Source organism: Arvicola amphibius, chromosome 6 (assembly GCF_903992535.2).
Source record: "Arvicola amphibius chromosome 6, mArvAmp1.2, whole genome shotgun sequence".
In the NCBI taxonomy this organism is placed as follows: Eukaryota; Metazoa; Chordata; class Mammalia; order Rodentia; family Cricetidae; genus Arvicola; species Arvicola amphibius.
Genome location: NC_052052.2, coordinates 122,790,531 through 122,861,559, shown reverse-complemented (window position 1 = coordinate 122,861,559; position 71,029 = coordinate 122,790,531). Strand labels below are relative to the sequence as shown.

The 71,029-nt window shown below is 42.9% G+C and overlaps 1 protein-coding gene and 13 non-coding genes across 14 annotated transcripts in view; 6 read left to right on the top strand and 8 right to left on the bottom strand.

Annotated features, from left to right (window-relative positions):
- Positions 1-1,180, top strand: part of Gpx5 (glutathione peroxidase 5) — a 7,933-nt gene extending 6,753 nt beyond the window's left edge. The window contains exons 4-5 of the mRNA XM_038334903.1: positions 1-59; positions 974-1,180. The exon at positions 1-59 is cut by the window's left edge and continues 41 nt beyond it. Of these exons, the coding sequence (XP_038190831.1) occupies positions 1-59; positions 974-1,180 (266 nt within the window). The remainder of the gene's footprint in view (positions 60-973) is intronic.
- Positions 1,181-6,284: 5,104 nt separating this feature from the next.
- On the bottom strand, positions 6,285-6,357 carry Trnar-ucg. The gene has a single exon. It is a non-coding gene; the product is annotated as a tRNA-Arg (tRNA).
- Positions 6,358-9,855: 3,498 nt separating this feature from the next.
- On the bottom strand, positions 9,856-9,929 carry Trnat-ugu. The gene has a single exon. It is a non-coding gene; the product is annotated as a tRNA-Thr (tRNA).
- Positions 9,930-16,973: 7,044 nt separating this feature from the next.
- Trnaq-uug lies at positions 16,974-17,045 on the top strand. The gene has a single exon. It is a non-coding gene; the product is annotated as a tRNA-Gln (tRNA).
- Positions 17,046-21,479: 4,434 nt separating this feature from the next.
- Positions 21,480-21,551, top strand: Trnaq-uug. The gene has a single exon. It is a non-coding gene; the product is annotated as a tRNA-Gln (tRNA).
- Positions 21,552-25,734: 4,183 nt separating this feature from the next.
- Trnaq-uug lies at positions 25,735-25,806 on the top strand. Its single transcript has one exon. It is a non-coding gene; the product is annotated as a tRNA-Gln (tRNA).
- Positions 25,807-31,536: 5,730 nt separating this feature from the next.
- Positions 31,537-31,608, top strand: Trnaq-uug. Its single transcript has one exon. It is a non-coding gene; the product is annotated as a tRNA-Gln (tRNA).
- Positions 31,609-38,740: 7,132 nt separating this feature from the next.
- On the bottom strand, positions 38,741-38,814 carry Trnat-cgu. Its single transcript has one exon. It is a non-coding gene; the product is annotated as a tRNA-Thr (tRNA).
- Positions 38,815-42,318: 3,504 nt separating this feature from the next.
- On the bottom strand, positions 42,319-42,390 carry Trnaa-agc. The gene has a single exon. It is a non-coding gene; the product is annotated as a tRNA-Ala (tRNA).
- Positions 42,391-47,216: 4,826 nt separating this feature from the next.
- On the bottom strand, positions 47,217-47,288 carry Trnaa-cgc. The gene has a single exon. It is a non-coding gene; the product is annotated as a tRNA-Ala (tRNA).
- Positions 47,289-52,632: 5,344 nt separating this feature from the next.
- Positions 52,633-52,706, top strand: Trnat-agu. Its single transcript has one exon. It is a non-coding gene; the product is annotated as a tRNA-Thr (tRNA).
- Positions 52,707-57,587: 4,881 nt separating this feature from the next.
- Trnaa-agc lies at positions 57,588-57,659 on the bottom strand. The gene has a single exon. It is a non-coding gene; the product is annotated as a tRNA-Ala (tRNA).
- Positions 57,660-59,455: 1,796 nt separating this feature from the next.
- Trnaa-ugc lies at positions 59,456-59,527 on the bottom strand. Its single transcript has one exon. It is a non-coding gene; the product is annotated as a tRNA-Ala (tRNA).
- A 7,537-nt stretch (positions 59,528-67,064) lies between these two features.
- Trnaa-agc lies at positions 67,065-67,136 on the bottom strand. The gene has a single exon. It is a non-coding gene; the product is annotated as a tRNA-Ala (tRNA).
- Between the last annotated feature and the right edge of the window lie 3,893 nt (positions 67,137-71,029).

Here is a 71,029-nt window from a genome sequence, read left to right as displayed (position 1 = left end):
TTTTTGCAAAAGGCGACGTAAACGGTGAAAAAGAACAGAAAATCTTCACCTTCCTGAAGGTGAGTGAATTGCTGGAATATGTATAACTCCCAATCTTGCTAGCTTCACGTGGGGGCTTAAAATTTCCCTTTGTTGGTTATGGTAGAAACAGACCCAAGGGTTCATTCCTGGAAGGGGGTTGATCTTTCTGGATGAAATCTCCTGCTAGTCTTTAGCATGTGTAGGACTCTGGTTTGGGGAGGAATAAACAGCTGTGGGCAGTGGCAGCTTTTACTTGGCCCATTGCTCATTGACGTGCATTCCCTCATTCATTCAAGGTATTTTTTGATGGCTGTCTGCCACCTATAGGATAGGCTGCATAGTAACGACACAAAGAACTCAGAGCTCTACAACTGTATGGCTCTCCGTGGACTGTTGTTCCCCAAAGGTATTTTTTGAAATTCCACAAGTTCATAGACCCTTAAACCTTGGAAAGAATAATCTAGTCCAAGTCACTCACTTTGCACAAAAAAAAAAAAAAAAAAAAAAAAAAAAAAAAAAAAAAAAAAAAAAAAAAAAGGAAAATGAGCCTGCACAATCTTATTTATCTGACATCCAGCATTTGGGAGGTAGAGTCGTGAGGATCAGGAATTCAAAGTCATCTTCAGATATACATTGAGTTTGAGGCCAGCATGGGCTGTATGAGACCCTGTTTCAGAAAGCAAGAAGAAATGCAAGTTTGAAAGGCAATACATCTAAACCTATGCTTTGTGACTGTGAGAGAAAGGATGAGGGCCCACGCTTAGGTTACCGGATCAGCAGCGTTCTTGGTGACTGGCCTGTTGGTGGCTAGGAGAGCCCATGGGGTTTCGCAGGAACCACAGGAGGCTAAGATGTTTGCTACTCGCAGGGAGGGATTGCCAGTGAGGGACGATAGCCTGGACCATCCGGAACAGAAATCATGTGTTTTCTTTTCTCTGCTTCTCTGCTGCAGCACTCCTGTCCTCACCCCTCAGAGGTTGTGAGTACAAACAAGCACATCTGCTGGGAGCCAGTGAAAGTGCATGACATCCGCTGGAACTTCGAGAAGTTCCTGGTGGGACCCAATGGGGTCCCTGTCATGCGCTGGTCCCACCTTGCTCCTGTCAGCACTGTCAAGGCTGATATCGTGGCGTACCTGAAGCAGTTCAAAACCAAGTAGGAAGGGCATTCCACTTCTCTCTTAGAGAGCTGCTCTGGAAAAACAAACAAACAAACAAACAAACAAAAAAGTCTTCTTAACACACTCTTTACTTAAATGGACTCTACCTGCCCAAGTCACCCCTAAACTGCCTAAGTCCCTCCCCTGCACAATGTGGATTTATGCCTGGAAAGTGGCAGGGATTTTTTTCCTTGTAAGATATATGAGTTAGAACAAAAGAAAAGAAAAAGTCTAGATCCAGAGATCCCAGTTATAGATTTGGCTGGGTGTGTCATTCACCTATATGTCTGCACTCAGCAAACAGACAAGAGGAACATGAATTCCAGGCCTTTATGAGCTACCAGAGACCTTGTCTCAAAAAAAAAATACATCAACAACAACACAACCATATTGAACCACTCAAATTCATCAAAGGATTTGGGAATAACTTGGTTGTGTCTGGAGGAAGAGTCTCCTTGGCCACTCTGATTCCTTCTCTTTCCAGCCTGAAGGTGCAGGAATAGCAGTGGGGGATGGTGAGACAGTCTAGGTCCCTCCTCCTAAAATTTTTGTCTCCTAATACAAACATGTTGTATGTTCACATGCCTTTTTGATTCAGTCTTGATCCCATGGGCCCTTCTGTGCCCGATCTGTGAGAGAGTGAAAGCAATTTGACTCACACAGGAGGAAGGTGTCTGTCTTCCTCTTGCCAGGATCCCAGCCAAACTCATCTCTGATTCTACAAGCGTTCCTTCCTATATTATCTTCTGTGATCCAGCTAGTGATGGTGCATTTTATCGCCTGAAGGGTAGGGTCCTCTCACCCAACCTGGGACTCCTCAACTTCAGAACTAGACATATTATTTCCAATAAAATGTTTTCTGAAGCATTCGAGACCTCTGTGGTTCATTCCTAATCAGTGCTTATGTTTAAATCTCTCTCTTCCTGCTTGCAGTATTACAAATCCAGATTACAAACCTCCTCAGGGACAGTATTTATCCTCCCAGGTGTCTAGAAAGTTGTCCCCTGATGGTTTGTGGCGGGAAGCTATCTTTAGGAATTACTTCAGGACAAGTTCATCCCACAAAGACTTAGCAGCAAGGGTTTAGCTGAGACCCCATCAGTTCCAGCGATGCCAGGGGAATTGGCTGGTGCTCCTTTGTCCTTGCCCTGCATCCCAGTCTTTCTCTCTAGTAAAGCCCACTCTCTAGCTTGCTGTGTGTTCTAGTCTTCATTCAGGATGAGCATCAAATTCAGAATAATCCCATCAATGAGAACCCCAAGCCTAGGTGTTGGTAATTCACTAATGTCCTTGTAAATTTTTTCTAGAAATGTTGGGTGTCAAACTGGGAGTTGTTCATGATAGGCAGATGCTGCAGGCATTGAGTCACACCCCCAGTAATCCAATAATCAGAATGAATTAGCATCTCTATTTCAATTCTCACAATCTTCTTTCTAGGAACTCCAATGTACAATTATCAGACACACAAAAAAAATCACATCAAAGGAAAAGATGTTAATGTGTTTTCTTTAGGTTAAATTATCCACCACCTGGTTAGTAATTAGAAAATGAATATATTACCAATAGCTACTGGTACAAAGTAACTGTGTGATTATTAAGCCTTCCCTCCAACCTGAGTGATACAGCTTACCTTGGAGGGACACACACTAGTAGTATCCTGGTACTCAAAGCCGTGCGTGATAATAGAATGGCCATTCCCGAAGGACATCAACAGTTTGGTTGAACACAGTGAAGAATTGTGGTGACACATCATGAAATGAAGGCAAATGGGAAACCATGACTCCTGGATCCTTTAAAAAAAAATCTCAGGTCCAATGTGCTAATGCACATTTATAATCCCGGTATTGAGACAGGAGAGTCACCCAGTCAAGGTCAGCCTGAGTCACATCATGAGACCCTGCCTCAAAACAAATGAGGGGGGAGGGAGGGAGAGAGGGAGGGAGGGAGAGAGAGAGAAAGAGAGAGAGAGAGAGAGAGAGAGAGAGAGAGAGAGAGAGAGAGAGAGAAACAATAGCAACAACATCCCTCATGTTCTGCTACTCAACAGCACGAAGGAACTAAGCTAAATTCCAAATTTAAGTTGTATTCCCTCTGTGCCAGGTGAAGATGCTGATGGGAAAGGCTACATCATCCAGACACCAAATGCTTTAATACACAAGCATACCAAGCTTCCATAAAACTGAAGTCCCTGGTTGCAGGCTCACTCGCTAAGACCCCTGAGCATCGTTAGAAAGCCTCTTGCCTGAACAGGGAAACATTTGCCTCTGTGTGTTTCTTTGGGACTGAACGGCTGCAGGACCAGGTGGGACAGAAATTTCTGTCAACAGAAAGTGAGGCACATCAGAGTACATTTACCAAGTAATGCTGGGGACCCACTGTGAATATGCCTCACAGCGATGCTGATGAATAAATCTTCAGTTTGAAAAATAAATGTGCTGTGACATAGGTCATCTTAGTCATATTTTTGAATAATTCTTACATATTAATTTTTTAAATCATTTGTGTGTGTGTGTGTGTGTGTGTGTGTGTGTGTGTGTGTGTGATTAGGGGTGGGGAGCGAGCCCATGCTATAGCACCTGTGTAGCCATCAGAGGGTAACTCTGGGGTCAGCTCTCTCCTTCCATCTTGACAAGCACCTTTAAGTGGTTGAGCAAACCCTCTGGCCACCAACATTGTTGAGTATTTTAACAAAAAAAAACTGTGTTTTGAAAAATGTATTTCCTTATGTTATGTTCATGGGTGTTTTGTGTGAATGCGCATCTATCTGCAGGCTGAGAAGAGGGCATGGCATCCCATGGAACCACAGTGACAGAAGCTTGGGAGCCACCATGTGAGAGCTGGGATTTCACGTTGGGAATTGAACCCAGGACCTCTGCAAAAGCAGCCAGTGCTCTTTTCCTGGGGCATCTCTCCAGCCCTAACAAAAAGTATTTTTTGAAAAAGTTCATCTTAATCTGCAAATCTTCACAGGAAAAGGTAGTGGTGGAGGAAACAAACCCTGAAATGAAAATAACAAATGTAGCCCTCATGGTGCATGCCTGCAATCCCAGAAACTGGGAAGCTTAAAAAAGAGTATTTTTGAGACCAGTCGAGGATAGCCCAGTCGAGGATAGCCTGGGCTACTGAGAGGCTGCCTAAAAAGAAAATTGAAATTTTAGAAACTCTAAAAACAATCATTTTATTTTTTCTTTCTGCATTTGCTTTAGCCACATTGCATGTGTTAAGTGTTTTTCTTTTCTTAATGATAATGATACTAAGTGGTAGTATTGGGTGCTAAGAATCTAAAAGTGTTTGTTTCATGGCAGCAAATATCTTCAACAGTCTTAGGTCACACCCTAAGGAGATTGTCTGGAGGAACTGGAGACGCCTGTGCTGCAGAAGAGAGCTGAGCAGCGGAGCGGCTGAGTGGCTGCAGAGTGAGCACCGCGGAGACAGGCCACAATTTCCCAGGAGTGGAAAAAAACCTCACAGTGACAGACAGGACTGGTCTGCATGCACCTGCCTGACTCCATCTTTTGTTCAGCCAAGGTGATTTCTATCAAAATGATTTCTAATAGCTTTTAGAGATTTTAACTGCTGTATTTAAAGAAGCCATAGTAAAAAACCAGGGTTCAGGTGTCAGTGGTATGGACTCTGGGGGCACAGTTTACGTGAGCAGACTTACGATGACGAATTTTGATAGCAGCAAATCACGGGGAATCCAGCCCTAATTGATACATCTATATCTCCTACAGTTCCTGCATCTAAGGCTCAGGAAACACCACTAAAGAGGGGCTGGAATACCAGGAAGTCTGCTACGAAACAGTCTTTCCTAGAAATGACTGTTTAAATGAGACTGGAACACTTGGCATTACCAGTGGACATGTACAAATGGAAAGAAGGAAAATTTGAGGGTCTCGCCTGTAGACAAAGAAATCTAGCCCTCCTATTAACTATTCACAGAGTGGTCGGTCTTGTAACTGTAGGCACATCAATAACTATGGACTCAACAGGTTACACACAACATACACACACACATCTAACAATAATGGTTAAGAATATATATGTAACAATAATGAAAGAAGAAGAGGATATCAACTTGAGAACTTGAGTGTGGAGGTGAGAACATCGGAAAGATTCAAAGGAGTGTAGCTGAGGGGACTGGTGGGAAGAAAGTGGGGGAAAACAAAATAATTCTATTTTAATTAAAAACATATTAAAGGAAAAAATGCTACCACCATATCACCCTGTGTATTCGAGACATTCTTTTTTCCTCTTCTTCCTTCCTTCCTTTCTTCCTTCCTTTCTTCCTTTCTTCCTTCCTTCCTTCCTTTTTTCTTTTTTCCTTTCCTTCTTTTTTCTTTGTTTTTTTCTTTGTTTGGTGTTTTATTTATTAGGTGGGGGGTGAAGATTATTGATGGATGCTGCTGTAAACAAGAGGTGGAGGCAGGAAGAGCAAGAATGCAAGGTCGTCCTTGGTAATATAAAGAGTATGAGACCTTGCTTACAAGGTCCCTGTCTCAGGACGGGGGAGGGGGGATGACAAATAGTCCGATTTATTTCATCACTTAAGACTATTCATAATTAGCTTGAATGTAACTTGACTCATCATATTTTCTAATGATGTGTCCATTTCCTCTATTCGAACTCACCTGTTAGGATTAGTGTCCTTTTGCAGAAGCCTTTTGTCGTCTTGGCGTCCATCTCAGAGTTTTAAAAGTCTGTTCTCTGACTCCTCAGATATTTTGGTTTCTCAGACTCCGCCACATCCACCTGATTAATGTGGATGATCCAGCTCTTTTGTGGTGTGAGAAATTTTCCTTTCCAATGGGGCAACCTTTAAACGGACTTGAAAAATAAAATTCTCAAGGCTCATAGGACCTTATACACATAGACAGAATTGCCAAGTGTGTGCCCTCTGCAGGATTTGTGACTTCCATCCCGCCCCTGTTAGGCCCTTCCCACCCCCACAGTACGCAAGCTCCGGCTGGCTCTGCGGGCGGCTTAGACCGTCTGAAACACAGTTCATCTCCAAACTCGCAGACCCGGAGCATCACACAAGTGAGTGGTCACTGCAGCGAGACAGTTCAAGCTGCTGCGGCAGGAAGGGGAGGTGAAAAAATACCAACCACGAAGGGATTCGAACCCTCAATCTTCTGATCCGAAGTCAGACGCCTTATCCATTAGGCCACGTGGTCCTACGGCTAAAGAAGGGTGAAAAGTGTTTCAAATGTCTTGAATGTGAGCCGGCTGACTCTACATTCTTCAGGTTTAGCCGAACAGCACTTTCTTTGCGGCGAACACGATCCCAAAGACGCAACTGATATTCTAAAAGTCCAAGTCACACCTTCGACATAGCACAGTAGCAAGTGAAATGCAGATCTCCTGCCTTTAATCTCAGCACTCTGGAAGCAGAGGCGGGCCGGTTTCTGGCAGGTAGGACTATCTTGTCAACATAGTGGTTTTCAGGACAGCCAGGGCTACAAAGAAAGACTCTGTCTCAAAACAAACAAACAACAAAATCACAACAACCACCCCCCCAAAAAAGAATATATTTCAGAATTCTCCAAATGCCCCAAAGTGCGTATCGCTCCACGTGCCTCTCAATTGATAAGGGTTTTAGTAAAGAAATAGGAATTTAATAAAGAAAAATAAAGAATTCATCGTCCCTCTCTAATCTTTGCTACACGTGGTTGGCCAGTTTAGTCAGGTCTGAGACCCTTTGGGAATAAGCGATAATCTCGTTAAAGGGAGAAGAAAGACCCTCCCTGTAACCCTGCCCTGCGCGCCTGTCCCCAGCCCAGCACGCAGTCGGTAAACCTTGCTAGGCATTTTCCGGTGTGACCCTTGGAGAGTGAGTACAGCGTAGCGGTTGATCCGTTGTCAACTTGCCACTCAGAATCGCGTACGTAGGGAGCCTCACCTGAGGAATTATTCTGATTGCCTTAAATGATGTGGAAAGACTCTCCCTGAATATGGTAGCAGCACTGACTCAAAACCAAAAACAAAACATATAAACCAGCCTACAATCTAGAAGGGAGATTATTCACCTTGGCTGGTTTGGTTCAGTGTTTCCGGGCTTCCATCCTTGACTAAGGACCACGAATTCTGTACGTTTTCCGTGCCATGTTGTGACTGCTGAGGTTCCCAGCCCCGTGGGCTCTTCGACGTGGGACTGCCACCGTGGGACTGCACCACCACGGAAGCCCCCAGCTTCCAAGCTGATATATATATTCATCCTATCCGTTCTGATCCCTAGAGAAATCTAACACAGACGCTTATCCTGGACTGCCAATCACGTGTGCTTCCGAAGGCTCCAGCTGCCAAACTGCACCGGGAAACACCATGCCATTTCTTTCCCCAGCCCTGCTGAGGTTCCAGTCATCTGGGACTCATTTCCCCAACTTTGGAAGTGTGGGAGAAACTTGATTTTCTAAAAAGCTTGGCCAATCGGAGACCGCCTCCTCTGACTCTGCGGTTTCTTTCCCTTGCGCTCTAGGAAAACTGGGGTCTAACAACCTCTGAACGTGGGCCACCTTGGTGTCCTATCACACAGCTTGACAAGGGTCAGTATACAACCAGGATCCAAACTTACACTGAGACCTAAAAGCATGATAGATTTTTTTAATGATTCTATTGAGCTATACATTTTTTCACTGCGCCCCTCCCTTCCTCTCCTCTCCCCTTCAGTCCTCTCCCTTGGTCCCCAAGCTCCCAGTTTACTCAGGAGATCTTGTCTTTTTCTACTTCTCATGTAGATTAGATCTATGTCTGTCTCTCTTAGGGTCCTCATTGTTGTCTAGGTTCTCTGCAATTGTGAATTGTAGGCTGATTTTCTTTGCTTTATGTCTAAAAGCCACTTATGAGTGAGTACATATAATATTTGTCTTTCTGAGTCTGGGTTACCTCACTCAATATGATGTTTTCTAGCTCCATCCATTTGCCTGCAAATTTCAAGATGTCATTATTTTTTTTCCGCTGCATAGTACACCATTGTGTAAATATACCACATTTTCCTTATCCATTCTTCAGTCGAGGGGCATTTAGGTTGTTTCCAGATTCAAACAAAGCTGCTCTGAACATAGTTGAACACATGTCCTTGTGGTACGATTAAGCATCCTTTGGGTATATACCCAAAAGGGATATTGCTGGGTCTTGAGGAAGGTTGTTTCCTAATTTTCTGAGAAACTGCCACACTGTTATCCAAAAAAGCTGTACCAGCTCACACTCCCACCAGCAATGCAGGAGTGTTCTATTTACGCCACATTCTCTCCAGCATAAGTTGTCATCAGTGTTTTTGATCTTGGCCATTCTGACAGGTGTAAGATGGAATCTCAGAGTTGTTTTGATTTGCATTTCTCTGATAGCTAAGGATGTTGAGCATTTCCTTAAGTGTCTTTCAGCCATTTTAGATAAAAACATAATAACTTTTTGTTTATCAGTTTGTTTTCTTAAGGAGAAAATTGGAGTGTCTCGATCAGCATGAACACTGTTGGAGAGAATTTTGCCCAAATAATTTGAAAATGTAAAAGAAACCAATTATGCAAGAAATGTCAATTACAAAATTCGATTTAAGAAGAAATGGAAAGCACTAATATCTCTAGAGCTGCTACATCAATTGAATAGTCAAAATTCCTCAGAGAAAATGTTAAAACCAGATATGTTTAGTGGGATGTTTTTCAGAATAATAGCAGGATAATTATTTCACCAGGCTGAGTCGATTCCAAACACAGTCACAAAGGAAGAGGCAGGAGGATCTCTGTGAGTTCAAGGTCAGCCAGGGTTACACAGAGAAACCCTGCTGCGCCCCCCCCCCCCACAATCAAATAAGCAAACAAAAAAAAAAGGATTTTTTTTTTTTTATGACAATATAGCCCTGGCTGTCCTGGAACTCTGTAGACTCACAGTAATCTCCAGCCTCTGCCTCCCTCCCGAGTGCTGGAATTAAAGGCGTGAGCCACCACCGCCCGGCTGAAACACTTAAAGCACCCGGCTAAGGACAGTCTCTGGCCTCTTCAGCACGGAAACCTGAGCTGGAACAGGGAAGACAAGTTGGCGGGAAGCCAAATGGGTAGAAGAGGTGGGCTCCCCTCGCCGACTGATTGGAAGTTTTGGAAGGACCCCTGCTGTACTTGCGACCCCTTCTGCACCGGCGCTGGAAGAGTAGTTTACACTAAGCATTCCTCAATCCCCAAGCGTCATCAAGACTCCAGGTGACTTAGACCCAAACCCGCTACTGAATCGCAAAGCAAGCAAGAAAACTGAAGGAAACTGAGAGGAGGCGGATGAGAAAGACGCCTGCCTTTAACCCTGAAGGCAGAAAACACAGAGACAGGAGGCATCAAATCGCTCACTCACTCATTCAACGAACAAGCTTAAGGAGCAGAAGCCTCCGAACTGTGCTCTTTCCAAATTGTTATAACTGGCCATCGGTCAGAGTTCCCTCAAATCTGCTCGAGTCTCCAGGTTCCACAGCAACTTCCAGGCTGGCAGAAGCCTTTTCCAGTTTCGCTCCCACTGCCGAGCCACTGTTCGCCCAGAGCGCACATGCAAACCAGCGTCCCTAAAAATGATCTTTGTCTCCTATTCATTTGTTGCTGGGGAGAGGTGTTGATAAGTCTGGGATCTGTAATCCCGCCAATCTCAAGAAGGTGAACCGCTCCTTTGAAAGGTTCAGGAAGAAAAGGAAGCTCAGCAGGCCCCACTGGGATTCGAACCCAGGATCTCCTGTTTACAAGACAGGCGCTTTAACCAACTAAGCCATGGAGCCAACTGCGGTGTACGCTCCTAAAATAAGCCGCTATTTAATGTCTGACAGTCACTTTGTTCATTTTCTTTTTGAAATAATTTAAATGTATTTTTAGGTTTTTTTTCTTCTTACTATAGATTTAATTTCAATGTATTGTGTATTACCCACGTAGAATGCTCTTGAAAAGACCAAGAATATCAACTGCCTATGAAAACACTCAGACTTCATCACTTCCAGCCCCACAGGGCCCCTGCTCCCACAGAGCAAGTCCCCGGAAAGGTGGAACGCAGTACAGGACACGTTCCAAACCGGCAGAAGCCCACTTTTCTGATTTCTGAATCCTCACACCACTTCTGCTGTGAATCCCGGTGTCGGGGGTATATTTACCCTAATCTCGTTCTCCATCTTTCCCTTTTGATCGCGGCTGTTTACTTGCTTAGCTAATAATTTTGTTTTGTTTTGTTTGAAATAAGTTCTCACTTTGTAGCCCAGACTCGCCTCCAATTCAGGGCAATTTTCCTGTCTCAGCGTTGAGTGCTGGGGTTAGGGTGTGAGCCGTCACACCTTGCCTATCTTCTTTAAATGTTGGGGGGAAATCTGCTGATTATTTATTTAAATACTGATGTATCTTTTCATTTTAAAATCCCTCCTTTACTCTTACTGCCCTTTATTAGGACAATCAATGTATAGGAAGGCCACATTTTCAGAATTAGGAGCAGACCATGAAGTTTTACACACACACACACACACACACACACTTTAAAGTGGCCTCCAGAGGGACCCAAAACGTTGCTCTCAGCAGGGCAGAGTGAGGATACTCAGTGGTTTCCATCCAACACTACTGTATTAATTCTGTTTACATTTCATTACCCCAGCCTGAGTCCATCTGGCTCAGCCTATGGCTGTGCAGTGGGCAGAGTAAACTCACCCAGGAAGAGGCAGCAGATACTTCTGATAATGGTCTACTCCAGTGAACAGCCAGCCATTCTGTTTGCAAAACTCAGAGAGATGCTTGGCTCATTTTTCTTTTTGTTGTTCCTCTCCCTCTCTATGTTGAAAATGTTGGGTTTTATGGCTTTAAACTTGTAGGTTTGAATACATGAAATATTAAATGCATCAATCCTGTAAAGGAAAATTGGGTTCTGCAAAGGGTGGTGTTGTATATCTATAATATTTATCTATAATTGCAGCAATCAGGAAGCTGAGACAGGAATATGATACCAATCGAGCCTTAAGGTACTTAGGGAGCTCCAGTCCAGCTTGGGTCAAAAAGAGGACAGAAGAAAGAAGGGGGTAGCGGGAGGAAGCGAGAAGCGAGATGGTGAATTCAATCGATATAATCTACAGTAGGTACCCGCATGTGCTAAGAGGAGCAATAGAGAAGAAAATATTGGAGGTACAGCCCATGACGAGGGATGAATGAAAGGTGCTCTTGAGAGCCGGGCGAACAGGGGCGGGGCGGGGGGGGGAGTAGAAGATAATTAGGGAGAAATGATGTCGATTTTGGAGAAAAAAAAAACAGAAAGGGGTATGGGTAGCAGATGACATCCTGAGTTACCACAAGAGCTCTGAGGCAGGAAGCCATGGGAGAATTTCGAGGAGAGGAATGAAAGTTAACCTGTCACTTGTGCTGCTGAGGACAGTCTGCAGGAGGCTGCCTTGGTTGGCTTATGCTGTCATAGCCAAAAGAATGGACCAGGTGGCATATAAACAAGAAACATGTCCCAGAGTTCTGGAGGCTGCCAAGTCTACATACAATGACTCCACATTATTCCTGACACACTCTTCTGGCCCACATGGGATTTCCCACGCGTGTTATTTTACTTAAGATTCTGTTTTAAGCTCAGGTTTCCCTCATTCTCTTCCGGCTTCTTTGAGGATAGATGGGATCTCACTCTGTAGCCCTCTGGCAGTTTTTCAACCACTTCAGGAGAAACACAACTGGAAAACTACATTCCTAAAACTAATAAATAAGCAACCTAATTGAGACCAAGCCGCTGATCTCTGTGGTGCTGAGGAGTCACAACAGCATAAATAAAACACGTTCAGAGCTCCTTGTTTTAGTAAAAGCGTGCTGTTGTCAAATCTCTCATGAGGTTTCTGGGAAAAAAATCATTCTGCCACAAATCACTTATTGCTGGCTGTTTCCTTTATCTCTAGTCGAGCATCTCTTTGCCGCTATGAGAGCTTTTGTATAAATTTAGTTTCATCTCTTTTGCTTTGGAATTGTTTTGCAACTTGAAGAATTTGGACTTGTTTTCAATTCCAGAACATTCTTACCATTAATCTTGAAGCTTGCTTCTCCCCTGTTCTATCTGCTCTCTGAGCAGGTAACCGAATTCTTCAGCTTTCCTCCATAACTTTAATTCTTCCATGGTATTTCCTTTCCTTATCTATTTGGTTTTTTGGGATAATTCCTGTCGTATCTGAACAAAAGATTAACTTATCCATTTACATTTTATTTGATTTTTTTAATATTTGTTTATTTATTATGTATACAATATTAAGTCTGTGTATGACCGCAGGCCAGAAGAGGGCACCAGACCCCGTTACAGATGGTTGTGAGCCACCATGTGGATGACTGGGAATTGAACTCAGGACCTTTGGAAGAGCAGGCGGAACGTAAGCGTGTCACTTAAACAGCAGTGCATAGGATACCCTTGCAGCTCTCACCCATTCTCTGAACATAAACTTAGTGACTCTGCAAGGTGGCCTTCCCTTTTCCTCTTCTACTCAGGCAAGCCAAGTCCTCTTCAAAATCCTGCAATTGCATTTTGAGCACGCTCTCTTTATGTTTCTATTCTATACTATCTCTAATTTATGCTGCTTTTTCTCACCATTTGTGGGTTTTATCTGAAGGGAACAGCACTTGTGTAGTCTTCTACAATCTGACTTTAAAATTTAATATACAAAGCCGAGCGGTGGTGACACACGACTTTATTCCCAGTACTGGGGAGGCAGAGGCAGGCATATTTCTGTGAGTTCGAGGTCAGCCTGCTCTACTAAGAACAAGTTCTGGGATAGCTTCCAAAGCTACAGAGAAAACCTGTCTTGAAAAAAAGGAAAAAAAAAAAAAAACACCATAAGCAAAAGCAACTTGAGGAGGAAATGGTTCATTTTACACCTCCTCCAGGTAAAATGCCATCACCGAGGGAATTCAGGCAGGAACCTCAAAGTCAATGAGAAATGCTGCTTGCTGGATTGCTCCTCATGTCTTGCTCAGACTGTTTTCTTTTCTATCCTGGAACCCACTGTCCGGGAACTTGCTCTGTAAATTGGGCTGTCCTCAAAACTCACAAAGATCCACCTGTCTCTGCCTCCTGAGTGCTGGGATTAAAGGCGTACACCACCACCACCCTACCAGCTTGTTTTCTGATAGCACCCAATAGGTGCCCAGAGGTGGTACCACCCACAATGTGCTGTGCCCACCCACATCAATCACCAATGAAGAAAATATACCACCTGGGCTGGAGAGGTGGCTAAGTGGTTAAGAGCCCTGATTGCCTTTCCACATAGTCTAGGTTCAGTTTTTCGAACCTACATGGTACCTCACAACATCTGTAAATCTAGTTCCAGGGGATTAAAAAGAAGGAAAAAGGAGAAGAAAATGCACCACAGACTTACTTGAAACTATCAAAACTTTTGGAGTGCCTTAATGTCTTCATCTGTACAATGACAACATTAACTGCATGATTTCAGAGGTTTGATTCAGGACCTAGGATTGTTGATATGTTAAGTAGTTTGAGAAATTTTAAAGTTATGCTAAAGTTATTGTTATTATTTTGAATTTTATTTAGTGTTTGGAGTATGTGTGTGTGTGCACATCTGCCATGGTGTTTGTGCTCTGAGGGAACGCGTCAGGATTTGTTTTGTCCTTCTGTCACATGGGTCCTAGGAATGTCCATGTGCATCACCAAGCTGCCTATGGGCTGAGCCTTCTTTTTTTTTTTTTTTTTTTTTTTGGTTTTTTCGAGACAGGGTTTCCCTGTAGTTTCTAGAGCCTGTCCTGGAACTAGCTCTTGTAGACCAGGCTGGCCTCGAACTCAGAGATCCGCCTGCCTCTGCCTCCCGAGTGCTGGGATTAAAGGTGTGCGCCACCACCGCCCGGCTGGGCTGAGCCTTCTTGTCAGCGTTTTGTATCATCTTTAGCCTTCTATAACAATAATTTAAGAACATTATGTATATTTCCAGATACCTTTATCTTTCTGTAATGACATTATCCAGGTACTTATTTGAAATATTTTTGAATGAATGTTTAATGTGTATGGTATGGTATTTTAAGACATGTGTTTCTTTTTTTTACTAAAAATTTCCGCCTCCTCAAGACGTGTGTTTCTTGAATGTTAAATCTTTAATATGAAATCTGTCTAATTCTAAAATGAATCAATGTACTGCTAAAATTGTTCCAGCTCAGGCATTCATTCTCCATGGAAGTTGAAATAAAAGAGACTAAATTCAAAACTTCTGCAGCCAAAATCAACAAGTTGTGAAAACATACTGTCCCGTACATAGTGGCAGTGGCAATTTCTCCTGTCATCCTTCCTCTAACTTGGAAACGGTGTTTGGGAGTTACTGTTTTGTGGATAACTTCCAATTTGCTCATTTTTGCTAAATTGCTTTTATATCCTAGAAAAAGAGGCATTGAAAAATTTGGATTTGCTAGAGAAACATGCCAGTGATAAATTTTTAATGATGAGTGTAGAAGAAGAAAAACATTGATGTTGCAAACTGTTTGGAAAAAAATGAAAAAAAAAACTGCAAACTGTGTGACGATTTACTCCAGCACTCTTCCAGTAATTCCAGCATGCTGGAGGCTGAGGCAGTGGGATGACCACATGTTCAAAGCTAGCCAGTGTTGTATACACATTGAGTTCCAGGTTAGCCAGAGATGCATTGTTAGAGACGGGAGGGCAAGCTATGGTAGTGTTTGCAATCAGTACAGTCAAAAAGTATATTGAGAAATAATAGTTGAGCGTAGTGGTGTGTCAGTACTTGGATGCTGAGGCAGGAAGATCTCAAATGTGAGGCCAGGCTGAGTTGTTCCATGTCTCAAAAATAAGAGAGGTGAGAGGTAGAAGATAATGTACTTTGATGTCATCTGTGTGATAGATCATAGCAACATTCTCATGATCCTGGGTCACATGAACAAGGATGTAATTCAGAATTTCCCAAGTCTACCAATGCCAGCTGGGCATGAGCTATTCTCCTTGGGTTTTGTGGGTCAGTTGTAGAGAACGAGTTGATGAGTTTCTGACATTAGATCTTACATTTGTAAACCACATTGTTTTCTTCTGCCTTACCCAACAAAATTCGACAAGGCAAACGAGTTGAGTAGTGAGTATGAATGTACCATGTTTCTACAAGACTTTTTTCAAGAGATCAAGTTTTGCAGGAACACATGGTGGCCAGCCTCCTTCCACTTTACATGGCACACAGCACTAGGGGACTCATACTCAAAGCCTTTAATTGGAGAGTACAGGTCTGTCTCTTTTGGCTTTTGAGTATTTTAAATAGATACAAATAAGAATTTAATTGCCACAAAAATAAAACTTTTAAAGAAACTTTTACTTTTGCTATAATGTCAAAATTATTAATGACGATCAGATTAATCACATTGGCTGAAATTTTTTTAAGAACAATTTAAGAGGTTGCTATCTTTTCTTTTTTTAGTGCATACCAGACTTTAAAATATCTAAGAGTCAGAAAAAATTCTACCTAACAAATGGTAATATCCATTAACTTAATTGATGTCAAAGATCTATAATCAGACCTGGTGATGCAGATAAATTGTAGCGTGTTTGTCTGAAATGTGCAAGACCTCACGTTCCTCAGCCTTCCAGCAATGAAAGGAAGATCCACAAGTAGAAATGGACAGAAGTTCTATACATCCGTGAAATTAACACTAAGTTTATAGTTGTTTTCTGGGAATGTGGCCCTGTGGTTGAGTACTTGTGTGAGGTGTGGCTTTCAATACCCAGCACTACACACACACACAGACACACACACACAGAGAGACACACAGACACACACAGAGACACAGAGAGAGAGAGAGAGACACACACACACACAGACACACACAGAGAGATTATTACATATTAAAATGCTAACATAACACACTTTTGGGTGTGTGAGAAGTCTTAAATATCTAAGTGATTTGAACAGGCTTCCACTGAACAAATTAGAAGCAATTTGAGCATAAAAGCAATTTAGGGTAGAATGGATTTTGAACTAAATCTATATTGATACTTAAAAAAAACAAAGAAGAGGAGAGAAAGAAAACTTTTTGCAGAAAATTGCCCACTGCATTGGTAGATAGAATGTCTACATGTGTTTCTGTCTGCATTTCTGAATGTGTTCCACATGTGTTCACTGGCCCTGGAGACCAGAAGAGGGAGCCAGATGCCCTGGTTCTGGAGGTGCTAGGGTGCTCATTGTAGCAGGGTCTGAGAACTGAACCCCAGACCTCCACAGAAGTAGCCATTGTTTTTAACTGCTAAATCCTCCCTCTAGCACAGGGAGATTATTATTATAGGCATCATCAAATCACATGATATAATGAATGTTAAACACTATTTCTCATGAGTGTTAACCGTCAAAATTTCTCTTCTGAGGGGCCTTTTCCATGGTTTTAGCTGAGGTTCCTCTATATAAGATGTGTTTTTGTCAAATTTGCAAAAGTATGTGTTATAATGGAAATTATCTGAGACTCAGTAGGAAAGCTTTGCTCCTGTTTTACCCCATACCTCACATAAGCTTTGCAATGGCCGTGTCTAATTTTGGGTTTGTGACTCTCATTTCTCTTACAGATGTCCAAATTGCATGATACAGGGCCTCATAAATCAAAGTCTACCCCTGCTGTCTTCTCCAGTCTAAACCCTCAAGAGGAGAGAGAGAGAGAGAGAGACAGAGAGAGACAGAGAGAGAGAGAGAGAGCTGCAATTTCTGTTAATTGCTTTGTCTCTCCAAACAGACAACTTTATCAAAATTGAAGCTTAACCTGTCTTTCCCAAAGTTCACTTTATACAAAGTTCCACAACTATGGTTACATATTCATAACTTTTTGTGGGTCCCATGGTGTAATGGTTAGCACTCTGGACTTTGAATCCAGCAATCCGAGTTCAAATCTCGGTGGGACCTATGAAGGCTCTTTTGCAAAGACCTTTTATAATTTTCAGCTGGCGCCTAAACATTGAAAAACTTGTTCTTCTACTCCATGTGACATTGGACTATCAAAACACAGATACAAAGATAACAAGAAAACCTGGAGAAAACCTCCTGTCTAGGTGGATATGCCCCAACAGCTAGGAGAGAACCCCCTTCCTATGAATGCCTGCGACCTCCTCAACCCCACCCCACTTGCTCCTGAGTCTCATATTTCTCTTTGTCTTTTTCCTGATTCGTGTCCTGGCACTGCAAGAGAAAGGTCATCTCCTGTGGGTTGGAGCCAGAAAGCAACTATCTCTGTCAGGACCACAGGCCTGTCCCTGAAACTGAGCCTCTCCCTGGGCTTCCTGGTCCTAGATGGTGCTTTGACAGCATCCCTTATATTCTACATAGATAGATAATCTTCAACCACTTCAAAGAGCTGTAGAAAATGGCATTTAAATAACTTAAAGTTCTGTTGAAGTGAGACACAATTGCTCCTGGCAGCACCGATCTATTCCCGAGAGAATGTTGAACACCGAAGACACTCCACTTGGAACTTGTTTTCTTCTTGGCAAAAAAAAAAAAAAATGCCCATGCCTCAACCACTGACAAGATATATAATATTCGAAAATGAATAAACAGACTGTCAAAACTTGCCAAGACAGGGTAAGACGGTTTGAAAAATTTCTTGCCTTTAAAAATGGTCTGTCAGTTATTTTAGGCCTTAGCCAAAGTTGGTTGCTTCAACATTGCAAATGACTTTGGGTAATTGCCCAGTTAGCCAGTTGTCTCTGTCATTTGTTACACATTTTGGAAGTTGCTTGATTGCACTTCCTGCTTACTCAAGTAACATTATTTCCCTTCTTGGATCTCCGATGGGGTTGAAGACTAGATAGTTGTAGTTACTTTCCTCTCATGACTTGGCCAAGTTATTTATCTTACAAGACTTAAATTCATGAGGATAAGATAATTATTAAACATGTTTGTTCTTATTGTATATAATTTTGTATTAGGCGTAGAACTCTCTTATATAAAGAAAAGGGGGAGGTGCTGTACGAAGTATTACAACTTGTAATTACCCGCCAACTGGGACGTGGCCTCTTATACTATATATGCAAAAGCCGAACCTGCATCTGTCCCTTTTTCTCCTTCCCCTTGCTCCTTTTCCTTTTGGATCACGTAATTCAACCGGTCAATCAGAGGATTCTGATTTGTGAATTTACCCCTAAATAAATGACTATTTCTCAATTCTGAGCTAGTGTGGGATCTCTTTTAAGCATCTGTTTACCGTTTCAAAGGTGCAATCCCAAAGGCTCCTAATTGTATCATATCGGATTATAATCCAATCTGAGGCATCTACAGAGCCACCCTATAATTTCAAATTTGAGAGACATCAAAATGGGATGTACAGCTAGCACTTAGACACTGTGTGACACACACTCTGCCCCCCAGAAGGCATGCTCTAGAGCCTGGAGCCTAAACTGTCTCATTGTGTTTCTGAGAATCTCTTTCTCTTAGTCTCATGCTTAAATGTCTAGGGTTGAAATGTGTGCTGATAAGAGGTGCTTCACACTGGCTCTTCACCACACTCTTTTCCATGGGAAACCCAAGGATCTTGTCTGCCTGAGTCAGTTTCACTGAAATAGTAACAGGAGTCCTCACTGCTGCAGACAGCAACTCAGAGCTGTGCCCCTCCCTGTCTTAGCTGCCCCTGACAGGTGCATTTTAGAGCTCAGTGAATCACTATGTGGACTTGAGAAAATCCTCTCGTGGCCATGGCTCTACTAGCTGCATGCCCTTCCGGGGAAAGCATTGGATGGTGCTCAGGTCTGGCAGTGTGAGGCTAGATGCCTCTATCCTGCAAGAGCAAAGGTTGGTAGGCCACCAGTCTCAGGCAACTGACTGACTCAGTAGATAGGAGATGCCTGAGATGTTGCCGAATGGCTCTTCCTTCATTATGACTTTTTGTTCTTCAGTCTCACTGTGGATTGCTCCTATTTAAACATTTATAATTTGAGCAGTTTTGAATAACCAGAAAATTTCCCTCTTATGAGATTCTTATGAGGTCAGGGACTGAATGGTCACTAATTCTGATTCAATCATATGTCGGAATTTGCTCAAGTCCTGAGATCATCAAGAATGATACAGAGCTTCCCTTTCATTTCCCAGGCCACGGTTACCATGCTGCACTCATCTCTGTGTTCGTCTAGCTCTCCCACATTCTGCATTTACAATCGCAGTCGTCCTCTTCAAAGCTTCCAGTCAACAGCTGGTAAATGTGACTTACAAAAAAAAGTCTCGCACTGAGAGACGTTCTTTTTGTACATTTTTATTGCAGTTACTAAATTGGTATATACTTGCAAAAACAACCGACAAAAGTCAAACACCACAATCATAGCAAAAGTGAAAATTACTTCATCTCCAGGATGCAACCAAAATTTTGATGTATATCTCTTCAACCTACTTTGAAATGAATGTATCTTTCATATATTATGACTTACAAAATATAATAATATTATTGGCAAATGCCAAAAACACAAACAAGCAAAAATAAACCAAAAAACCCCACAGCTCCTACATCAAATGAGATAGTTTATTCTGAAGGCAAATGTGAGTGATGGTGTCCTGGAACACAGGTGCCAGTTAGCCTAAACTCCATGCTCCAGCGAAGAGCAACGTAGCCTCATGACGTTTCTATAATAACAGAAGAAAGGTATAGGCCAGGCACTTTTCAAATACATTTTTGAAAAATTCAGAAAGGTGGGTTACAATCAAATGGAGAAATATCAGCTGTAGGCCCCAGACGCTGTCTGATAGCATTACAAAGTTTTCAAATTAATCAATTCCAACTGGTTTTTAATCTGTTAGCCCAAAACATAGGTGGGCAAACAAATGACTCTTTATAGGGCTGTAGGTAGTCCAGGATAAACTGTAATAAATCTCTGTACCTGATGCGTTCCAGACTCTCCACATCACTGAGGTTCTATTCTGCCCATCTGCCTTTGCCTCCTCCAGGAATTCCCCTGCACACTGCCCATTTCACTTCAGCAACAACAGTGTCTTATTTGTTTAAACATGAATCCCTGTTCTCCAAACTCCCAAGCTGATGTGGGATTCTCTTCTGTATGCTGTAAACATGTTTTCTTACCATTGGTTAATGAAGAAGCTATTTGGCAATGACAGGACAGAATATAGCAAGGCGGGAAATCTAAGCAAAGACAGAGGAGGAAAGAAGGTGGAGTCAGAGAGACACCATGGAGCCATGGACGGAGGAAGATGCCAGAACGTTACCAGTAAACCATGAACCTTGTGGTAAAATATAGAATAATAGAAATGGTTAATTTAAGATGGAAGAGCTAGCTAGGAATATGCCTGAGCAATTGGCAAAGCAGTGTTATAATTAATACAGTTTTGTGTGATTATTCAGGCCTGAGTGGCCAGGAAACAGAGGCAAAGTCTCTGCTTACACCAAGCCATCAAGTACCATGCACAACTGTCCCGTTCTCTCTATGGGCAGTGAAAGAGATCTGTACTATTCCAGCTTTGTAGGATTGAATTCCTGTTCTTAGACAGGCTTAAAGCATTTCCAAAGAAGTTTTAGGGGATAAACTGCAAACATAGTTTATTTTTAAAATTGGTTTGTGTGTGTGTGTGTGTGTGTGTGTGTGTGTGTGTTCCTGTCTGCATTTCTGAATGTGTTCCACATGTGTGCACTGGCCCTGGAGACCAGAAGAGGGAGTCAGATGCCCTGGTTCTGGAGGTGCTAGGGTACTCATTGTTGCAGGGTCTGAGACTGAACCCCAGACCTCCACAGAAGTAGCCATTGTTTTTAACTATTCAACCCTCCCTCCAGCAAAGAGAGATTATTTATATAGACATTATCAAATCACATGTTAGAATGAGTGTTAAACGCTATTTCTCATGAGTGTTAAAAGTCAAAATTTCTCGTCCGAGGGATCTTTTCCATGGTTTTAGCAGAGGTTCTTCAATGTAAAATATGTTTTTGTAAAATTTGCAAAAGTATGTATTATGATGGAAATTATCTGAGACTCATTAGGAAAGCTTTGTTCCAGTTTTACCCTATACGTCCCACAAGCTTTGCAATGGCCTTGTCTAATTTTGCTTTGGTGACTCTCATTTCTCTTACAGATGTCCTGAATTATATAATACATGGCCTCATAAATCTAAATCTACCCCTGCTGTCTTTTCTAGTCTAAGCCCTCAACAGGAGAACAGGAGGGAGGAAGAGAAAGAGAGAGACAGAGAGAGACAGAGAGAGAAAGAGCTGCAATTTCTCTTAATTAATGTGTTGCTTTGTCTCTCCCAACAGACAACTTCATAAAAATTGAAGCTTAACCTATCTTTTCCAAAGTTCAGTTTATACAAAGTTCCACAACTATGGTTACATATTCATAACTTTTTGTCGGTCCCATGGTGTAATGGTTAGCACTCTGGACTTTGAATCCAGCAATCCGAGTTCAAATCTCGGTGGGACCTATGAAGGCTCTTTTGCAAAGACCTTTCATAATTTTCATCCTGGCATCATACGTGGAAAAACTTGTTCTTCTACTCCATGTGACACTGGACTCTGAAAACACAGACACAAAGGTAACAAGGCCTGGAGAAACCCTCCTGTCTAGGTTGAGATTCCCCAACAGCTAGGAGAGAACCCCCTTCCTATGAATGCCTGAGACCTCCTCAACCCCACACTGCTTGCTCCTGAGTTTCATACTTCTCTTTGTCTTTTTTGTGATTCATGTCCTGGCACTGCAAGAAAAAGATCATCTCCTGCTGGCTAGAACCACGAAGGAGCTGTCTCTGCCAGGACCACAGACCCGGCCCTGAAACTGAGCCCTTTTCCCGGGTCTCCCAGTCCAAGATGTTGCTTTGACAGCATGCCTTCCAAACACACTGATGAAAAACACCTCATGACATCCCTTAGCAAACAGTCTCCTAGGGAAACAACAGCCTGAACCTGCAATGTAGACTAGTAATGAGCTGATAGACAGTGTTATGATTTGCTGGCCTGGTTTGTCGCTTGGGCACCCTGTCCCTTTAACAGATAAGCCCTGCCCTCCAGTCCCTCCCCTTTTTGCCTAGGAAAGCAGATATCCACCTCCTGCCTGTGTTCTCTTTTCCATCTCTTTTCTGAAGAAGTAACTTCTGTTCTCTCTCTCTCTCTCTCTCTCTCTCTCTCTCTCTCTCTCTCTTCACTCTCCCCCTCTCTCTTTGCCTCTCTCTCTTCTCCTTCATCTCCTCTTCCCCCATTTCTTTTCTTTCCATAACCCACTAAATAAACTCTATACCCAAACTCTCTCTGTGTATGTTGAATCATTCTGTCTCTCACCCACCAAGGTGACCCTCCATCTCTGCCAGGCCCTGCTCTGTCTTGTAGGCTGGACTCCAGTTCCCAGCTTGGTGGCATTAGAAGCATTCTCTCAGGGGACATGCTGAAATCTGGGGGACCTGCTGCGATTTCAGGTCACCCACCAAGGTTTCAGATCACCTGCCACTACCCATCTTGGGACCAGATACCCCTCATGGGAACAGCCTTTTCCCCAGTCTCTTGTATCTTTAAAAAACTACAACATTGGTGCACGACTCTGCCAGGCTCTCTCCGTGTTCCCTCCCACCAGCAGGCAGGCACGCTGAGGACATGAGGGGACCCTGGAATTGAACCATTTTCCAACATTGCTAATGGTAAGGTTCCCTATCAACTTCTTTCTAATTTCTATCAGCAAACATGACTGCCGGTGTATTGCCCCTGGCATCTCATGCCCATCTGCTTTTCCTTTTGCTGAGCAGCATCTTGCCACCCACCTGTAAATGCTCATTTTCTCTCATTCCTATTTCTTCTATTCTATCTCTGCCACCGATATTTCTGGTCCCAACAGAAACAAGCAAGATTAATTGGATCCACAAATCAGCTGTTTACAATTCCAGTCTTTGCTCCTCACCATGGCTGGTGGTATGGCGATTAGGTGATGCAGTGGCTTATGGTGTTGAGTAATTTTCCTCTCTACCTCATGTATGAAAGAATATGTGAATGGTGTGGCCACACGGATGTAATTCTGTTTCAAATGTTTATTTCATACAGCCTCTATGTCTCTCTTGTTATTATATTTAAAACTCTCGTGGTTCTAAAAGTGTGATTTCCCTATACAACATGTGACTGCCACCATTTTGACTAATGTCAGGTAACCTCTCCTCCATCTTAACTAAGGGCAGGTCAGGTGACCAAGTCCCGCCATCTTTACTGAGGTATCCTTGCCTAGTCTCACAGTTTACTTATGTTTTTGTCTCTAAATTCCTCTTACTTTCCCCCCCCGCCTCTCTCTCTCTCTCTCTCTCTCTCTCTCTCTCTCTCTCTCTCTCTCTCTCTCTCTCTCTCTCTCTCTCTTCCTCCCTCCCTCCCTTCCTCCCTCCCTCCCTCCCTCCCTCTTTCTCTCTTCCAGCTCTCGCTTCTGGCTGTGAGATTTGTTTCCTATTCCCCATTCATGCAGAGTACTGTGATCTTGTACAGTGATCTGTGAGTCTACTCCTAAATAAATAACACTTTATTATACATAATTCTGAATTAGTGTAAGATTACTTTGTAACTTTCACCATCACCTGGTGCCTGAATGTGGGGGACTAGTATCAGTTTGCCAGCTACGTGGTGCATTGGGCACTGACTTTTCTGCCAGCAGCTCCAGCTGGCAATGTAACAGGCTGCTGCTCAGTGCTTCCTAGCTCACAATCCACACACTACTGTTCAGTGTATTACATGCCAGCCCACACGCTGCAATCCCTGTGGCAGACATGGTCCACAACTCACACTGATGGAAAACTTTTGGTTTTCTCTTTATCCTGCTCCCAACCCTTGGAACCATTTGATCACATTACTACTGCTCATAATTTGTTAAACAAAGCATATTTTTCAGTACTAAGTAAGCAATACATGCCATTTGCTTCTGATAACGTCCCTCAGCCATGAGACTGCAACTGCACATATGCTGGCCGATAATGATTATGACACCTACTTCAGTTCATTGCAATTGCCTTACAACAGGTAAAATCTGAAAAACTACAAAGATTACTGATAACATAACTATCAAGGAGTTCAATAATTATTTTGCTTATACTATGAATGATATTCTACAAGGCTTAGGTGATTTCCCTTCTACAAACTTTTATTTGATTCTAGAAATTAGTTTTGTTTTTCATATTATCCCATTAAGAAATGGCTTGATAGTAAGACCAAGGATGAGGCTCTTTTAGGAATAGTACAGTCTTTACAGATTAAGAATGGACAGCTAGTTAAGAAGATCACTACTATGGGGAAAGATAGCATCAATTTGACAGAATTATCTGAAAAAATTTGTGCTGTTGAATCATGTTGGATTCCCTTCTGTATGCTGTGAATATGTTTTATTACCTTTGGATAATGAAGAAGCTGTTTGGCCTATGGCAGGACAGAATATAGCAAGGCTGGAAATCCAAGCAGAGACAAGAGGAGCAAAGGTGGAGTCAGAGAGACGCCATGGAGTTTTGGAAGGAGGACAATGCCAGAACGTTACTGGTAAACCATGAACAGCATGGCATAATATAAAATAATAAAAATGGCTAATTTAAGATGGAAGAGCTAGCTAGGAGTATGCCTGAGCCATTGGGTGAGTAGTGTTACAATTAATACAGTTTTGTGTGATTATTCGGGTCTGGGTGGCTTGGAACAAGGCAAAGTCTCTGCTTACACCAAGCCATCAAGTACCATGCACAACTGTCCCGTTCTCTTTATGAGCAATAAAATAGATCTGCATTATTCTTGCCTTGTTCGATTTCAAACTGCTATTCTTGGACAGGCTTAATACATTTCCGGATAAGTTTAGAGGAAAAACTGCAAACATAGATTATTTTTAAATTTGTTTTTTAGTGTGTGTGTGTGTGTGTGTGTGTGTGTGTGTATGTTTCTGTCTGCATTTCTGAATGTGTTCCACATGTGTGCACTGGCCCTGGAGACCAGAAGAGGGAGTCAGATGCCCTGGTTCTGGAGGTGCTAGGGTGCTCATTGTTGCAGGGTCTGAGAACTGAACCACAAACTTCCACAGGAGTAGCCATTGTTTTTAGCTGCTAAACCCTCCCTCCAGCACAGCGAGATTATTTTTATAGATATTATCAAATCACATGATACAATAAGTGTTAAACACTATTTCTCATGAGTGTTAACCATCAAAATTTCTCTTCTGAGAGATCTTTTCCATGGTTTTATCAGAGGTTCCACCATATAAAATGTGTTTTTTTAATTTGCAAAGGTATGTATTATAATGGAAATTATCTGAGACTCAGTAGGAAAGACTTGCCCCAGTTTTCCCTCGTACTTCATACAAGCTTTGCAATGGCCGTATCTAACTTTGTGTTGGTGTCTGTTATTTCTCTTACAGACATCCTAAATTACATAATGCATGGTCTCATAAATCTAAATCTACCCCTGCTGTCTTCTCCAGTCTAAACCCTCAACAAGAGAAAACAAGAGAGACAGAGAAAGAGAGAGAGAGAAAGAAACAATTTCTCTTAATTAATGTGCTGCTTTGTCTCTCTCTCAACAAATAACTTTATCAAAATAGAAGCTTAACCTATCTCTTCCAAAGTTCAGTTTATACAAAGTTCCACAACTATGGTTACATATTCATAACTTCTTGTTGGTCCCATGGTGTAATGGTTAGCACTCTGGACTTTGAATCCAGCAATCCGAGTTCAAATCTCGGTGGGACCTTATGAAGACTCTTTTGCAAAGACCTTTCATAATTTCCAGCCTGGCATCATATGTAGAAAAACTTGTTCTTCTACTCCATGTGACATTGCACTCTGAAAACACAGACACAAAGGAAAAAAGGCCTGGGGAAAACCTCCTGTCTAGGTGGAGACGCCCCAACAGCTAGGAGAGAACCCCCTTCCTATGAATGCCTGCGACCTCCTCAACCCCACCCCACTTGCTCCTGAGTCTCAAATTTCTCTTTGTCTTTTTCCTGATTTGTGTCCTGGCACTGCAAGAGAAAGGTCATCTGTGGGCTGGAGCCAGGAAGAAACTATCTCTGCCAGGATCACAGGCCCAGCCCTGAAACTGAGCCTCTCCTTGGACTCCCCAGCCCAAGATGTTGCTTTGACAGCATCCCTTCCAAACACATTGGGAAACAAACACCTCATGGCATCCCTTAGCAAACATTCTCCTGGAGAAACAACAGCCTGAACCTGCAATGTAGACTAGGAATGAGCTGATAGACAGTGTCATGATTTGCTGGCCTGGTTTGTCACCTGGGTACCCTGTCCCTTTAAGAGATAAGCCCCGCCCTCTCCTAACCTTTCCCCTTTCTGCTGAGGGAAGGGGGTATCTACCTCCTCCACCCTGTGCTCTCTCTTTGCATCTGTCTCCTGAAGAAGTAATTTCTGTTCTCTCTCCTCTTTCCTTCTCTCCTTCCCCCTTTGCTTTTTCCTCCATAACCCACTAAATAAACTCTATACCCAAACTCTCTCTGTTTATGTTGAATCATTCTGTCTCTTACTCACCAAGGTGACCCTTCAAGGACTCAGGGGACCTGCTGAAGCCTGGGGGACCCGATTAGATCTCGGGTCACCCACTAAGGTTTCAGATCACCTGCCACTACCCATCTTGGGACCAGCTGCTCCTCGTGGGAATAGCCTTTCCCCCAGTCCCCTTTTGTATCTTTAAAAAAGTATAACATTGGTGCATGACTCTGCCAGGCTCTCTCCATGTTCCCTCCTACCCACAGGCAGGCATGCTGAGGACATGAGGGGACCCAGGAATTGAACCATTTTCCAACATTGCTAATGGTAAGGTTCCCTATCAACGTCTAATTTCTATCAGCAAACATGACTGCCGGTATATTGCCCCTGGCATCTCATGCCCATCTGCTTTTCCTTTTGCTGAGCAGCATCTTGCCACCCACCTGTAAATGCTCATTTTCTCTCATTCCTATTCCTTCTATTCTATCTCTGCCACCGCTACTGCTGGTCCCAAAAGAAACAAGCAAGATTAATTGGATCCACGAATCAGCTGTTTACAATTCCAGCCTTTGCTCCTCACCATGGCTGGTGGTATGGCAATTAGGCTTATGGTGTTGAGTAATTTTCCTCTCTACCTCATGTATGAAAGAACATGTGAATGGTGTGGCCACACGGATGTAATTCTGTTTCAAATGTTTATTTCATACAGCCTCTATGTCTCTTTTATTATTATATTTAAAACTCTCGAGGCCTTAAAAATGTGCTTGATCCCTACAACATGTGACTGCCACCATTTTGACTAATGTCAGGTAACCTCTCCTCCATCTTAACTAAGGGCAGGTCAGGTGACCAAGTCCCGCCATCTTTACTGAGGTATCCTTGCCTAATCTTGCAGTTTGCTTATATTTTTGTCTCTGAATTCTTCTCACTCTTCCCTGTCCTCTTTCTCTCTGCCCTTCTTCTGGTAGTGGCAACTTTTGCCTCTTTCCCTTCCACCTTCTTTCATCTCTGCCAGGCCCTGCTCGGTCTTATAGGCTCAACTCTGATTCCCAGCTTGGTGGCATAACAGGCATTCTGTCAGGCCAGCGCTCCCCACCCCCATGCTGTCTCCCACCACAGCAGTGGAATCTGTCTCTCTTCCATTCAAGGAGCTGCACTGTGGGTGAAAATCCTAAACCTGGACCTCCTACCAACCCACTCCCCAGCTTTCCATCACTCCACTGGGACAATTGGTAAGACCATTCCCTTTTTGGTGTAGTGCCTCTGGGGCGATTGCCCTTTCTCTGGTTCTCCCTTAGCCCTACACTCTCTGAGTAGTGCATTAGTTTTTGTGGCCCAGGGCCCCTTGGATATTTTTCTGCCTCCTTGCGTCCCTTGGCTAGAAACGTGAGCTTACCACTCAGAGTGGTGCTGTTCAGATGTGTGTGTGTGTGTGTGTGTGTGTGTGTGTGTTTTCTTTTCTTTTCAGGCATCTCATAAGTGGTCCTGGCCACTGTAAGGACTTCTCAGAGCAGTCCTATCCCCTGGTTCCTGAGCTGACAGGCTGGTAATCAGCTTGGCTTTATTATCAAATTTTGTGCTGGCCGGGCGGTGGTGGCGCACGCCTTTAATCCCAGCACTCGGGAGGCAGAGGCAGGCGGATCTCTGTGAGTTCGAGGACAGCCTGGTCTACAAGAGCTAGTTCCAAGACAGGCTCTAAAAAAGCTGCAGAAAAACCCTGTCTCGAAAAGCCAAAAAAAAAAAAAAAACATGTGCTGGCCCGGAGATGTCCAGCTAGTTGTCCTGGGGTTTGTTCCATTTTACCATCCTCACGTTTTCAGCTAAAAAAAAAAAAAAAAAAAAAAAAAAAAAAAAAAAAAAAAAAAAAAAAAAAAACAAAAACACACATTTCTAACTTTTACCAGCAGGCAGCTAAATTTAAATAGTCACCCCACCTGGACAACCATGGCTGCCGCCATTTTCTTTGAGTTTAGCAAAGGGAGGAGCCAGAGGTTCTGCCCCTAGCCATAGAGCACCAGCAGTAGGCTCTCCACATGTTGTCTCACCCCTAGCCAGCTTCCTCTCGCTCACTTTTCATTTAACTCTATGTGTATAAAACTTAACTTCAACTGGATGTGAATGCACGAATATTTACTGTTAGATGTTATTGTCTGTCCATTATATTTCATTCCAGACTAAGAAAGCCATAAGTCTCATATTTTAAATCGGTATGTACTTTTAAATCTCTTACAAAAAATACTGTATATGTAATCCAACCCTGCTTTAAAATATATTTAGCTGTTCTCTACTATTGTCAGGTCCACTATTAAACAGCCCTCAACTGCTCAGAAATCTGGGGAATAAGGCATTTAAATATTTAATTATTAAAAGACTTTTTATAACAAAAAGAGACAGGTTGGCTCCTAATAGCAGCACTCGACTTTCTCCACAGAAGACAGAACACAAATGGGCACAGAACAACATCCATCTGCAATTCGCTTCAACTGCCAATCACTGACCACTGGGCAAACTGCCTTTCATCTAAACTGAAGATCTCCAGACAGTGGACAAAATCACTGGAATCAATAGCCTAGCTGCTCAGGAATCTTCCTGCAGATTTCTCAGCTCACAGGATCTTCTGGAGCCTGGCAGGCCCTGTGCCAAACAGCAAAAGACAAATATGACCCAGACCTCATGAAGGACCCAGAGGAGTGGCTCAGGTAGCCAACCAACTCTAAAGAATGACTCTAGGTAGCCAACCAAGTAAGTTTGCTGTCATTTTTTTAATCAATAACTCCTTTAGTAAAATTTTATCCTTCTCAAAGATCTCTGATGCAATTTAACAGCTGAGAGGTTTTGTTGGTTTAAAAAGACAGCCTCACCAAAAAAAAAAACAAAATTCAATAAAATACAAATGCAAGTTATTAGAATGTATACCTGCAAGTTATAAAGGGATGAGGACAAATACAAGTTATCAAATTTCTCTCTCACACTGCCTTCCATAGTCTTAAAAATACTTTTCATTGTGCAAAAACAACTGTCACAGTCATTCTGACATAAACATGCTACTGTTTATACACTGTATGTGTCTAAAACTTACGTTTTCACAAACCGAAAGAACTCTTGTGAGTTCCAGGGAGTCGAATTGAAGGGTCCACCTTAAACAGGTCAGATACACCCTTCTCCATTTGCTGGTCCTGAAAAAAAAAATTTTTCGCTTCCTAAACTTGACTGTGTCCTCTGCTTTACCAACATCTTGCCAGGTCCAAGAGACACCAGACAGTTCCACACGACAAACCCTGGACAGGAGTAAAGCGACCAGCTACCCTAGGATGTAACCAGCTTTCTCAGGTCTTCCCCCAAGATGGTTCCCACAAATAAGAATCTGCCATCCCAATTCCTTTAACCTGTTGTACCTAAATTCCTGCCTTTTTATTATAAGAAAGAGATGAGAATGTTATGATCTGCTGGCATAGTCTGTCACCTGAGTACCCTGTCCCTTTAAGAAACAAGCCCTGCCCCCTCCCAACCCATCCCCTTCCACCCGGGGAAGTTAATATCCCTTGTCTTCCAGCCTGTGCTCTCTTTTCATCTTTCCTAAAGAAGTAACTTCTCTTCTCTCTCTTTTCCCTCTCCCCCCTCTCTGCCTCTCTTTCTTCTTTCCCCTTCTCCCCTTCCTCCTTTCCTTTTCCCTCTGTAACACACTAAATAAACTCTATACCCAAACTCTCTCTGTGTATGGTGTATCTTTCTGTCTCTCACCCACAGAGGGGTCTCCCATCTGCCAAGGTGACTCACCAAGGCCTCAGTGGGACCTGCGGAGGCTTTCGGTCATCCACTACTACCCCTCGTGAGACCACCGCACCTCATGGGACCAGCCTTCCACCACCACCCCACACCCTTATATCTTTAAAAAAGAATAACAGACAGTCCTGAGGGGAAGGGAGGACAGCCAAATTTCAACAAGAATCCAGATAAGCCAGTTCAGGCCCAATTACCTACTGTTGATACCTAATCGGGTCTCTCTCTAACCTTGCTATCTAGTCAAAATCACTTCAGGAATTTCCTGTCTAGTAACCCTTACCCTACCATCAGCTGTGAATCCACAGCTGTTCCTGTTACAGCTGGATTTAAGGGTCTGAGAACTTAACCCCAGGCCCTCCACAAGAACAGCCAGTGTTCTTAATTGTTGAACCCTCCCTCTAGCACAGAGAGATTATTTTCATAGACAGTGTCAAATCACATGCTAGAACGATATTCCTCATGAGTGGTAAATGTCTAAACACTAAACACTTTCCTTTTCCCTCCGTAACACACTAATAAACTCTATACCCAAACTCTCTCTGTGTATGGTGTATCTTTCTGTCTCTCACCCACAGAGGGGTCTCCCATCTGCCAAGGTGACTCACCAAGGCCTCAGTGGGACCTGTGGAGGCTTTTGGTCATCCACTGCTACCCCTCGTGAGACCACCGCACCTCGTGGGACCAGCCTTCCACCACCACCCCACACGCTTATATCTTTAAAAAAGAATAACAGACAGTCCTGAGGGGAAGGGAGGACAGCCACAGTCCTTTCCATGGTCTTAGTAGAGGTTCCTCTATGTAAAATGTGTTTTTGTAAAATTTTCAAAAGTATGTATTATAATGGAAATTACCTGAGACTCAGTAGGAAAGATTTGCTCCATATTGACCCTATACGTCACGCAAGCTTTGCAACGGCCATGTCTAACTTTGCGTTGGTGTCTCTCATTTTTCTACAGATGTCCTAAACTGTGTAAGAAGCCTCATTAATCTAAGTCTACCCCAGACTGTCTTCTCCAGACTAAGCCCTCAACAGGAGAGAGACAGAGAGAGAAATGGAGCAGCAATATCTCTTAATTAATGTGTTGCTTTGTGTCTTCCAACAAAAAACTTCATCAAAATTGAAACTTAACCTATCTCTTCCAAAGTTCAGTTTATACAAAGTTCCACAACTATGGTTACATATTCATAACTTTTTGTCGGTCCCATGGTGTAATGGTTAGCACTCTGGACTTTGAATCCAGCAATCCGAGTTCAAATCTCGGTGGGACCTTTTGCAAAGACCTTTCATGATTTTCATCCTGGCATCATACGTGGAAAAACTTGTTCTTCTACTCCATGTGACATTGCACTCTCAAAACACACAGAGGTAACAAAGCCTGGAGAAACCCTCCTTTCTAGGTGGAGATGCCCCAACAGCTAGGAGAGAACCCCCATCCTATGAATGCCTGCGACCTCCTCAACCCCACCCCACTTGCTCCTGAGTTTCATATTTCTCTTTGTCTTTTTCCTTATTTGTGTCCTAGTGCTGCAAGAAAAAGATCATCTCCTGCTGGCTGGAACCACAAAGTATTTGTCTATGCCAGGATCACAGGCCTGACCCTGAAACTGATCCTCTTCCCATGCTCTCCAGCCCAAAATATTGCTTTGACAGCATCCCTTCCAAACACACTGGTGAACAAACACCTCATGGCATCCCTTGGCAAACATTCTCCTGGAGAACCAACAGCCTGAACCTGCAATGTAGACTAGGAATGAGCTGATAGACAGTCCTGGGAAGAAGGGAGGGCAGCAAAATTTCAACAAGAATCCAGCTAAGCCAGTTCAGGCCCAATTTCCTACTGTTGATTCCTAATCAGGTGTCTCTCAAACCTTGCTATCTATCTAGTCAAAATGAGACGTTGGGTGATTGCTCAGGTAGCTGTCTCTGTCATCTACTGCACATTTTGGAAGCTGCTTGATAGCACTTCCTGCCTACTCAAGTAATATTATCTCCCTTCTCAGTCCTTTGATGGGGTTGAAGATTAGATAGTCATAGTTATTTTTCTGTTATGATCTAGCCAAGCCATTTTTAATACAAGACTTAGACTCCTTAAGATAAAATGATTATTAAAACATTAGGATATGTTCCTTGCTTAATATTGTTTATGCTAGTTATAATTCTAATTTTTATACTTGGTATCTATTCTTAGTGTATATAATTTTGTGTTGGATTTGAATCTCTCTTATTTAGACAAAAGGGGGAGGTGATGGGGAACCTCCTTCAGCCAATGGTCTTTAAGAGACTAGACCAGGTTGAGGCGTGACTTTTGGATACCTAAAAAGCCATGGTCCTGCCCAGCTCAGGCTCTTCTTCCCAAGCACCACACCTTGATATTGAAACAGGAGGTTCCTGCTCTGTGAGTTTTCCCTTTTAATAATAATAATAATAAACCTTAGAATACTCTATTCAGAGTTAGCTTGGGATTATTTGACTCACATTCAGCATCATTGATCTTTCAGCATTTATCTGACTCCGGATTTTTATTATTAAGACCAATTAGAAAGTGCGCTACTGGAGCTGAACATTTAAGTCAATGGTAAGAATGTGCAAGGACTTGGGTTTGATCACCAAAACAACAACAAGGAAAAAGAAGGAAGAGAAAGAGGGAAGAAAGGAGGTAGAAGAGGAAGGGATGTGAACAACAGCCAGAGAAGACCTCATGCCTTCCACTGCTTAAAACCTCAGTGACTGTGCTGCTCGGAGTGCTGCAAGCCTGGACCTGCATTCTCTTGGACCACTTTTAGCTCCTTTAATGCCCATTCACTGCCCTCCTCTGATCTGATCAGGCACTTTGTGACCATTTGATACATCGTTTGAATGTACAAACGGCACTAGTTTTTTACCCAAGCAAAAAGTTAAAAATTGTCATCAGGTAGCCTGAGGCCTACAATGGAACTTTCCCACTTTACTAACACCCACCAATTTAGTGTTTTTGCCACTGTATTTAAAAAGTATCTTTTTGTGATTTTATTGTTGTTCTTTGTTGGAATATGTGTGGAAGCCCAAAAATGTGAGCCTATTTCCACCCTGACCTTTGAACTTAATTCCATTCCTTAAAGGTTAACATATTTTTCTGCCTCAAACAAAGGTCCCACCTAGATTCAGATAAGTGACTTCTACTCTCTCAAGGTTATTATCAACAGGTGTGGCTAGTATCCAACCCTTGTGTTTCAGGAATAGAGATGTAGATATGTTGCTTTCTTTTTTAAAATATTTATTTTTATTTCATGTGTATGTGTCTGTGTGAGGGTGTCAGATCCACTGGGACTGGAGCTACAGACAGCTGTGAGCTACCATGTGGGCGCTGGGTATTGAACCAGGGTCCTACTGGAAGAGCAGCCAGGTGTTATTAACCACTGAGCCATCTCCACAGCAACCCGTAGATATGTTTCTACTCCAAACAAAAGTCTAAGAATCCAACTAAGTTCTTACTTCCTTAAGGTGATAACAATGGATTCCACCCAGGGAGTGGTTTGCCTAGGTCTAGGGTATGAGCGTTACTTGTCTTGTTCTAGCAGCAAAATGTTTAACTAAGAAAGTAGCCCACAACCTTCAATTGGCCTGTTCATTTCCTTGTATAATGGTAACACAGTTTTTTTTATCTTACTCCTTCCTTTTGGTGTAGGGGGTATTTTAAGCAAATGGAAATTAAATGGGGGGGGGGATTTTCAGTATTCACTGAAACTCCCTCCTGGGACTATTCTTTGTTTTCTGTTTTATTATTTTCACTCACATATTCATTCCCTTTACTATTTTTCTAATCCCCATGTCCCTACCTGGTAAGTGGTATCTTTGTCAAAGCTGATCTCCGACAAATATGGAATTTGAGGTAACCTAAACCCATGTTCCAAAGTTGTGGTCACTCAGAGCTGGCTTCAGAATAGATTAGTTGTTCTCCCCTTTGAGGTAAAAGTTGTGGGATTTTATAGCAGGGGATCTTCCATTTACAACAGCAAAGGATAGAATTCTTACATCTAAATTTAATCAAGGAGGCAAAAGATCTGTATACTGAAAACTACAAGACATTGGTAAGTTTAACCAAACAGAACTAAATGAAAATCTAACAATGCTAAAATTTCCATACTACCTGAGATGATCTTCAAATTCAATGCATCCTTATAAAAATGTCAATACCATTATTCACAGAATAGAAAAAAATCCTAAAAATGTAAGAACCTTGGTAGCCAAAGTAACCTTGAGTGAAAAGAACACAAGCTCTGGTTTGAAAATATTCTACACAGAGGTTGAACCCAAAATAGGCACATTAGCCAATGGAACGGGATGGAAGTCATGGGCATAAGCATGCATTATAGCCAGTCAACTTGGTTGTGCCTGAGTCCAAGGACCCCCAAGAAGACCACCACGGAGCCACACTTCCAAATGCAAAAGCAAGGTTTTGTTTATTAAGTACAGGCTAGCACAGGTCTTCTGCCACACAGTCTGACACAGCAGATGGAGGGAGAAGGACCCCGTCTACTATTGTAATGGGTTTTTAAAGGGAAACACTGCAAGCAGGGTGGCACAAACCTTGGTGTTTCAGGATTGGGTAAAAGTAGACAACTTTTGAGTTGTTGGTTAAAGTATAGGGGAATTTGAAAACAGTCAAAACAGTGGTTAATCGGGTACCTACAAGGACGTTTGAAGCAAGCAGATGTAAGTAGATATTGTTTGGGTACCCTGGTGCGTCACTTTGACCAGAGCAGGCACAGTTTCCTGGGAATGTTTATGACTTTGCTAGACTGCATTCAGCCCCCTAGTTAGGTCCTGTCTAAAATAAGTTCTTTTTCAAAATGGAGTTTGTTTTGTTCCTTTAGACTTCACTTCACCATGATGCCAAGAGACACAATGGGGTAAAGACAATCTCTTCAATAAATGGAGTTTGGAAAGCTAATTGCCTGAAATTACCTGGAGTGAGTGAGAAGGAAACGCTGAACACACAACAAACACACTTAGGAGTTTATTGGAGGAGGATGTACAAGCCTGGGGATGTCAGTGTGCAGAGAGAGAGAGAGAGAGAGAGAGAGAGAGAGAGAGAGAGAGAGAGAGAGAGAGAGGAAGATAGCGTGTCCAGCTTTCAAAAGCTGCCTAGTGCATGTGCACAGGGGGCTGGCATAGCTACATCATACACAGAAGAAAGGGCTAAGGCATGTGCGCAAGGGCTTAGCTGAGCCATACGTGGATGATGTAATCCATGCCACACATGGGTCACATGGAGCCCTTTAACATCCCCGTGGGCCATTAGGCACTTCTGCCTGAGGGCTTGTCTCCACATGCATGGCCCTAGAACCTGGAAGTATCGGCCTTATTGTTGTTGAAACCATTACATTACCCACATTCAGCAAAAGCAAATAAGTATTTTCTTACATGATTTACAAAATTCAACTCAAAAAAGATTAAGGGTTTGACTATATTACCAATGTAAAATGCCTTTACCTAATAGTTCACAAGTAGATACACTAATGTACCTATTATTCCATCCCATCCATCCCCCCCTTTTTTTCAAAAGGGATCCCTGAGCCTACTTTATTTCCAGCCCCAACCCTATACAATTTATAACCAACCCATAATAGATAATAACTGTCCCTAACCCTGAGGACAAACTCTGTTGGGAGAGGGGACAGCTAGTAATTCTTCTAGAATTACTTCTAGCTGTCATGGGGACAATGTTATTTCTATGGGATCCTATAAAAGCTAAAATGATGGCTAAATTTTAAGATTACTGTCTGGTACAATTGTAGGTAGTCTCCAAGTACTTAGTAGGGATTTTTTTTAAGTTCTTATTTGAAGCTCTGGCCAGAATGTGGTAAGAAGGTGTACCATCTCAGCTAGCCAAGTTGGAATCATCTTGAGCAGTTTGTAACCCAAAACCAATCTTAGAGGACTGCTATCAGTATCATGGCATCATATGAACCAGGTGGAATTGTTGTGGGGCCCCATCTTCCCTCTTTCCAGGTGACTTTTGGTTGTGTGGAGTTGACAATAAAAACTAATTAGGACAACATGCACAAAAATATCAAAAAGATATTTTATTTAAAAAACTAAAGGAAAGAAAAGAGAAAAAAACAAATCAGAGAGCTAAATTGTCCAAGAATTCCTAGTTTGTACAACTAGATGCTTATTAAAATATTAGCAAATTCATTCAGGTTGGGAAAAGAGAAGAAGCAATTGGAATTTGCTCTTTTGGAGTTATTGTTGAGCAAAAGCAACGGGTGTAATTGTTTATTTTCCTTCATATTTTACACTTTAAGCGCCTCACAAAAGAGTCACTTGTGAGCTCCGCGCCCTCAGAAGTTGCAAGGAGAAAGACTGCCAATTTTGGGATGTTTTCCTTCCCACACTTGATGCCTTTTGATTATGCAATGTCTGTACACGCTCTGTAATTCTGGTCATACTGCTTGAAATCTGTTCTTTTGATTTAAGTATAAAGCTACTTTCAAAAATAAAGAAAAACAAAAACAAAAACACTTAGAAAAACAAATCTCAAATGTCTCCAAATCTTCCCTGTCTGGTAATATTTTGAAAGGAGTGTGCGGTCCTGTCTGCTTGTGTGTGGATGTGGTTGCTATGGGATAGACTGAAATCCTCCAATACACCCAGCGAAAGCCTGGTCTTTGTCTTGTTTGCCATCTGTTCTTGTTCTAACAGAGACTGTTTCAATCCCATGCACTTTGCCTGGTTCCCTCTAACTCGGTATTACACGCTCTGCCTTTCTTCTCTACACTGCTCTCTTTCTTCGCAGTTGCATGCCCCCTTCTCTGCTGTCCCTAATACGTTTGTTATTTTCCATATTGCTGTGATCAAACTCCTAGTAAGAAGCAACAACAGAAAAGGGATTCATTTTGGCTCACCAATAACAGGAAAGGGGACCGTGGGAACATATGACAGCTGTTGGCTCACAGTGTAGCAGAACAGGACAGGAAGCAGGCTGGACTGTGAACTTCACCATCCCACCTCTGTGACCTGCTTCATCTATCAAGACCCCTTCTTAAAAAGTGTCACCAGTTGGAACACAGTTACAGAACACAAAGGTCTATGAGGAAAAGCTTCATATTCAAACCATAACATCTGATGACAGCAAATCACTTTTATGTTCTCCTAAACACCAGACATCCCTGCATCACTGCCCCAACATTGTGTTTGTTGTGTAACTTCTGCTCCTTTTCCACCAAATGAGCTTGTATCTCATTTGGGTTCAAAAGTCATTTACCTTTTCACACTTAATATGAGTGGCATACATTAATTCTTTGAATAAATGGGGACCTGACTTGAACTCCATAATTACCAACTGAAATAGATCAATGTGTCTTTTCCACTATGGTGAGGCGTGAGAGAGGTTGTACACTATAAAGAATTCCTTCCAGAATTCATTTCAATCACCTCTCGTTCAGAAATACAACTTTGGTTTTGGCATGCTGATCTAGAACTTTGGTTTCCTGGACTAGACATATGCCTGTAATTTATAAGACTATACTTGCCACACACTTGTGACTTCCAAACTTAACAGTGACAAACAAAAACAAAGTGATACATTCTCCTGCATCAGCTTACAATCTTTGTGATATTCATTTGTGGTTCTGAAAAACGTTTTTGACATTGCCTACCAGTACGGAGGTCACCAAGAGCCTCACTCAGAGCCCAGCTCCTGCCTTCAAGTTGCTTTCCAAGCCCTAGTGACTGGATCTTGATTTGTGAGTGTCAAGGATGTTTTCTCTCTTTGGCCCATGATGAACACATGACAGTTTAAAGAAATCAGTAAACACTTCCAAAGACCTGCACTATGTGTATCCGTATTCTGGAGTATGTAGACATGCTTATAGACAAGAAAAAGCTGTGTAATCAGTCTATGTGTCATGCAGTTTTAAACATCATTGTTCCAAGCTTTGTTGGATGTTGCTTTTTATAATAAGATGAGGTAGTAGTTAGGATCAGAAATACTGAGTTTAAATTCTAGCCTCATTATTTCACTAGCTGTAAGATTTGAGCAGATTATCTTTTCTCCATTCTCATCTAATTTACCTGTAAAGTGTGCACAGTAAAGCTTACTTTAGTGAGTATTCCTGTAGATTAAGCGTGCATGTGAAAAGACATAAAAGGCAACTCGGAAAGTGCCCAGTGAGCCTCGATTATTTTTCATCTGTTTAAGTAAGATGCTTAGAATTTGAGAACTCAGAGGACTATTTTGTAAAGATTAAGTTGAAAGATTTTTTCAATTTTCTGCTAGAAATTTTCTTAGCCCTGACCTAGATAGTTAAAGAACTTGAAGTATTCGTACTTTAGGAAGCAGAAGTAGTGGTCGGAGAGACTGAACTTATAAATTTGATTGTATAATTAAACGTGATTTGGGCTTACAAAAGTACAAACAAGGCCCCACTGGGACTCGAACCCAGGATCTCCTGTTTACGAGACAGGCGCTTTAGCCAACTAAGCCACGGAGCCACCTGGAGGACCCTCTCTAGTTTTTTACCAAATCGCAGTAGATCAGGTGAAAAACTGTTCATTGGTATTGTATAAGGACTATTTAGATGGATTAACACCGCCACCAAAACAAAAACAGTTCCTTCAAACCAACAAACCACTGAAACACTGGTTATTTAGAAAACGCACGGAGCGAGCCCCCAAAAGCGTGCAAGCCAGAGACCCGAAGGGAGTCTAAAGGATTACCGCTCCGCGTGAGATAAAACCTGTTTCCAGTTTGGCGATTCAGAATCTCCTTGTGCCTGGATATACATCAAGAGGTCTTCTCAAAACACATCAGTCAAGTTTTAGCAAAATCAGCTACATTCCTGGAGGGTTAGAAAAAAGCACACATCGAAAAAACAAAACCCAACGCTTTGTCTCCAAACAGACTTAATGCAATTGCAGAAAGCTACGGAGGCCGGGCGCTCGCACCGAGCTTCTGAGATTCAAACCCGAGAGCCAGGGCTGTCCTGAGGCTCTTAGCGGGGCGCTGAGAAACAAAGCGAGACCTACAGCCTGGGGGGGGGGGGGGGGGGCGTCCAGGAGTCCTGGGGCTGCTCCTTCTCCACTCTGCCTGTCTCATTTTGGTGGTGATTCTGTGATGTTCCCATTCTCTCCTAGAGAAGCTAAATTTTGGAGAAGCTAAACGCAATGCTGGGTATTTTACAGAGTTAGTTCAAAGACCCTGCTGGTGCTAAAATCTGCGGATGCTTCAGTCTTCGGCCAAAATGTGTGTTGTTAATATTTTCATGAACAACTTTCCGTGAACTTCAGATCATCTCTAGACTACCAGTATCTCTAATTCTTGCATGTAGGCCTATGACTCATTTTAGTGTGGTTTTACGGATAGCATGAGATCCAGTTTCATTCTTTTGTGTGTGAACAATTTAGCTGATCCACCACCATTTGAGATACTTTATTTTAATTCCCTGACTGGATTAAGGACCCTTTAGAGAGGGCATCTTTAGAGGGTTAACTAAGGAAAGACCTACACCTCAAATATGAGTGGCACCATCCCATAGACTGAGTTTCATTTCAGACTACATGAAAAGGGGGAAAGGAGAAATGTAGCAGAGTCAAGACGGGGATTGCTTGTGTGTTTATAATAACTATTTAGTAGTTAATGGTTTATCAAGAAAAGGAGGATGAGAAGGGAGAGGATGCTGGGCAGTGGTGGCCCACTCCTTTAATCCCAGCACTTTGGAGGCAGAGACAAGTACACATATCAGTGTGTAGCTCCGACTGGCCTAGACATCTTTATGTAAACCACACTGGCCTTAAACTCACAGAGATTTGCCTGCCCCTGTCCTCAAAGGGTGCTAAAATTAATGGCATGTGTCGCCATGCCCAGTCCTAATACAGCGGTATTGAGCATGCTTCTATGGAGGAACAGAACTGACAGAATGCCCAGCATCTTGGGTTTTATTTAATTCCAGATGTAATGAAGTTGACAACCAAGATTAGTGAACATTGTGATAACACTACTTTGGTCCTCCAGCCCAGGGTCATCATGCAGCAGCTGAAAATGGGTAGAGGATGGTTAGAAAACCAGCTCCGGGGTTCTCTGTCTGGGGCTCTGGGTTCAAACCCAAGCATCCCAAGGTGGATACAGTGGATCTGTAGTTAAATTTCAAAGGGTCTTCCTTGTGTGTTTTCAAATAGTGATAGGAGAAAGAAAACCTTTATCACATTGATCATTATATTTAGTGTTCTCTAAAGGAACAGAATGGATAAAATGAGTGAGTGAGTGAGTGAGTGTGTGTGTGTGTGTGTGTGTGTGCGTGTGTGTGCGTTGTATTAAAAGGGGATTTATTGGCCTGGCTCACAGGCTGTGGTCTAGGTCGTCCAACAATGACTGTCTCGTGCTGGAAAAACCCAAGATCTGGTAGTTGTTCAGTTCCTGAAGTTGAAAGGCCCAGGAGTCCTAGAGGATTCCTGGGGAACAGCTGGTCTTGGGTCTATACTGAAGTCCCAGGAGAAGTTGGTTCTAGTACCAGCAAATAACAGGATAGATGCAATTTGCCAGCAAGAGTGAGGGCAAGCCAGCAAAAAGCAAAGTTTCTTTTTTTCAAAGTCCATTTATCTGGGATGCTATCAGAAGGTGCCACCCAGATTTGGCATGGGTCTTCCTGCGTCAAATAATCTGATTAAGAAAATCCCTCACAGGAGTACCCAACAGCTTGTGGTTTACTTGAGTCCACATGCAGTCAGGTTGACAACCAAGACTAGCCAACACAATCGTATTCTACTGATGGCCGAGAAGGGACAACAAAAGAAGGCAGGGTGGGGAGTGGGATGAAGTGAAGGGGGGTAAGGAGTTACCACAGCCTGAGGCTAGCTACCAAGCCAGTAAGGATGACCAGGTCTGTAATTCCAGATCCTGGCGAGGCTGGGGTAGAAGGACCTGAAGTCGGAGGCTTGCCTGGGCCATTAAGTGAGACCTTGTCTCAAAATAAAAAGTAAAAAGAGGACTGGGAATACAGCTAAGAGATCAGAGATGGAGTGGTTGCCTACAGGCACAAGACCCTGGCTTCGATCTCCTGCCCCACCTCACCCCCCAAGTAAAACAAACAACACCAATAACAACCGAATGACACAGACATTGTTGAGCAGGCGTGTTGGTGTCTGGCAAGTGCTAGTTAGACTGTAAAAGAATGACGCAACGCAAGGCGCGAGCGAGGAAAGGGTCTGCGCACGCTTAACCCGTGATGTGGAGAGCTGATCAATGCTGTGGCTGGTTGTAAATTAGCTATTTAAAACATCCTTGTATCTTTACTACTTCAGGGTTGCATCGCCCAGGCCTGTAATAATGGTGGGTTGTTGACAGCACAGGGCTAATTAACCAGAAGTCCACTCTAAGACCTTCGTCTCCTCTTTCCTTAGGGTCAAGTTGCTTGAGCATGAGACCCTTCTATACCCGAATGTCCAAAATGCTGCTGTCAGATGGAAGGAAGAACCGGTACCCATTGTTCTCCTTAAGAACTTCACTAACCCCTACCCTCACCCCTACACCCCCAAGTTTAAAAGCTTGGGGTTTTAACTACAACCAGGCAGGCCAACAGTGACGGTTGCTGTAGGCTTGGTTGGGAGTGGGGAGGGAGGGGAGCATTGGAAAACTTTTCAAAACTCCCTTCGTTTGTTAATGTCACAGAGTGCCTCGACTTGGACGTTGAGAAAGTTCAAAGGATGTATACCCCTTTGACAGAGAGTCTACCAGACAAAGCCCCTTACAGAAAGAAGTGCTACAAATTCACTAACTAAAGTGCTGAGTTTTCCAGTGTGAGAAGTGGGGGGCGGGGGAAGGAGAAGAACCATCCCTCCGTGTTCAGAATCTGGAAATTTGTTTGCAGTGATCACAGATATGGCGAATGAACACTTTATCACAGGCATCACGATGCTGCTTTGTGCATAACCTAAATTTAGGTTAAGGCTAAGGAGAAAACGTGAATTCTAAAAGTGAAGGCGGATCTTTCTTCAAAAGCCTGGAGATGCTGGGGATCGAACCCAGGACCTCATGCATGCTAAGCATGCGCTCTACCACTGAGCTACATCCCCACCACCTGGCGTTTGAGATTTCCAAATCATCTTTATAAAATTCTAGGCCTGTTTTAGACTTCCTAGCTTTATCTTTTACCTGAAGTGACCACAACAAAACCCAGAAAAGGATTCTGTTACCAGGGTATTCTAATCAACCTGCACTTTTGCAGACACCCAGTAACGGGTATGAACAATCTGGGGCCAGAGATCTCAGTAAGTGTCCCAGATCCTCCCTTCTTGCTCCTTCATCCCCTTCAGGACTAAGGAGAGATCCCTCAATAAAACACGCACCTACGGATGCCCCACAGTCTCTGCATTCTGTTCCCGGACTTCGAGATCCAATGAAAATTAGGAACCCTGGAGGACAGGATTCTCCAGGGACAACCAGCCTCCCTGACTCAGCCCAGGGGAGAACGAAGATATTAGACTGCCACCCGCACTGCTCCAAGCTTTATCCAAAGGATGCCGATGAAACCTGTAGCACTCGGAATCTCAGACTTCTCCATCTTCAGAGCGGGCAGGGATGAAAGTGCTTCCTCGCCCACTCAGCTTCTCTTCTCTGGGGCTTTACTTACTGTGCACAGTGGCTTTCCCACCTTTGGAACGTTCCCTCTCAGGAAGTCGGATCTTATTCCTGTTGGTAGAGTTCAGGGAAATCCCCATATATACAGAGTCCTGTGGGCAAACCGCGAGAATGGGAGCAAGAGGGAAGCTGAGGCAGAACTAAGGATTCAGAAGGCAGAGAGAACATCAGGAGAGAACAGGAAGACAAAGCCGAGGCTAGAAAACCTTGCTTGACAAGACGCCAGCTTTCCTCCCATTTTTTTTTCCTTACCAAGAGGACCTAAATTCGGTGTTAAAGTAGACAATTTTGACAAAAGTGACTGGTTTAAGTTAACTGCACGCTTTTCCGTTTCCTTTTGCAGATGACTGTTTCACTAGGAAAATCATGACCTGGGGCCGTTTGCAGCTTGCTGTAGGCTGCCTGTGGTGGCTCTCCATATAATTAATTTCAACCTTGGTGGCAAAACCAGGATTACCACAAGTTTAAGATAAGCCTGTGTTACAAAGTGAGCCCCTACTATAAAAGACTTTATGAGATGTCTTCCCAACCAACTTCAAATATTTCGAAATTAAAAAGAAAAATCTGAGGGAAGAGGTGTGTGCTTCATTCTAGCAATGCTGCTAGATTTTTAAGGACTGTGATCTGTGAACGCTCTCTATAGTGTGTGTGTGTGTGTGTGTGTGTGTGTGTAAGGAGGTGGGGGAGTGCATGACACGTGGATCCAGCAAGAAATGTTATCTGATTCCCTGGATCTGGAGTTTCAGATGGTTGTGAGCTGCCATACAGTATTAGGAATCAAACCCTTGATCCTCTGGAAAAACAGCCGCACTCTTAATAGAGCCTTCTCTCCAAGCTCAGTAGTTCTAAAAATAAAAACAAACCACTCTGAAATTATACAATGTCTACAATTTGATGGGTTTATACAAATGTGTGTACAACTGGAACCATCATGGTGGTCAAGGAAGTTAACACACTCATCGACCCCAAACATTCCCTTCTACTTTCACGCATGTGTGCACTTGTGTAAAGAGCACTTGATTTCTGCTCTCAACGTTTCCAGTGTAAAATACAAAGTCCTTAGCACATTTGCAGCTTTCTCTCACAAATCTTAAAAGCAAGACCTCAAGGAGGTCTGAAGGAATTGCACACTCTGCACAGACTTGGGGAGTGCGTGGTAACCCCAATTTCTAATAGTGCACAAGCTACCTGCCCACTGTTGCCTGACAGCTCGCTAGGCTTCCTGCATTCCCTATCTGGACTGCAAAAGGCAGGGTATTAAATGCACTGAGAATGAAAATATAAATAAAAAATTGATGGAGGAGAGTCATCTGTCTATGTGTTACTTTCATTGGTTAATAAAGAAACTGCCTTGGCCCTTTAATAGGACAGAAAATTAGGTAGGCGGAATAGACAGAACAGAATTGTGGGAGAAAGAAAGCAGAATCAGGCAGATGCCTCAGGCAGTAGCCATGCTTCTCCTCTCCAAGATGGATGCAGGTTAAGATCTTTCCTTGTAAGCTACCACCTTGTGGTGCTACACAGATTACTAAATATGGGTTAAAGCAAGATGTGAGAATTAGCCAATAAGAGGCTAAAACTAATGGGCCAAGCAGTGTTTAAATTTTTCTACAAAAAATTGCACCAAGAGGTAGGATTTTGTTTTGGAGGGCAGTCTTTTCATGTTTGGAGCAGCTTTCCCAGAAAGATGTAACCAAGGATTGGGCCAGATCAGTAAGTCTGTGTCATTGTGTTTTGAAGACAGTTTTGGTTACTCAAAAGTCTCCACTGAACTGAAAGAGCAAAGGAGAGGGGGAGGGAGCTATTTAGGTGAAGTAGACTGAGGTGTGTGTGTGTGTGTATGTGTGTGTGTGTGTGTGTGTGCATGCATATGTGCATGTTTGCACACAGATGCACCTACCTAAACATAAGCATGTAGAGGTTAGACGTCATTCTCTATAACTCTCTGTCTTATTTCTATTTTATTTATTTTGTTCTTGTCTGTGCCAGGGGACAGTTTGCAGAAGTTGCATCTCTCCTTTCCACTACGCGGGTCCTAGGGATTGAACTCAGGTCATTGGACTTGGCAACAGGCACCTTTACCAGCTGAGCCCTTATTTTAATTTATTCATTTTTATTATTTTACATATTATAAGGAGGAATTATTGGGTGGACTTACATCTGAGCCCAAGCAAGACTAAGAACCTGGTAGTCACTAGTGCAAGTCCTTAGCTTTTGAGACAGGGTCTCTCACTGACCCTGGAACTTATCATTTAAGCTAAAATAGCCGAATACAGACATGTGCTACCACGTCTGGCTTTAATGTACATATGGTGGAATCTAATTCAGGTCCTCACGCTCCAGCACTTTGCCCACTGAGCAATCTCCCCAGCTCCAACATTTTCATTTGTTTGTCTTTTGGTTGGTTGTTTTGGATGTGAATTGTTTGGTTGCTCGTTTGAGACAGCATCTCACTCTGTAGCCCAAGCTGGCCTTAAACTCACTCCATCAGCCTCCTGGATGCTGAGGTTGAAGGCTGTAGGCTTCCTAGTCCATTCTCTGCTGAAGTAAAACGTGAGTGACGAAGAACTGATCACATAGAAATGCAGAAACGGCGCATCCTGGGGATGAGGGGCAGACAAGGTAACAAGCTAGACGGCAAGAGAATCATTTGCAAAGGTCAGGATGCTTTAAAGTTAAGAACAGTCTAGAGATCAGTATTTTAGGACTTGGGGAAAGGTGAATGGAAGATTGGGTTTCATGTAACTAAGTGTGATGGGCAGGGTAGTGGCTCTTGGTTGTTTTCTAAGTGGCTCTTGGTCTTTCCTTGGTTTTCATTATTAGTTTTATAACTTCATTTTGGTCAGGCAGCCATGTACCCCATCACTGATGGTGAATGGTCAGCCCTGCAGATAAGCCATGCTTCTTAACACAGCAAAACCAATACCCTTCCTTTGCAACAAAATATTTTATAACTTGTTCTTTATTATCTTGGAATAAACACAGTTCTTTTAAACTAGATACATAAATTTTCTTCCAAACCAACAAATCTCTAGCTAGTACGAGAAATAGAAGCAAATTAGCTTGACATACAGAATAAAAAAAATCACATGAATGCTTAGAATGACTGTTTAGGAAACAGCATTATATAGCCATGTTCTTGTGCCTTTAAAAGCAATGTCTGTGAATGAAGCAAATACAAAGAGGTGCAGATACTTGGTGCTGAATTAAAGCCAAGCGCATGCTCCCCTTGCTCAGGCTGATTTCCAATATAGCCAGTGTTTAGTCAAGTTTCGAAGCGTATTTCCACAAGTAAAGACAAGTTTGAAAGTAAATTAAAGCAGAAGTTGTGTTCCTGGGTTATTCACTGTTGTGAAAACATGTTCAGTAGAAAAGGAACATTGAGGTTACATACATGTAAGCTTTAGAACTCGAACTCTCTGCTCGAATTCCCGCCTTATTCCGTAACCGTTACAACACAGAACCCAGGAGCCTGAGAATGAGTAACTCAGTGTCCAGAATCCAAGCTCAATCAGGTTCTCAGGACCGCATTTACGGGTTTCCAGCAACTTGCTCTCCAGCTGTCTTTTCGGTAATATGATGGTGTTGGCGGGGCCTAAACCTATAGCCTCCTGCCAGGTAGGCAGGCAAGCCAGTACCTGTGGACTATGCCCCCATTCACCTGGCTTTTAACGTTTATTCTAGGTTGCTCAGGCAGGCATCGTTCAAGAACTTTTGATACTTTTGCCTCAGTCTCTAAGAAACGGGGGCTTCAGGCACTGCGCCACCATTTCCCTAGCTGTCTCACACTGAGCATGCTCAGCTATCCTGTGCAGAAGCTAAATAAGGCCAAAATCACAGAGCGAGAAATAAAATGATAACTGGTTAGTACCTCCAATGAGTGAGAAATTCTCAATTCAAGGGACCGCTGAATTCCTATGTACAATTCCCAACTAATAATATCAATGGATGATATTAGTACGTCTCCCATTCCCACTATTTCCCCAAAATAAATTGGAGTCATTTTATTTTTACTGACTGTCCCCTTGCTGGGCTGGCAGTGTACCATTCTTTCCTTTGGAATGCTCTCTTAATAGATGACTTTCCTCCTGTGTTCAACAACCTCCTCAGAGTTCTAAGGTCGTGGTGTCTAGATAGTTAGATAGAAACGAAATAAACATGAGGACACGAAAATCTTACTGAAGCTTTCAGGGCAAAGAAATTTATATATGTATATTTATTTTTATTTATATATTTTTTATTCGAAAAAGGTAAAAACTACTGGAGATGCCGGGGATCGAACCCGGGGCCTCATACATGCGAAGCATGCGCTCTACCACTGAGCTACATCCCCCAGTACGCTTTAGTGGTCGTACACAATTCCTATCTTTTAAAAAGCCCAGCGTATTCTACATAAGCGTTGCAGGGAGGAAGAACACGATTGGACTACTAAGGATAAATTCCAGCTGCAGCACAACAGCTTCTTATGAGCCCCCAACCTCAGTCTCAGAATCTCCGAGAGTAAAACAGTCTCAAAACCTTCCGCACTGCCGATTCCTCTGGTGACCAATGCGCATCCCAAGCACAGGCAGTAAGGATTGAGGGAACAACGATTCCCACCCCCTATTCTGGAGCATTTTCTGCAACTCAAAGGCCCATATTTACAAATGTAGATAGGCCTCGCCCGGAGAAGGAACTGTGAAAATGTTATAAGATGAAAACATGAACATCTGCCCTGGTCTTTGTCCACACTGGCAAGGGCTAAGCCCACCTGACCTGGTCGCAAAGCACGAACCTGTGTCCTTCAGCGTCACCAGGGATCCTAGAAGGTTCTGCAGCCCATCGAAGGGCTCCGGCTGCAGCAACCTCACCCCCCAGGATCCTAGCAACCAGGATCTCGGACAGGTTCAGTCGTCACTGACAGCCACTAAATGTCACCTCTGCCCAAGGCTCCGCTACCGCAGCCGCAGACACAAAGGTACCGCAGAGAGCAGTGGCTCTTCAGAAGGAGAAATTAGCATCAAAGACATGGTCCAAGAAAGCGCTCATTAATTCATTGGACTCCACTAAAATTAAAAAGTAGCCTGTGAAAAACTCAAGACAATAAGACATGCCCCAGGCGGAGAAAAAATACTGTTCGCTCACACTTGATAAATCTGATATCCCAACTTTCCAAAGCATGGTGGTGAAGGTACCTCCAGAACATCAGGAGTGCTAAGTTTGAAGAAGACTGGACCACATACTGAGTTTCAGACCAATCTGGGTCACAGAATCTGATCCCTGTAACAAATTAAGAGTTGCCATGAATTAGCCTGCTGTGTTGACTTCCACTGTGTCTGAAGTTAAGGACGCGTGTGTTGTGTGCTGGTCTCTAAGTCCTTCACAGTCAAGATTACCCTGATCGCTATGGCAAATTCTCTGAAACCACATACATAGCTTTTCATACTCAGACTTTTATCTATAGCTTTACAATTGACTGACAAATTTTGCCCGACTCCGAGGATATACCTCTGTGGTAGAGTGCTTGCCTAGCATTCATCAGGCCCTCTCTTGGCACAAATATCCCTTATTGCAAAAATAAGCTTTGTCTGAATCCATTGTTGCATGATGGTCAAAATTCCTTCCACATTTGCGTATTGGCATGCCATCATAAGAAAAACTTGCCCCCCTCTTTCTTCCTTTCCCTTTCCTTTCATATCAATGTAGACTCGGGTATTCTTGTTGTATTGTATAGATCATTGCCTTTCATTGTTCAATAACTCATTTCATTCTTTGTGTTTTTAAAATCTACAGTAGATCCTGTGACCTTTTGAGCATCCATTATTTTCTGAGCACCTCCTTATATTCTGGCATGGGATGATGTTCTAGGCTCAGATTATACTTTCCCGGTCCTAGCCCCTCTTGCAACGAAAACTTCCGCCAGAACACTGCTTTCATTTTAGTGATACTAAAGCAATCAATATATAAGACTGGCTCTGCTCTTTGTGTGCAATTGTTCCTGTGCTGTTTCAGTAAACAAAGCTAGGATGGAGCTGTCCTTTGCCTTTGGGGAAATTTTGTGTATCCCCTCTCTCACAATGATAACACTGGCTTCTAACATCAGCTTCATTCCTGCACACACATACTCACACACACACACACACACACACACACACACACAATTAAAATTACATACTAAACAGAACTCAAAATTCAAGTGTGGTTCTATTTTTATCTGAAAGGCAGTTGTGTCAAAGATCCACACAAACATCCACTTGGGCTTACCCTCTATTTCTATTGTGCCATATTTTTACTTATTCTTTGACAACTTCATACATGTATACAATGTATTTTGATTTATATTTCATAGTGTTTTATTTCTTTGTTTTTTTTTTCTTATTGGCATTCAAATTTAAAAGTTTCCCTCTCTGTGTGTTGAATCAATGTTTTAACATTAATGTGAAAGTCATAAACACGGTTCCAAAGGCAAATCTATGGAGAACTGTCCAGTTACTCAAGTTGCGGAAGATTACAGTATCTAGGGATGCCTTCAGCTGGGCCAATGGGAGGACCTGCTAGGCATCATCTTGGGAGTTGACTTCAGGGCTACGAGTGCAGCACCTGGGCTAGGACCTTGGCATTGTTAACCTTCCCTTGGCGTGGTTTGGAGATAGAACGCAGTCTAGCAGGTTCGGAAAGAACAGAGCTGTGTAAAAGGGATCTCTGTAATCCATCTATTTTAGGTTCTGAAAACCTGCAGATAGAAAGACCATCCTGGGGTATTTATGAAGCAAGTTTTGATGTTGCTAGTGAAGCTCAGGAGAAACTTGCTTGTCATGCTGAGGCCCCGAGTCCGCAGCGCCTCCATCTGCAAATCTGTCTTTTAGGCTGAAGACTTTGTGTCCAGATTCCCCATCTCCAATTCTTAGTTTTTACTTACATGTCCGCCATCTTTCTCAGCATGTTTCCTGCCTCTTTGAGATTTAAAATGCTATTTTTTGCTTATTTATATAAACTTGGCCTTTTTTCATAAGGTGTAACATTTATTATTTTAGATATTTTACTTGTCTTGGCAAATTGTATGCTCTTACCATGTACAATATGATAGTATAGAAAACATACATTATACACACACACACACACAAAGTTCAAAACGACTTAATAGAGTTATCAATATACGTGTCCTCCCTCTTGTGCTGACCTTCCTTCTTCCATGTGTCCTTTCTGTGAGTGGTTGAGAGAGAGGGTTGGGGGAGGGAGAGAGGGAGGGAAGAAGAAAAGAGGGAAGAGAAGGGGCAGGTGGAGGAGGAAAGGAGGGGAGGGGGAGAAGGACAGGCTACCAGAGGCCTTGTGGAAGCTCAGAGGAGGGTATGGCCACATGGCCACACTTAGCTGGGGCACTGGCTTTGTACTTCTGGATGATTCTACCATTCCCTACTAGACTAGCATCTAAACTTGTGATCCTAGCAATAACTTTTATGGACCCACATAATTTTGATCATACAACTCAGTTATGAAGTAAAACTGTTTCTCTGTGTCACCCAAATGAGAAGAAAGTATTTTAGAAAGACAGGGTAAGATGAGGCTTGGGGAAAGGTAACGAACCTTCCATTTCTAACATCTGACACTGTGTGGAAGTGACAATGGCTTGGTCTTCTCTATGTAGCAGGAAGAATTCACTAGTGGTGATACGTACACTATCACTACTCAATAACACAACCCTTTCACAGTCTCCACGAACTATCTTCTGCTTACATTTTACACTCACTAGTAGCATGCGTTCAAAGAGTTTACCTCATACTTTCGTGCATCACTGTTTCTTAACGTCTTCAAAACAGTCTCCTCATCTAATGTTGGGCCATATAGATGATCTACACAGTTGGCTCTTCAATTACTTTGAACCGTCATTGACTCTAAATGAATTTTGGGGTGATACTGGGAACTTGTTGTGTTAATTAAACATCAGGGGAAGTCACTCCAAATCATTTGCCCTACGTCTGAAAACATTTCTCTGACTGCTGCAATTAAACAAGACTTAAGTACCATATCGTGGAATACTGTTTGTTTGTTTGTTTGTTTGTTTGTTTGAATAACAGTGGTTCACCCTTTTAATCCCAGCACGAGGCAGGCAGGCAACTGTGAGTTCAAGGACAGCCTGGTCTACAGAGCAAGTTCCAGGACAGGCTCCAAAGACAGAAACCCTGCCTCGAAAAATCAAAATAAATAAATAAATAAAAAACAAACAAACAAACAAACCTTGAGTTGGGTAGTGGTTGGGCAGACTTTTAATCCCAATGTTTAGGAGGCAGAGGTGGGCAGATCACTGAGTTTGAGACCAGTCTGCTCTATAGAGTGAGCGCCAGTTCAGGTTGGAATAAAAAAAAAAGGTCATTTTTAATTTTTTAAGGTTTTTTTTTAAATATTTATTTATTATGTATACAATATTCTGTCTGTGTGTCTGCAGGCCAGAAGAGGGCACTAGATCTCATTACAGATGGTTGTGAGCCACCATGTGGTTGCTGGGAATTGAACTCAGGACCTTTAGGAAGAGCAGGCAATGCTCTTAACTTCTGAGCCATCTCTCCAGCCCCTAGGTTGGTTTTTTTTTTTTTTTTTTTTTTTTTTGTATTGGTTATTTTTGTGTAAGTTTGAGATTTGGTGGCTGATGCTTAGACTGGTAATGTTTACATACATCTTCTTTCAGCAAAGTTGTACTGCCCGTGAACCCTCAGCATTTTGAAGACTGTGAGTGACTAAAGTCCTAGATTAATAGAAAAATGATCTTCAAGAAGTTTTTCTTCAGTTTTCTTAATTTTCTGAGCTGTGTCAATCAGCAAGGCTTGTGGAATTCCTGTCCAACTCTCTCATCCAGGCATCCTCTCCACACGGCCAGGGGGAGCTCTCGTCAGCACTGAGGCCTTCAGGGCCTTCCGAAAGGGGAAGGTCGAGGCAGCAAACAGTTAAAGATACTTTGAAAAAGACAAGAGAGGGGGAGGGAAAGGAAAACTAACAACTAGAAATGAAATAAAAGCTCTTTCCGGTGGGGAGAGCACTGTGGCTAAGACCTGAAGGTTCTTGGTTCATTCCTGAGTCTGGGCAAAGCTGGTTTTTAAGGCCAACTTTACACATCAGATTATGAGATCATTCTTCTGTGAGATGGGAATTCCGAATGTTTACTCCAACAATCCCCTGTACTGTTGGTATCCTGTAATAATAGGCTGATGCTCAAGTCTTCACTCAGGAAAACTATAGCTTGATTTTGAAAGGATTTTTCTAACTCAGTAATGCTGTCTTTTCCTCTTCATTCCACCCTCTCCTCTTCCTTCTGTTGCTTTTTTGTTTCTGAAATACTGATGATCCAGCTCAAGGCTCAGTGATTACGGTATTCGTAATTCAATAATGAGCTTGACAAACAAAGCCCAGCCTTATTGTTTCAGCTGTGCGGGCACTGATAAGGCAAAGTTACAGAGTGTGGTGCCCACACATCTGTGACTCTGAAAAGAAGTAGAAGCAACGCTCAGTCAGTACGGTTCAAAGGGCCCACCCAACTCGACAGGAAGCTATCACACAGCATCTCCAAGGAAGCCGAGCTGTCACTGCTGCCCAGTCGTCTGTCCACGAGGAACAACACCCTTCTAATTTTCAGGTACTTACAGTGTTAGTCTGCAGCACTGCCTACCTATACTCTCTCTTAGGAGGAAACCACCTTGCTTCTTAAGGGCTCTGTGGCTTAGCTGGTTAAAGCGCCTGTCTAGTAAACAGGAGATCCTGGGTTCAAATCCCAGCAGAGCCTCAAACTGGACTGTGGTTTGTTCAGCTTTTAAAAGTTGGATTACGATGTTGTTTTACTATGTCCGTAACTGTAATCAACCTAAGGCTTTACAGAAATAAATAAATAAATAAATAAATAAATAAATAAATAAATAAATAAATAAATAAAAATAAAAAAATAAAAAACCAATTTGAAGCACTGGGCCCAACATAGGCAGCACTGCAGGAAAAAGCAAAAGCTGAGTCAGTGCTGTCCAGGCTTCGTGGGTGATTGCTGTTAGAAGTGTTTGGGTTTTGTTGGTATTTTGGGTTTTTTGTTTCTGTTTGTTTTTGATTTGTTAAAAAGTTTTCCAAATTAGATCTTGCACTGGGATTTTCCCCCTCGGCATTATCTTAATTATTCTAGTCATAATTTCATATAAAGAACTAAGAATGAGCAGGCAGATCTCTGTGAGTTTGAGACCAGCCTGGTCTACAAGAGCTAGCTTCAGGACAGGCTCTAAAGCTGCAGAGAAACCCTGTCTCGAAAAACCAAAAAATAAAAATTAAAAAAAAAGAACTAAGAATGAGTAACTGAAATTTAGAAAAAGTCTGTAGACCTCGCACATGCATTTTAGTGAAATGTCCAAAAATTGTTGTAGTAGAATATTATGAATTTTGATTTAATATGACTGGATCCACAGCCTGTGTACCAGTCCAGTATTCCCAGAGCAAAATGAAAATACCAGTTTTTGAGCCAGGCAGTGGTGGCACACGCCTTTAATCCCAGCACTTGGGAGGCAGAGGTAGGCGGATCTCTGTGAATTCAAGATCAGTCTGGTCTACAAGAGCTAGTTCCAGGACAGTCTCCAAAGCCAAAGAGAAACCCTGTCTCCATTGGTGAATTTGACTTTTGGCCCAAGACTGCCTCAAGTCCTCTCAATCCCTTATTACTGACTGAGATAAGCTTCAGGTGTTTATTATTTCTGAGGATATGCATGTGAACATCACTCACGAAGAGTGGGCTTTGTTAGATCCTTCCCAGAAGAGTCTCTACAAACGTGTGTTGCTGGAAACCTCTTGGAACTTCACTTCTACAGGTAAGAATCAGAGCTTTCTGTCACTTTTTAAGTTAAGGGGGCAAACCTTTCTTGGAGACTGTGAAGTAACTTTTGAGTGAGTGATATCCTCAAAACAAATCTGAATAGTAGGTGACCATCAACTGTGAGAAACTCTAAGAGAGAGCATAAAAGGAGGAAGGCCTAGTTCACACACACACACACACACTCACACACACACACACACACACACACACACGGGGAACACACAGTCAACATCCGGGCATATTCAGGATGAAAGCATGAGAGAATGACTTCTCTGAAGGAATGCTATGATTTTCAAATTCCGAAGGGAAAAAAAATGTCTGGCAAGTAGAGATGTGGTCAAACTTGCTTTATCTACAGGAACTCCAGGTGGTTTCAGCTCTGGGCTGAAATCAGTGATTTGGCTCTATAATCTGAAAGGTTCAAATTTTATGTCCAGAATAATTTCTCGAAGTCTACCCCTCCACACTATTCTTCTGAATTCATTTCACACAAATCTTCCCAATAGCTGAGTAAGAAAGGCCAGAATTGAATATCTTTAATTTTTCCCACTTTCACCAGGACAACCTGAAGTTCAACATATTAAGCCATTAATGAAACCCTACCAGCTAGGCTTGGTGGTACAGGCCTATAATCTCAGCCACTTTGGAGACTGAGACGTGAGGATGGCAAACTCAAGATCCACCTGGGCTACTGGGTGAGTCAAGGCCAGTCTGGAGAACTTAGTGAGATCCTGTCTCAAAACAAAAGGTAAAGAGAGGCCTGGGGGTGAAGTTCAGTAGTGGGCTCAAAGTCCTCTGTCCAACCCCCAGCACCAATAACACTTCTCACTAGTTTAAAAAAAAAACCTACTTAAATTAAATTCATTTCCATTAACATCACAGGAAAAAAACTTGGGGTTCTGTGGAGGTTGGCAGTCACATACAGGAATCTAAACTCCATTCCAGGACAGAGCAGTTACTACCTCGGTGCTGGCTGGCCTCAGGCAGTCTAACCTTATCTGCTTTGTGTTTTCTATGACTTTCTTACTCAAATCTACCTTTCTTTGAAGTCACTTTATGAAGAATTACAATTACTTGGTTTTATTCTTTTAAGTACCTGCTGCACGTTGTCTCTCACGGGTTTTCCCATTGCCATGTTTTTGGCAAAGTCACCCACTGGGCTTTGGAGATATACATTGATAGGCATGGGTTCACTTCCCTAATAAGGAAGAATGTCATTTGTTTAACAATGCAAGGCTGTGCATATAGCTTATGGCAGGATACTTCCCAGCACCAGAAGGAGAAAATTGTTTAATTATAAAATTTAAATTTAATTTAATAAAATTTAAAAATAAAATAATTTTGAAGTTGAAGAAACTTTGGTAATTTTTTCCCCCCGAAACCCCTTGTGAAGAAACCTTCAAGGGAGGGCTTACCCCCAAATTTGCTTTGGTTACGATATTTCATCATGCCAATAAAAACCCCAACTAAGACCAGTCTCTTCTAGTACAGTGTTGGAGACATTGAGCTTCTAAAATGGAACCAGATTTCCGGAGTTTGGAGAAACCAGCAGTGTGTTATAATTCCTAAAGGGTCAGAGTGAACTAGAAATCACTTCTGTTTCCTTCATGACTCAATCTCTGGACAGAGTTTTAACCAATGAAAACCACAGAACTCCTTCCCTGGGCACCTCTGTCTACCCCTGTCATACTCTGCTGATTAAATGATTTGGGGCAAAGACAGAAGAATGAACTTCTTTTTTTTTCCTGAGTCTCCTTTCCTGAACGGGACAGAGAATTTAAAGCAGAGACCATTACTGTGGCCCATTCTGCATTCTGCCAAGTCGCAAGGTCACCCTTCCTTCCCATCTTGTTCTTTATCATCTTGTCTTTGTAAGGCAAGGTCTGTGGAACTTGACTAGCCTGGAATTCATTGTGTAGGCCAGGCTGGCCTTGAACTCACAGAGATCTGCCTGCCTCAGGGAGAGGCTGGTATGCTGGGCAATTTCTCCATTTTGATGGACAGCAAACTTTAGGGACTCTCCCAAGCTATTAACACCTGTGGGAGTTAGTTTTGTACGTGCAACTCAACTCTGATCATTGTAAGTCTCCAGAGAACCAACACTTTGGACACTCTTCCCAAGAGAAGGGAATAGCTCAATATGGGGATCTTGGGGCCTCTGCATGGATAATGCCAAATTCAGTGGCCACAGGCTGGACCTCCTGGTAATCCCCAGTATTATTAAATTGCATAATTCCCACATTATCACACCAGTGTCCCAAGTCACAGCTTCAGGCGTCAGCCCAGCAGAATTGCTAAGATATCAGCGCAAAAGCATCAGGAAAGATGCCCAGGGGAACTTTGATACAGATGGCCTGAGATGCTGACTCCTGAGGGGCTGACCGTGAGTAGTGAGGGAAAGACACACAGACACACATGCAGAAAAGTTGGGATTCCCCTGGGTTGTGCTTGCTTTGATGGAGCACATCTTCTTCTCAACAACCGAGCCTCACCAAGTGGTTTAGGAATAGCACAGGGGTAGAGTCGGCTAGCCTTGGTAGAAAGTGTCTGGAGGCATGCAGCCTCTGGTGTAGACACCCTGAAGGAGCAAACTGCAGCTGCTAGTTTTTGCACACACTGATCCATCGTTAGTAGCACCTGTATAGGCACACACTGTAAATATTTGCACTAGGACCAGAGAAGCCTTTGCCATCCCCTTAAGTCTTACCCACTAGGCTTTGCCACTCCCTCTGTCTGAAGTATTGGTCCTTGGCATGCCCTCCCGGTGTCAAATAAGACACCTCGACACCTTACACACTTGCTCAAAGCTTTCTCCACTCCCAAACTAGGAAAGAAGAAACACCAAGTGAAAATTTTACTTGGTGCTGTCCCAGTCTCTGCACTCAACTATGCCAAAGGGATTGTGGTGAAGAAACCTGGGGCAGCCTTCACTCGGGAGTGTTGTTCTTGCTTCTGAGACCCATACAGAGGAGGCATTTCAAATCCCGAGTGAGAACTGAAAAGTGAATTAAACTTTTGCAAAAATCTCCTCTGTCCTAGTCCCAAACTCCCGAACAGATTCTCCAACCACACCTGGCGCAGAGGTACAAAGAAGAGATATTTCCTACTATTTCCAAAACTTCGGGACTTTTATGTTTCCTTTCATTTGAGGCTACTGCCATAACATTAGGAGACCAACCTCTCTCCTCCCATCGCTGAAAACTCTCAACTGAGATGTGGGAAGCATCTTTCCTTGGGGCAGCCTCCTAAAGACTGGCGCCCCAGGGAAAAGACTGGTTCACCGAGTCGGGAAAGCCCTGTTCGTTTGCGGTCTTGGCGAGGTGAGGAGAAGCGGCCCCGGGGACAGATGTAAGAAAAGCCGGGATAAGGGCGCCGAGACGGGTTAGGTTGACTTTTTACATCCACCAAGTACCAAGTGGGGGTGGGGAAAACAAAACTCGCGGGGATTTTCTTCTGCCTGTGGGTCTGCTCATTATATCAGGACAGGAGGCGGGGACAGTAAAGGCTAAAGGGATTTTCCAAAAGTCTTTTCTCCCTCCTCTCTGTCTCTTTCTTCCTAGTATCTTAATAATGAGAAATGGCACACCGGGGAATGTGACTTCTAGGCCGGCTTGCTTCCTGCTTCTCTGCTTTCAAGAGATCTTGAGTTCGCAGTTTTGCGTGGTCTCAAAGTTGTTTCCTTGCGGAGAAGCAGTCGTGTTATCTGGGTGGGAGAAGCACAGCTAGGGGTGCACAAAACATGAGAAGTGTAAGAAAAAAAATAACCACCACACCAAGTCTTACTCTTCAGGAGGATCCTGATGGTAAGGTATTATCCAATGGAGGTGCTGGGGATCGAACCCAGGGCCTCGTGCATGCTAAGCACGCGCTCTACCACTGAGCTACACCCCCGCCGGTGGTCGCTGGCTTAGTGCTGCTCCTTACTATAGTTTACACCTTTGCTTTTAGTTTGGTGTTCCAGTGCTCTAACTTGACCCCATGAAATTTTGTTTCTGAATTTTTGAATTGTCTGATCTAGACAGAGAAAGGCGTTCTGCACGAAAGATCTCAAGCTATTCTTCCCACCGTTGTCACATTCTGCAAGGCAGCAGATCCTAGCGCCCCTCCAGGGAAAATCCCAGAATACGATCTTGAAGTGGGTCTTCAGAGTCCCCCTTCTTACAGATCTGCCGATGAGGCTCAAAAGGGAGTGTCAGGAACTCTTTGAAAAGGAGCCCGTGACTGTTCTGAGAAATGCAGATACTGGTTAGAAGACAGGAAATCAACTAAAAATAAGAGTTAAGTTTATCACATTTAAGATCAAATTCTATAAAGCTCCTGGAAGGAAAATAAACTAAAACCTTCTGACAGGACCGGGGCTAGGGTCCAATAGTACGGTGCCTGACCGCACTTGACTAAGATGTGCAAGGCAGATGGGGTGAGGGCAGGGGCGGAAGCCTCAGAGAGAATCTCTCACAAAAGAGAAATATTTGTATGTGACAGCATACACGACATAATCTGAAAAGCAAACACTGTAGACAGCACTGTAAAAAGAAGTCTAAGAAAACAGGAGCACCGTGTCCGCTGTTTGCATGACTCGGTGCACAAAGATCTTCATAAGCAGGGATAGTAAAATTCTTATCAAAGTCCGGCAAGAGTCAGGTATGTGTGTCAACGATAGAGTGCTTGATGAGAATGCTCAAGGCCCAGGATTCTATAATTCTGACAGTGTGTGTGTGCGTGTGTGTGTGTGCGTGTGTGTGTGTGTGTGTGTGTGTGTGTGTGTGTGAAAGAGAGGGGTGGGGAGGGAGGGAGGGAGGGAGAGAGAGAGAGAGAGAGTCGGTGCTGAGCATGAACCTAGGTTCCCTGAAAGAGCCCCCCGTTTTTTTAATCACTAAGCCATCCTCCCAGCCTCACTACAACTTTTTTTAATTCCAGAAAGATATTTTGTAGATATTGACTATATGATTCTAAAATGTGTGCAGAAAGTCATGACAATTCTAATAAATGTGTATGGAATTATAACAGCTGAAATCCTCCTGCGTGATATAACACAAGACCAACGTGTATGGACCTAGAAAGCTGAAATTTTCCTAAGCCGTACAACACAGGACCAATCTAGCTAGTTTCTGTTTCTATGTTTGAGTAACTGCAGTTACTAAAACTGGGTGGTAATCGTGGAGACATAGACACATAGGACAGAACGGAACAGAAAAATGGAATCGCACAGAAATCCCCAACTATTTTTATACAGCGTGGCAGAAGTAATTCTGTTGAGGGAAATAGGCTTTTAAGAAATGGTGCTGGAAAGTTAGGTAGGCATCTGAGGAAATGAATGAATGCATGAACTCTAACATCTTATATGAGAATTGAACCTAAATGGATTGTGGGTATAAACTTAAAACTTTTAGGAAAAATGGAAGAAAATCTTGCTGTTTGGGGAGCATAGTTTTCTAAATGAAATGAATGACTGATTCACTTTGCAGGCAGGGGGAGAAGGCAGAAGAAAAGAAGGAAGGTTGGAGAAGGGGAGGAAGTGAAACAGACTGTTAGTGTCCTCAACAGTCACAACTACAAGGGAACTGTCAACTGAATTTGATGTCTTCAGCTCCCTTGTTGAAGTCATGCCACACTCAGAAGAGTTAGGAACGGTGATCCCAGGTTCTATGTATCTTACAAAGTTATTGCCTAAGAACAAAAGTTTGGAGTGGAGGTACCGGGGATCGAACCCGGGGCCTCATGCATGCAAAGCATGCGCTCTACCACTGAGCTACACCCCCTGCTCCTGAAGGACTGTCTTTAGTACTTCACTAAAAATGAATTTTGTTTTCTAACCTGTTCCATGTACTGACATACTTGGAACGCAGAACCCTAAACCCAAGAAAAGAATAGGAACCTATGTTAAATAACACAAGGAGAGAACTTTGAGTCATAAGCATCTCCTACTGCGCTTGGCAAGGAATCAAGTGCTGGATTCTCTTCATGTCGTCCAGAATTCCTTCACCTGAGACACAAAGTGGTCTTTTTTTCCCCACCCAGGCAACTTGATTTCTGTTATTTGCTCTGTGGAAATACAAATGGCCAGGACTGCTGGAAGAAAGGCACCGTCAGAAAACACTCTGAAAGAGACTTTATTGTTTTTTTTTTTTTTTACTATAAGCTTCAGGATTAATTAATCTAATATAGGACACCTAGGTAATAGTACTAAAGAGAAGTTCGCCAGTCTCTAGGGAAACAGTATTGTAGTTTTTGTCAAGTGGGAAGAGGGAATCTCAGTTGAGTAATTGCTTCCAACAGATTGGCCTTTGGGCATGCCTGTGGGCATTTTCTTCATTGTTAATTGATATAACCGTGCCCAGGCCTCTGTGAACAGTGTCACATCTGGGAAGGGGAGCTTAAACTGCATGAGGATCGAGCGAGGAAAAGCCAGTAAGCAGCTTCCTCCGTGGTCTCTGCTTCACTTCCATTCGTGACTGCCGGCTTCCTGACTTGAGCAGGATCCTGCCCAGGCTTCCCGAGATGATGAACTGTTACCTGGCAGACTAAGTAGAAACCCTTTGTCCCCAGGTTGCTTTTAGTCACGGTGTTTAGCACAGCAGCAGAGAGGCAAGCTAGGAGACACAGCTTCAGGGATATGGGTAGGCGTTGCACAAGGAGGGCAACTGAAGACAGAGTTGAAGGGGGAAACACAACAGAACACTAGAAGCACTTGTTGAGTAAAACCAACAGGGCATCCTGACGGATGAAAGAACAGAAAGGGAGATTGTGATACCTCTTAGGGTTAGGACTACTTGGGAAGGTAATAGCAGTTTTGGGGTACCCTTGTGAAGATGTTCCCCAGAATGGTTGTTTGCATGGGCACGTGAACTATCAATCACCAGGCACACAGCTTCACCAGAAAATGTCATGAAACTCCTCCTTAAAATTTAGTCAGAGTTCATGTTTCTTGCTAGTTGGGGAAAGAAAATGGCTGAGAACTTGGGAACATTTTCTTATGTGATTCAGGAACCTCTGGTTTTGGCAGCTCCTGAAGGAGCCAGGGGTTTTCCTAATGTCTGGTGGAAAAGTCAGAATCATAGGATTGTATTGGGCTTTACTCCAAGTGAAAAAGATAAAAAAAAGTTCACTTACAGGTTTGCTGAACTCCTAACTCAGGAATTTACTGATACTGAGTTTCATCCCACAGAACTCTTGTTAGCAAAGCCCACCTTCCACTCCCACACACTGCTGTTGGCCCAGAGGGACTCAGAGGATCTTCAGGGAAGTTGAGGCAGGCCAGGGGAGGCAGGGTCTCCCTCCTCCATCCTGGTATAGGCCCAGAGGCCACACAGTTGGGTCCTCATGGCAGTCAAGTGTGTTGACCTCCTATTGCCCTTATTCTGAAAAACATCTGGGGTTGCTTGTTCCCTCCTGGGGGGGGGGGGGGGGGGGAAAGGACTGCATTTCTGCTTGTGGGTGTTTAGTTTTATATTTTTCTCTTTGACGGTAGAAATGGCTCTGTAAAAAACATTAATTCAAATTCTTGTGGAGTGTCATGTTGTGACTTTACATTCCACACTGTGGTTACAAGATCTGAAACTACAAAGAGCTTTGCTTTGGTAATGGCCAGGAGTGAGATGGGTATTTCCTGGAGAGTAGGTAAAGGGAGGTTTGGAAAAGTGCATTGTAAACCTGGCATGGTGGTCCTTGCCTGTAAACACAACTCCTGGGAGATCAAGGCAGAAGATGTCCTAAAGTTTTTAGTGAGATCCTGTCTCAGAAAGAAAAAAAGAAAGAAAGAAAGAAAGAAAGAAAGAAAAAAAAAAAGAAAGAAAGGAAGGAAGGAAGGAAGGAAGAAAAAAGGAAGGAAGGAAGGGAGGGGAGGGAGGAAAGAAAGAAAGAGAAAGAAAGAAAGAAAGAAAGAAAGAAAGAAAGAAAGGAAAAAGAAGAGTCTCCTGTAGCTGAGTATGACTTTACTCCCATTTGTCTTTCATGAAGAGCTGAGACGGAAGCCTTCCAAAGCCGAGCTCTAGATCCCCAAGTGTGTGGGACTGCAGACAGCAGACCTCCTCAGGAGGGACACAGGGCAGCAGTCCCTCTCCTAGGCAGCTGTGACCTCTGCCTCTTTTGTCCTGTTTGTAGTGAATGGTGAGTGTGTTAGTTCCAGTTTGCAGCTAACAAGAACTGAACCTTGGCAAATGAATGACTTGTTCTCTGCTCTGTTAAAATGTCTGGAAGCATTTGGAAAGAATGAATGGATAGCAGAGCTGATAGCAGTGGCTTCAGTGAAGGAACACGAATCGCTTCCTCGCTGCTGCCTCAGCATCACTTGGCAGGGCTAGCACTGGGCAGGGCGTTTTGCCAGCAAAAGCAGGAAGCTGGAGGTCGCAGGAAAATGGATGTCAAATGAAGGGAAAACAATAACAGATTATAGTTGTACCCACATCCTTGAGTGAACTAAGCTTTCACTCTGCCTCTGAACTACACCACTCATGGGCAGGGAATAATTCAGAAACCTTTCTGATCAGCTACCACCTTTTCATTCTGGGATGCGTTTTAGGATTAAAAGAAACTCCCTTTGTGTTTTGAAACTTCCTATAGTATGTGTTCTTAAGCATAGCTACACCAACTTTAGAGAAGGAGGAAGGGGAGGGGAGGAGAAAAGGGAGGAAGAGAGAGAGGAGGAGAAAAGAATATTGTTCTTGATCTGTGGTCAGCCAGTGAAAAGCTCACCACCAAATTTCTATTTGTTATATAATACAGTTGATATTATAGACACAGAACTGATAGAATGAGTGTATACATATTAAATATTATAGTGGCTTACAGGCTGTTGACTGAGTAGTCCAACAGAAGCTGTTTCCTGATGGGAAGTTCAAGAACCCGTGAGTTGTTCAGTCCATGAGACACTACGGCTCAGCAGTAACAATCTGAGCTGGAGTCTCAGAGCGTTCCTGGAGAGCTGCTGGCCCTCAGTCCACATGGCAGTCCAGAAGTAGGTTCTAATACCAGCAAAGGAATGTCTCAGCTACAGCATAGATAAACCTATGCCAGCAAGGGTGAAGACAAGCAGACAAAAAGCAAAAGCTTCCTTCCTCCATGTCCTTTTCTATGGGCTGTCACCAAGAGCAGTGTGTCTTCCCATCTCAAATGATCCAATCAAGAAACCCCTCACAGAAGTGCCAGATGCTTGGGGTTTAGTTGATTCCTGATGTGTTCAGGTTGACAACCATCACTCTGGCTGTAGGAAACTAAAAGACTGTATGTGGGGTGTGGGGGAGGGGTGGTGTGTGTGTGTGCGCGTGCACCTTCTCCTCTGCCATAATTTTGTGGCTCATGAGGTCTGTCCTCGCTACTACGAAAAGATCACGACCAAAAGCAACTTAAGGAAAAGTGGGTTTATTACATCTTAGAAGTTAGACTCCATCATAACAAGAAGCAAGGACAGGAACTCAAGCAGAAACAGAAGCAGAGACCACGTAGGAACCAGTTACTGCCTTGCTCCCCGTGGCCTCTAAGATTACTTTCTTATATAACTAACCCAGGACTATTTTCCCAGGGGTGGTCCAGCCCATCAATCATTCATCAAGACAACACCCCCACAGACTTGCCTACAGACCAAACTGATGGAGGTGTTTTCCTAACTGAGGGTTTCTGCTTCCTAAGTTACTTTTCTGTCAACTTAAAAAAAAAAAATAGCACAAGGTCTAAAGGGTGTAACATCCTAAAGAACGGTTTGTTATCATGTGTTGGCTTCTTTTGTGAGCAGGTCATGGAAACCAAGAAGAAAACTGAATAACTAAATAAATACAAAAATACATGTGGGTGACAGTTATCTAGAGGAGCAGGGAAAAGGTGGAAGAAAACTGAAATTGTCCTTTGGCACTGAGTTCATGTTCCTATAGATATAAAAAAGTGAACTTCCTCTGAGAATCTTTGTAATTTACAGTGATTATCCACGCGGTCTTCAAATTTCAAACATAAAATACCAGGAGTTCATTTTCTGGGACATATGTCTAGCGGGTGTCTTCTTCATTTGTCTGTGCTGTGAAATTCACCCGGAGCCTCTTTTGAGTTTGGAAATACTGTATTCGTTTAATCATTTTGGCCACCACCATGAGTCTGGTACAACAGATAAGAAGAAACAGAAATTGCAGGTTTCACTGAAGTGGAAGGCTGGAGAAGTGTCACCATAAAACTGCAAGGTGTGTGTGTGTGTGTGTGTGTGTGTGTGTGTGTGTGTGTGTGTGTGTGCTAGAAAGTAGGAACAAAAAGAAAATTATCTCTAAGTTTTGTGTGTGAAGAAAGCCCACAACTCAACTACGTTTCCAGATATTCCTCACAATAAAATTTTGATTTGCTTTTCTGTTTTCTCCAAAGTACACCAACACTGTGAGAATTATTAATCTTTGGTGGCAATATTCAGATTGTTCATAGCATTATGGAAATACTCACCTATGGGGAAAACAGTAAAATAAGTTCTAAAACAGCTTCTTCTAAGAAACTAAGCATTGATCGCAGAAGTCAGAGCCCAGGTTCAGTGCGGAGTTCAGCAGCCAAGTACATTTAGCTTGGGGAGGACTGGGTTCAACAGAGGGTCAAAATTAATCACACACTCTTCCTCTACTCAGGAAACTTCCGGTGCATCCAGGTCAGGGAGAAGATTGTAATTGCTGGCGCTGGTTTTTAAAACTGACAGATCAATAAGGTAGAATTCTCCATGACGTTTCTGAGGAGACAAGAACAGACATCTGTTCACTCCAGATACGGCTCTATCCACAGACCAAAGAAACGATTCCACCCAAGTCTAGGTCCTGTGCATTTGCTGAAGTTACTTACAGGTCTGTGGGTGAGGAGTTGCTAGCAGGAGCATGATCACTGAAGACCCCACTCCAGCAGGGACTGGGACTCACAACACTGCCTCCAGGAAGCTTGGCCAGTCAGGGTCTCTTCACCCCACAAGTCCTGTAACTTTCAGCTTTCTGAGACTTGTAACTTGTTTACTTCTACAGTTTTACAAGTCAATCCCCTTACTTCTGGAAGCAGTATTTCATAGTTCAATTGAAAGGAAACACCTACACAACATGAAGTTCTATTTTCTTTGGAGTGTTGCCTTTTTTTTACTTTTTTTTTTTTTTTTTTTTTTGGTGTGTTGTCATACAGGGTGTTAGGTTATGTTGCCCAGAATCTCCCACTTTAAATGTGAAAGACAGTGTCTTTATAGGGCAAAAAAAGAAATATATAACTGTAAAAATCAAACATCTTTGAAAGAGGATAGAGCACCACACTTTGAGCTGGAGGATGGCCTGATGGACATTTACGTCTACATGGCTTTCACCTTGCACAGGGTAGCCAGGGGCTCACGGCACCTTACCTTTCAGACCTTCTAAGTCTTGAGCTAGACTGTAGCTTAGGCGCTTGCCTAGAATATGTGTGGTTCAGAATTCAATAAAACAAATTAACTAAAACAACAAAAGCTTCTTAATCTTTTATTTCTCCTGGAGAAAGCAAAACAAAAGACGAGCTCGTTGAAGGACAATCTCAAACTAAAACAGCAGGATGGGGTAAGTATGTCTCATCAAGGCGAAAGTTTAGCAGGGTGTGGGGGCACATGTCTTTAGTTACAGCACTCAGGAGGCGGAGACAGGTGGATCTCTGTGAATTTGGGGTTAGCCTGGTCTACAGGGTGAGTTCTAGGACAGCCAGGGCTACAAAGTAAGACCCTGTCTCAAAAACAAACAAATAAAAATACACAATAATATATTTGGAATTTCTGTCTTATATTTCCTAAGGCTTTCTCAGGCTAAATTTTTGCCTTTTTTCTTTCTTCTTTACAGTTCTAAAATGGAAACCAGAACACCAAAGAGTAGACTAGGCAAACTACCACTGAGCCATGCTCCACCCCAGTCCTGGGCCTTTGTGTCCTCTTCTCTTCTTCCTTAAATGTCAGAGGTAAGCGTCCCCCGTGAAACCCATCCCATGCTCTCAGAGCCCTAACAGGATACAGAGAAGCGATGCTGATAGCCGCCACGTTCCCGTTTCGATCATACCGCTTTCACGGCGCAGACTGATGGATCCCCCTGGCTGGAACTTGCTGGCGGTTTTCTCCTGACACAATGGTGACAAGAGATCCCGTGAAGCCCAACTTTGGAAACGAGAAAGAGAGAGGAATACAAATCAACGCTGGGAACAGAAAACCAGCTAGTGGTTTCTCAGCCGCAGCTAAGCCTCCCTTCAGAGCCACGCATTCCAACGGTAAGACTCGCTGTTCTGAGAATGATTGTCTTTCGGAACTTTTCGGCTTTGAAAACTCCCTGCTGACGTCACAGGACGATGGTTTGATAGCGCTGAAAAGCAGGAACTTTCCCAATTCTGGAAGTATCCTTCAGCTCACGTTTCCATTAGGGCTGCAAAAGATTTTAAATCAAAACAAGAGTCTTTCACAGCTTAAAACAGCGTTAGTACAAACATTCCTGAATATTAGCTAGAGAGAACGCAAGCAACAAGCACAGGTTTTATCCTATTTACAAGTACAAAGAAACAAACGTCCCAGATCACATTACACGTTAGCACAATCTTTACTACAACCTTTTCGAAAGTTTTTGTATTAAAAAGAAAATGAATTTCACATATTCAACTATGGTACAGTGATTCAGAAATTATAGACATCTTAATACCTCAAAATGGGAAAACAAAGTTAAAGATTGGAGGAGCAAGGTTATTCAGGAATAGAAATACATATTGTCTATCCTTTTAATCTTTTGAGAGCATTAGAACTGATGCCTCTTAGACTTTAATGTGTGAGCCATCGTCATGGACTACAATTTAAAATGCGATTTTATTTTTTTGTAGACTGCGAGTCCCGATGCGATTTCTCCCCAAGGGTCTGGACGCCACCCTTCCCACAGAGGGCGCCACTGTCTCAGTTGAATCGATCCCGTGGATCATTTTAGAACTGGGAACTTCTGTCTTCCGTGGAATGAAATTCAGTCGCGGACAGAGCGATGCTGGTATTCGTCGAAAACAACTCTCTCAGCAGAAAAGCGTTGGAGAAACTGTGCCATTCTCCAGTTAAATCTTTTGATACTTTTTTCCCCCAGAAATGCAAGTAGAACCTTGCAATTTCCGAGTAGAACAGCTCGCTATTCCTGGCTGCATCTTCAGTTCTGATAACAAGGCCTTGGAACGGTACCCAGCTCATCGGCTGTAGAGTCGGCTTGCTGCTTTCTAGAATAAATATTCTGTGAAATCGTTTGGCTTACTGTTTGAGCAAGGAAAATGGTGAAATTGTGGGGAGAAAAGAAACCTGATAAGCCACAGCACAGGAGCCGAAAACATTGGAGGTGCCGGGGATTGAACCCGGGGCCTCGTGCATGCTAAGCACGCGCTCTACCACTGAGCTACACCCCCTGACACGGTTGAGCTCTCGGGAATACATTCAAGACAGAAAGCTGATTTTTCTTAGGTTTTGGAAACATTAGGAACAGAAGCCTGAGGCCACACTATTTTCACCATTTAAAAGCCAAGCCGAAGCTGGGCGTCTGCCTAGCACAAAGGAACGTGCCTACGAATCTGTACCAATGCCGCCGTTCGCAGCTCTTGGTCCTGAGTGCGTGCAGCCACCTCTCCCAGCCCGGGAAGAGCCGGATGAATACTTTCCGTCCGTCTTTATTCCCCTCTTCCCGCTTCCTTACTTTTAAATGGTTGCACAACTGGGAACGTAGGACCTCCTCTGTAATCCCAGCACTTGGAAGGCGAAGACAGGAGGATTGCCACGAGCTGCAAGACAAGCCAGAACTACATGGTGAGACTCTGTTTCCAAAACGGAAAGAAAAATGAGCGAGAGCTGGGAGAATTAAAGACTAAAGGTGGTTTTTCAGATAGAAAAACCAATTCAGATAAAAAAAAAAATCAATGTGAATAAAAGACATAGACATAAATAATCAGAGGTGACATAAGAGTGGAAACGTGGGTTGGAGGGGAAGGGAGGGGACGAGCCAGAGGGGATTGGGGCAATGGGGAAGGGGTGAATTATATGCAAATGCCATAATGAACCTCATTAATTTGTGTGCTAATATAAAACTTAATAAAAGTAATAAAGTATAGTAATGCATGTTTCTTCTCATTTCTCTTCTTAAATGATTTATAGTGCAGCTTTATGATTGAGAATATAATACAGGACTGATAAATGTGTGGGATACATTTGCCAAAGACAGTACAATGGATGTCATCAGAGCAAAGCAATAGTAGGCTAAGAAAAAGACAGGTACTAAGGCAATTAATTGTAGCAATATAAATTTTAAGTTACAACTGATAAATGCAATGTGTATCACATTAATTAGTAGATAGTGTGGAGACCAGAGTCTCCAGAGGCTTTCTCCAGACGTGAGCCAATGGAGAGACCCAGACTGGGGTCTCTACTGAAACATGGAAATGGGTCAGAGGAGAGAGAGGAGTAATTTGCTTGAGGTAGTACTACAGGATTATCCAGTGCTGTGCAACAATGTTTTACACACACACACACACACTCACACATTCACACACACCAAGAAATTCACAAAACTATATGAATTTTGTGGTCATTTGGGGTTTCTCACTAAATAAAAAGAAATTTGAGTTTCAACCCCACCTAGCCCTTTTGAGCAACACAAAACCCACAGCTCTCACTTTAAGGGAAATAAAAGATAGTTTATTCTGGAGCCGTTTCGAGTGATCATGGCTTGGGAACAAAGACATAGATTACTCTAAATTCTATGTTCCAATGTAGAAGTGGCTAGTGTTCTGGTTTTACATCAACTTGATACAAGATAGAGTCATCTGAGAGAAAGAATCCTTGTTAGAGAAAATGCCTCCATAGGACTGGGCTGTAGGCAAGACTGTAGGACATTTTCTTAATTAGTGATTGATGGGAGAAGACCCAGCCCATTGTGGGTGGTACCATCCCTGGGCTGGTAGTCCCGGGTTCTGTAAGAAAGTCAGCCAAGCTAGCCATAAAGAGCAAGTCAGTAAGCAGCACCCCTCCATGGCCTCTGTATCAGCTCCTGTCTCCAGGTTCTTGCCCTATTTGAGTTCCTGTCCTGACTTCCTTTAGTGATGGATTATGATGTGGAAGTATAAGCCAAATGAACCCTTTTCCTCCTCAGCTTGCTTTTGTTCGTGGTGTTTTATCACAGCAATAGTAACCCTAAAATAGATACTGAGCACATTTCTTGATGTTCAAAAACAAAATTAATCTCATTTTAGTTGTATTGAAATCTCTTTTAAAAGATGAACACTGTTGTCAAATATAATTGTTATTACAGTAACAGAAACTTATTGCCTATGATGTCCACCTGGTAGCTCTTATACGCCCCATGGAGCTATGTGTTGCCCCTTTTGAACATGATAGTGCAGTAGCTCTGTGACCGGACCTAGGAAATATAACTGTGCCCCAGCTAACCAGGCTAACACCTGTCCTCGATAAGCCCTTTAAAGGGTCCAAATTAATAGTACCAGGAGAAAACGGACATTTATCCACATTGGGAAGTGGGACAAAGGGAAATAGTGACCCGCCCCAAGTGCATCATTGGGGTCCAGACAGGAGGGTAGGATTTAAACAAAAAGCAAGAAATATGCATAAGTAGGCAATCTGGCCAAGGTGTGGTCTCTTGTCCACTGTTCCCTCAGCTCCAGCTCTCTCCTGCAAGGTCAGTCACTCCTGTGATTAGCTGTAGCATATTTCTCTAGGAGGCAAGTTCCTCCTCCGAATACTCCCAGGGCTTCAACCACTTCTCCTAGCAGGAAATTCCTGGGAGATTCTAATTCTTGGGGGCCATTCTTTCAATAGTGTGATAGCCAAAGAGAGAGCACAAATGTCTCTTTAGAATACATCCATTCCTGACAGATAGGATGGTATAGGTGTGTTAACAAAATCAGTAGTGTTCTCAGGGTGGTAATTTAGGAAAAGCGGCACAAGAAAGACGCTGTGAGACAGAGTTCAGGCAGACGGGTTTTTATTAGGGGAAAGGGAACATAAAAGGAGGGAAGGGAGCGGGGAGACCAGCCTCTGGAAAGTATCAGAAGAGAAGGGAAGGGAAGGGAGAAGAGGGGAGGGGAGGGGAGAAGAAGGGAGGGGAGGAAAGACTGCAGCACCTGAATACTAACACTCAGCATTTGGGAAGCAGAGACAAGAGAATAATCCTAAATTTCATACTAAACTTTCCTACAGAGTGAGGCCCTATCTGATAAACAAAACAAGAATAATAAAAAGATTTTTCTACCTGGAAAATCCTCTAGCATCTTTATGGATAGAGAAATCACTTTAGTGTTGAAATGACTAGGATTTTCCTCATGTAGCTCTTTTGGGAGAGTGTTTGCCTAGCATGCTGAAAGCCTTCTGTCCAATCTCGGGCACTAAAGAGACCCATTGTAGCACATGGCTGCTTTTAGGAGGCAGAAGGAAGACCAGGTGTTCAGGGTCACCCTCAGTTACAAAAGGGGGTTTGAAGGCCACCTGGGATACAGGAAATACTGTCTCAAGATAAAAAGCTTAGTTTTTTTTTTCTCATAAAAAATGTATTTCTTAGCCAGGTGGTGGTGGCACATGCCCTCCAGCACTGGGGAGGCAGAGGTAGGTGGATCTCTTTTGAGTTCAAAGCTAGTCTGGTCTACTGCCTGAGTTCCAGGACAGCCAGGGCTACACAGAGAAACCCTGTCTTGAAAAACCAAACAAACAAACAAAATTACATTTCTCACTTTTAAAAAAATCATTACTCTCAGAAATAATACAAATTCACATTTTTAAAAATCCACATTAGCCACCGGGCAGTGGTGGCACACGCTGTTAATCACAGCACTCAGGAGGCAGAGACAGGGGAATATCTATGAGTTCGAGGCCATTCTGGTCTGCAGAGAGAGTTCTAGGACAGGCTTCAAAGCTACAGAGAAACCAAGTATCGAAAAACAAAACAAACAAACAAAATCTACATTAGCTGGGTGTGGTGGTGCGTGTCTTTAATCCCAGGAGACAGAGGCAGATGGATCTCTATGACTTTGGAACCAGCCTGGCCTACATACCAAATTTCAGGCTAGAAAAGTCCTTGTAGTCAAAACCTAAAACAAACAAATAAACAAACAAAAGTCAATACATTCAAGCCGGGTCTGACAGCAAACTGCTCTGATCCTACTACTTGGATCTTACTTTAGGATCCAGAGTTCTAGGTTATCCTTAGCCACATACTCAGGGTAAAACCAATCTGAACTGCAGGAGGCCTGGTCTAAAAGAAGGAAGAAGGAGGAGGAGAAGAAAGAGGAAGAAGAAGCAA